The sequence below is a fragment of the Dendropsophus ebraccatus genome, chromosome 6, assembly GCF_027789765.1.
Source record: "Dendropsophus ebraccatus isolate aDenEbr1 chromosome 6, aDenEbr1.pat, whole genome shotgun sequence".
NCBI lineage: Eukaryota > Metazoa > Chordata > Amphibia > Anura > Hylidae > Dendropsophus > Dendropsophus ebraccatus.
In genome coordinates, this window is record NC_091459.1 from 138692631 (window position 1) to 138764719 (window position 72089).

Below are 72089 nucleotides of genomic sequence, written 5' to 3' on the forward strand. Positions count from 1 at the left end.
TGTAAAGGGTTATTGTTTTCCTGTTTGTCACCTGAATCTGTAGACCAGTAGGAGTTTTGTTTTCTTCTTTCCTATCATCTCCCTCCTTTCTTCTTCTGTTGCACTCTTTCACCCACTCACAGCGCACTTTACATGCTGGGAGGAAGTAAGTAATCTGGGTGGAGGAGGAGCATGAGTCTTTCGTTCTGGGCATTGTGGAGGAAGGATGCCAGCTAGATAGCTCTCCACAGAGGTCCAATCTGGGCCCTGGCCCTCTGCCAGGTCCACTTACCTCAGTTCAGTCTTAGTCAGAACCCCGTATGGGAAGGACACAAGACAGCAAGCCACTCACAACTTCTTTTCTAGTAATGCTATACAGCACTATGCTTTGTTAAACTCCTCTTAGGAGAGGACAAGCCAGAGACAACCTCAACCCACGCCGCGGACAAGGAGAAGTCACAGAGCAGGACAGTATCCATTAAAGAGCCAAAGAGCTAGGAACTGATCCGGACAGAGCAAAGTTGCAGTAAGCCTAGGACCTCTGTCTCGCAGTGCGGGTGTCAGCAGGGAACCCTCAGCATTCCGCTCGACCCAGGTAAGAAGGTCTGGGGCCTATGTTACCCTCTAGGACGGTTCAGCCAAATCTAGTGGGCATAAGGTGGTGTGAAGACTAATTCAAGGTCAATACATGGGCACAGGTGTTCTTCTTATTCTAAGTATTCTACCTCCTCCTCCGAATGATAAAAAGAGAAATCAGAGAGGGCACATGTCAGGGCTCAGGCATCGCGCGCCACACCCTCCAGACACCTTCCTATTCTGATGCCTGAGCCCTGACATGTCCTGTACAGTTTTATCGATCCACATGCAATAAAGAAGATCACGTTTATAGGGGGAGTGCCCTCTTCGATTTCTCTTTTTTTCATTCGGATTTTGGACTTGTTTATTCTATAAGGAGTTAGTGAGCACCAACCAGTGATCGTTGCAAGTGTATGTGCCAAACCGGCTGCTAATCAGATGTGCGGTGATTGATTTATCCCTCCAGTGGTAGTGCCGGTAGTCTTTGTCTACTACATACATAGACTACCTCCTCCTCCAACATTCCAGCAGAGCACAGTACTATGGGTTGAGACTCTCACAGCATCCTCCTCTCTGCTACTCTGCTTCTTGTATCAATCAGCACAACTGAACCAACACAACTATACCCTACACTGCACTTATACTACAGATCTGGTTGTTGTATTGTCGAGTATTTATTGGGAACTTTGTCAAGTGTTTCAAGTGCTTTATCTAAAGAAACCTCATACTGTTGAAGCAGTATTACCTGCTGCACATTTACAAATAGAAAACCGGCTCAACTATATTCAAAAGACTCTATGAATTTTCGCAACCCACCGACACAGCACACACCGCAATCTTGGGACACTTCCCCTTTCTGTGGGTGATGGGTTCTATCATCCGGGAGGGTCACTATACCGCTCTGGCCATCTGTGATATTATCCCAAGGGACCCGATAGCAACCCGGCAGGACACTGACCACAGGGGAAAAGGGTACAACCGGCCTTATAAAATAAAAGCAGGCGTGCCATCACACATGTGTGCCCACCAGGCACTGGCGTCACAAGACAACACTACAAGGTCCGGCTGTATCTCCGCCAACCACCACCGGAGTGGCGTCACTCTTCAACACCTGGCAGATGACTGGCCGATCCTCCGATATAACATCACACCAGGTGTACACCACATCATTATAAAAAAATTTTTTACATATCATTGAGACATGCCACAAGTTTTGATGGGGAGAAGACCATGCTGCAGCGCGTCCGCTTCCCGCTCTAGGTGAGAAAAGACACAGAGCTAGGAGAAGACTGTGCTGAGCGCAGTCTTCCCTCGTCTCATTCTCCCGATCAGTACTACTGGTCTAAACATGTCATGCCTGGTCTGAACATTGACACCTCTTTGTAACAGGTCAAAAGTTTTTTATAAGGACAGGTACACTTTAGCTATAGAAGGAATTCAATAGGTTTGAGGGTAGAAAGTAGATGATAATGGACAGCAAAACCCATATCCAAGTCTGTTATGTGAACCTGTCCTAACCGGATATTGGTAAGATACCATCTTCACATTTGCATTGACTAGAGTCAAGTATGTTTAATGTGTACTGGCCCTTTAAGAGGCACATACATCGGACACAGAGAGGAGCAGCACAATGCTGTATAGTACTATAATACAGGATGACCCTGACGGAGTGAGATCAGACACCGCCAGTATTAGGTGGCAGTAAATGGCTCCTATAAATGTGACTAAAGGCTCCATTGTGTACAGGTGTTACATTCCCAGCCGAGCCGATGTCTATTCTAAGAAGTGGTTGGTTTTGGACGTTCCCTGGTGAACAACAGGCAGGTGCCTATAAATCTGCTGCACGGTTAGGCGGCATGTTCAACAGCAGATGCTCCTGTTACAGCTCACTCCGCATCCATTATATATTAGACAAGTCGTGTCTCTTTTACTTCAAGTAAAGACAAGTAGAAGTCCCTAAAGGGGTTGTTCACCATTTTTTTTCTCTTTCAAATCAAGGAATGGCAGAAAGTTCCAGAGATTTGTAATTTACTTCTATTAAAAGAATACCAAGTCTTCCAGCTGCTGTATGTCCTGCAGGAAGTGGTATAATCTTTCCAGTCTACAGAGCAGGAGAGGTTTTCTATGGGGATTTGCTGCTGCTCTGGACAGTTCCTGACATGGACAGAGGTGGCAGCAGAGAGCACTGTGTCAGACTGGAAAGAATACACCTCTTCCTGCAGGACATACAGCAACTTATGAGTACTGTAAGACTTGAAATTTTTTTTTAATAGAAGTAAATTACAAATCTCTGGCACCAGTTGATTTGAAAGAAATTTTTTTTAGACAATCCCTTTTTGTTAGAGGGGTCCCCTGATAATAAGCCGATCATAGTGCCGAAACCTGCAGCGACCAGCTGTGCTCTGCCAGGAAATTAACAAAAAGTGTTCAATTTCCCAGTAGCGCCACCACTGGGGAAATTAAGCATTACACAGTGGGGGAGATTTATCAAACATGGTGTAAAGTGAAACTGGCTTAGTCGCCCCTAGCAACCAATCAGATTCCACCTTTCATTTTCCAAAGAGTCTGTGAGGAATGAAAGGTGGAATCTGATTGGTTGCTAGGGGCAACTGGGCCAGTTTTACTGTAAGTTAGTCATCTTGGCATTAATTGTGAATTTTTACAAAGCTACCTATGTGAAGGATTCAGGTCACAACTGTCTTCAGTGTTTTACTACTACTACTACTTCTTCTAAAGTACCGGCAGAGCACATTACTACTTGAGTTGGGACTTTCACGACCTACTCCTCTCTACTACTCTGAACCTTCAGTATTAACTTCTCTTTACAACTCTGGACTCTCAGTACAAACTCCTCTCTACTACTCTCAGCTCTACTACTCTAAAGGTCCTCAGTCCAGCTTCTGTCTTGTCAGGTCTAATGTCTGCTATCAGCTATTGTATAAAATATTCTCCCAGTAAAGAAGATCTATTTATACAAACTGGACTCAGTGATTATTACTCAGGCACCTACACTTTCTGTGGGTGGTGGTACCGATAGTCCGAGAGGGTCACAACTCCACTCCGGACCACCGTCATAAGAATCCAAGGGACCCCCTCACAGTGGCGGATTAAATGTACCCTGGGCCCCGGGCTGTCCACCCAACCTGGCCCCCCCCCCCCCCCCGGTCAATTTGCCCACATTATAATCCACTACTGCCCCCCCCCCCCCCCATACTGTCCCCAATAAACATAATGTTTGGTCCCTTGCTGCACAGAGGATGTCAGGAGAGGAGGGGGCTGATCTTATAGGGGAGGTCACAGCAGCACAGAGGATGCCAGGAGAGGAGGGGGATGATCTTATAGGGGAGGTCACAGCAGCACAGAGGATGTCAGGAGAGGAGGGTGCTGATCTTATAGGAGATGGTCCCCCTCTCCCCCCTCCCTTTTAGATGGTCCCCCTCTTCCCCTCCTTTAAAGATGGTCCCCCTCTCCCCCCCCCCCTTATAGATGTCCCCTTCTTCCCCCCCCCCTTATAGATGGTCCCCCTCTCCCCCCTCCCTTACAGATGGTCCCCCTCCCTTACAGATGGTCCCCCTCCCTTATAGATGGTCCCCCTCTCCCCCCCCCCTTATAGATGTCCCATTCCCCCCCCCCTTATAGATGGTCCCCCTCTCCCCCCTCCCTTATAGATGGTCCCCCTCTCCACCCTCCCTTATAGATGGTCCCCCTCTCCCCCCTCCCTTATAGATGGTCCCCCTCTTCCCCCCCTTATAAATGGTCCCCCTCTTCCCCCCCTTATAGATGGTCCCCCTCTTCCCCCCCCTTATAGATTACCCCCCTCTTCCCCTCCTTTAAAGATGGTCCCCCTCTCCCCCCTCCCTTATAGATGGTCCCCCTCTCCCCCCTCCCTTATAGATGGCCCCCCTCTCCCCCCTCCCTTATAGATGGTCCCCCTCTTCCCCCCCCCTATAGATGGCCCCCCTCTTCCCCTCCTTTAAAGATGGTCCCCCTCTCCCCCCTTCCTTATAGATGGTCCCCCTCTCCCCCCTCCCTTATAGATGGTCCCTCTCTTTCCCCCCCTTATAGATGGTCCCCCTCTCCCCCCTCCCTTATAGATGGTCCCCCTCTCCCCCCCCCTTATAGATGGTCCCCCTCTTCCCCTCCTTTAAAGATGGTCCCCCTCTCCCCCCTCCCTTATAGATGGTCCCCCTCTCCCCCCCCCTTATAGATGTCCCCTTCTCCCCCCCCCTTATAGATGGTCCCCCTCTCCCCCCTCCCTTATAGATGGTCCCCCTCTCCCCCCCCCCCCCTATAGATGGCCCCCCTCTTCCCCTCCTTTAAAGATGGTCCCCCTCTCCCCCCCTTCCTTATAGATGGTCCCCTTTTCTCCCCCCTTATAGATGGTCCCCCTCTTCCCCCCCACCCCTGTGCAGTCCGTTCCCCTGTCGAGCCTCCTGGTCTGTCCCCAGCTGATGCACGGCTGCCGGGGGTGTCCCGTCCTATCCCCAGCAGTGGGCGCATCAGAGATCTCCCCGTGCGCCGGAAGTCACAGCCACAGGTGCCCGGGGAGCTCTCTGATGCGCGTGCTCCTGGGGATAGGATAGGACACCCCCGGAAGCCGCGCATCAGCCGGGGGACTAAGACTCAGTGGCGGATTATAATGTGGGCGGCGGGGCATGGGCCCCCACGGAGCCTCGGGCCCCGGGTGGCCGCCCAAACCACCCATATTATAATCCGCCACTGCCCCCTCATAGCGCGGCAGGTCACCGGCCACAGGGGAAAGGGTATAGCTCGCCACTCTAAAATAAAATCAGGTGTGCCTCCATACCTGTGTGCCCACATGGCACTGGCGTCACGACAGTATACCATCTGACTGAGCTATACTCCGACCAGCCACCACACGCGCTTGTAATTCAAGTCACTCTTAAACCAAAGCAAATTTTCCCATAAGAAATCACTGAAATGCAGAAAATTGGTTCCACACCTCAAAAATAATGATGTAGAACAGGTAAAACTAACAATGAGAAACAGCAGAATCTGTGATATTATAAGTTACTGTACAGTATAGCAATCAGCATGTGGTGTATAATGTATAGTAACTGTATAACCCTGATAACACAGCAGCTGGATATGTGATATATAAGTTACTGTACGGTATAGCAATCAGCATGTGGTGTATAATGTATAGTAACTGTATAACCCTGATAACACAGCAGCTGGATATGTGATATATAAGTTACTGTACAGTATAGCAGCATGTGGTGTATAATGTATAGTAACTGCATAACCCTGATAACACAGCAGCTGGATATGTGATATATAAGTTACTGTACAGTATAGCAGCATGTGGTGTATAATGTATAGTAACTGTATAACCCTGATAACACAGCAGCTGGATATGTGATATATAAGTTACTGTACAGTATAGCAATCAGCATGTGGTATATAATGTATAGTAACTGTATAACCCTGATAACACAGCAGCTGGATATGTGATATATAAGTTACTGTACAGTATAGCAGCATGTGGTGTATAATGTATAGTAACTGTATAACCCTGATAACACAGCAGCAGGATATGTGATATATAAGTTACTGTACAGTATAGCAGCATGTGGAGTATAATGAATAGTAACTGTATAACCCTGATAACACAGCAGCTGGATATGTGATATATAAGTTACTGTACAGTATAGCAGCATGTGGTGTATAATGTAGCGTGCATACACCCTGACCACAGGTACTGGATACTTTATGTAATTTCACCCTTCTCTATTAATTCTTTTGTGCTGCCACTGGGTTTTGTGCAATATAAATTATATTCACTCTTTGAAGGGAATTGTGCAATGAACCAATACTAATAGATTGTAACATAACTGGTTTACTGGATCTTGTGCAATACTGTTCAAATATTTCCTGTGTACTATTCGCCCCATGTGTATGGCTATTATGGCTTTTTTAATATTGTTTGTCTGAAATAATTTTTATGTGAATTTAAATAAAGACTATTATTGATTATACTGTTGTCCGTTGTATAGGAGTAATGTATAGTAACTGCATAACCCTGATAACACAGCAGCTGGATATGTGATATATAAGTTACTGTACAGTATAGCAGCATGTGGTGTATAATGTATAGTAACTGTATAACCCTGATAACACAGCAGCTGGATATGTGATATATAAGTTACTGTACAGTACAGCAATCAGCATGTGGTGTATAATGTATAGTAACTGCATAACCCTGATAACACAGCAGCTGGATATGTGATATATAAGTTACTGTACAGTATAGCAATCAGCATGTGGTATATAATGTATAGTAACTGTATAACCCTGATAACACAGCAGCTGGATATGTGATATATAAGTTACTGTACAGTATAGCAATCAGCATGTGGTGTATAATGTATAGTAACTGTATAACCCTGATAACACAGCAGCTGGATATGTGATATATAAGTTACTGTACAGTATAGCAATCAGCATGTGGTGTATAATGTATAGTAAGTGCATAACCCTGATAACACAGCAGCAGTTTGTAGATACAGTATGGAGCTGCAGATCCCCATAATGCAGTAGTGTAGTACAACAGGCTAGAATAGAGAAGCAGGGCTGCTGTCAGAGGTCTGTGTGGTCACATGACAGCAATGGGGAAGGGGTGTGTGTTCAGCATGGACCAATCAGGAAGTGAGAATCACAGAGCTGTGCAGGAGGACGGTGATAGAAACTTCTCTATACAGCAGTGTGTATAGCTGAGTGTAAGTGTAGGCACATAATAGCAGCAGTGTGTATAGCTGAGTGTAAGTGCAGGCACATGATAGCAGCAGTGTGTATAGCTGAGTGTAAGTGCAGGCAGATTATAGCAGGAATGGAGAGGATGGGAAACACAAGGGCTGACAGAGAGTGCAGGGAGCATGAAGGAATAAGCAGGATATATGTGGGCACAGTATAGCAGCACTCTCTGTCCAGGGAGAGAGGGGTTACAGTTATGGAGAGATAAGGGCTGTAGACCACCCTGTGCAGGCCATGCCTCTCCCCCACTCCCCCTCCCACCCAGTACAGGGAGCTCTTAAACCAAAGCAATGCTCTTAAACCAAGTTACAATTTTGAAAAACTGTGAACTCTTCTTGCAAAACGCTCTTAATCCAAGTTACTCTTAAACCAAGGTACCACTGTATATATATACTTTTTTACATGTCGATTAAACAGCCTGCTATATAACAGTCCTGGATGTCAAAGTCGTATCCATACGCTGTGCCCCCGGGGAGCGCTGGAAGAGGAGAATCCAAGGCAATCCTCATGCTGACTGTAATGGGATTTCCCATTCTCCCTGGCAGCAAACTGGTAACGTCAGAGAGAGAAGTCCCTCTTCTCTAGCTAATAAACAGCAATGGACGCTCTCTACTCCTACTTCTGTTTCTCCAGGCATTACATCCCGTGTACTGAAAGTGTTAAAGGGGAAGTCCTCAAAAAAATTCTTCTTTCAAATCAACTGGCGCCAAAAAGTTATATCAATTTGTAATTTACTTCTATTAAAAGAAAACCTCCAGTCTTCCAGTACTTATCAGCTGCTGTGTGTCGTACTGGAAGACTAGAGATTTTGTAATAGAAGTAAATTACAAATGTATATAACTTTCTGGCACCAGTTGATTTGAAAGAAAAAGATTTTCACCGGAGTACCCCTTTAAGTGTCATTCATTAACTGCAATGAAAGGTGGAATCTGATTGGTTGCTAGGGGCAACTGAGCCAGTTTTACTTTACACCATGTTTGATAAACCTCCTCCATGTCAATATAGATTTCTTCTATACAGGTAGAATCAGCGGCCTGAGAGGTGTATACAGCACCTGCGGATCTCCATCTGCTGCAAGACTACAACCCCCATACAGATGGGGACACTGAGAGTTGTAGTTTTGCAGCAGGAGAGCCACAGGTGAGAGAACACTGAGATACAGACTGCTGGGGCATGATGGGAGTTGTAGTTTTGCAGCAGCTGCAGGTTTGGGCAGCTGATTTACGGCACTGTATACAGTAATGTTGGGGTGTGAGCAGGAAGTGTGAGGAGGAGGAGGTGAGTGTGGTCAGGTGGAGGCTGCAGTGAGGAGGCGCCGGCCTCCCTCCTCCCTCTCTCCCAGGCTGCAGTGCGCAGGAGGAGGAGGAGGGGTAGTAGTAGTAGCAGCACTCGGGCCGCCGCCGCTCTCCTCCTCGCCATGTTGCAGTGACTCGGGCCTCCAGCAGCCTCCACTCTCCGTCTATGCGGCCCGAGCCTCGCTCTGGAGCGGTCACCGAACCAGGCGGTGAGTACGCGGCGCGCTCAGCAGGAGAGCCCGGGGATCGGGGGGGCGGCTAGGCCGCACTGGGCCCGGCTGTTCAGGGGTGGAGGGGGCCGGCCGGTGCTGGGGGAGAGACGGGAGGGTGCACGGCACGGAGGGCCCAGCATTGTCCGGGGAGTCAGGAGGGGCAGTGCCCGGAGGACTGTGTGTGGCCTGCCTGGCATCTAGTGGGGAGGGCAGTGCTGGTGATGGGAGAAAGTTACTACAGAGACTGCCATGGAGGGGGGTGGGCACCTGGGGACAGCAAGATGGCCCGGTCTGTGGGGGGCACCAGGGGGTCAGGACGGTGGTCCGGTCTGTGGGGGGCACCAGGGGGTCAGGACGGTGGTCCGGTCTGTGGGGGGCACCCGGGGGTCAGGACGGTGGTCCGGTCTGTGGGGGGGCACCCGGGGGTCAGGACGGTGTCCGGTCTGTGGGGGGCACCCGGGGGTCAGGACGGTGTCCGGTCTGTGGGGGGCACCAGGGGACAGCAAGATGGCCCGGTCTGTGGGGGGCACCAGGGGACAGCAAGATGGCCCGGTCTGTGGGGGGCACCAGGGGACAGCAGGATGGCCCGGTCTGTGGGGGGGCACCTGGGGACAGCAAGATGGCCCGGTCTGTGGGGGGCACCTGGGGGGCAGGACGGTGGCCCGGTCTGTGGGGGGGGGCACCCGGGGGTCAGGACGGTGGCCCGGTCTGTGGGGGGGGGGCACCCGGGGGTCAGGACGGTGGCCCGGTCTGTGGGGGGGGGCACCCGGGGGTCAGGACGGTGGCCCGGTCTGTGGGGGGGGCACCCGGGGGTCAGGACGGTGGCCCGGTCTGTGGGGGGGGGCACCCGGGGGTCAGGACGGTGGCCCGGTCTGTGGGGGGGGGCACCCGGGGGTCAGGACGGTGGCCCGGTCTGTGGGGGGGGGCACCCGGGGGTCAGGACGGTGGCCCGGTCTGTGGGGGGGGGCACCCGGGGGTCAGGACGGTGGCCCGGTCTGTGGGGGGGGGGCACCCGGGGGTCAGGACGGTGGCCCGGTCTGTGGGGGGGGGCACCCGGGGGTCAGGACGGTGGCCCGGTCTGTGGGGGGGGGGCACCCGGGGGTCAGGACGGTGGCCCGGTCTGTGGGGGGGGGGCACCCGGGGGTCAGGACGGTGGCCCGGTCTGTGGGGGGGGGGCACCCGGGGGTCAGGACGGTGGCCCGGTCTGTGGGGGGGGGCACCCGGGGGTCAGGACGGTGGCCCGGTCTGTGGGGGGGCACCCGGGGTCAGGACGGTGGCCGGTCTGTGGGGGGGCACCCGGGGGTCAGGACGGTGGCCCGGTCTGTGGGGGGGCACCCGGGGGTCAGGACGGTGGCCGGTCTGTGGGGGGCGCACCCGGGGTCAGGACGGTGGCCCGGTCTGTGGGGGGCACCCGGGGGGCAGGACGGTGGCCCGGTCTGTGGGGGGCAGGATGGGGGCCCGGTCTCTGTTTTTAAAAATGGCTTTTGTTGAAGAAAGTTCCGGGCACTCATTGGGCGTCTACTATAGATAGTTCCTGTGTCCGTCTTCTGGGGGTCACGGTCAGGACTGGTTCTGTGCCCGCACCCCCAGGGACCCCTTGTATCACACACATTACACTTTAGTGCCCACCTGGCAGAGTAAAGCTTTGCATCCCGTAAAATACCAGCAAGGATCAGACCACATGACTTTCTTTGCTCTTCACCAATGTCCACCATGGCAGAGAAGTTGTGACTGACTCCTTGGATCTTCTTGGGTCTCTTCTTCCTGCTCCTCAGATTTGGCCTCTGATTCTCTAGCTCTCCCGGTGACTGGCATTATGGAGGGTTATCGGAGGTGCCAGTTTTGCCCCGTGGGCGCTGACACATGTATAAATATTCTGTCATGAGGTTTCTATATAAATGCCTTGTAGGTGGTGACAACCTTATGGCCTCCATTACATCCTCCACAGGGGTTGTCACCTTTTCTGTCTAGCAATCTAGCTTCTTATATTGCTTTATAATCAGCAGAACTAAACATTGCTTTTCAGGAATCTGGGAAAGCAGAGTGACTGACTCTGAGCTATAATGGGAGTCAGTCTGGTGACCACCCAGCTTTCCCAGGAACCAATAAGATACAACCAATAAGTGGCAGAAGGGAATATTTAGCTATGGAACAAGTGAAAGTCCCGGTAATAGGAATTGTTATAGAGTAATGCTATATCTCTAGGATAGGCTTACCATGTCTGGGACCCCCCATGGATCCTAAAAGAGAGAAGGGGCCGCAGTGTTAAAGGGGTACTCTGGCGAAATCTGTTTCTTTCAGATCATCTGGTGTCAGAAAGTTATATAGATTTGTAATTTACTTCTGTTTAAAAATCGCCAGTTGTCCAGTACTTATCAGCTGCAGTATGTCCTGCAGGAAGTGGTGTATTCCCTCCAGTCTGACACAGTGCTCTCTCTGCTGCCACCTCTGTCCATGTCAGGAACTGTCCAAAGCAGCAGCAAATCCCCAAAGAAAACATCTCCTGCTCTGGACAGTTCCTGACATGGACAGAGATGGCAGCAGAGAGCCCTGTGTCAGACTGGAGAGAATACACCACTTCCTGCAGGACAAACAGCAGCTGATAAGTATGGGAAGACTTGATATTTTTAAGTAGAAGTAAATTACTAATCTATATGACTTTCTGACACCAGTTAATTTGAAAGAGAGTTTTTTGCCGGAGTATCTCTTTAATTATTTGGCCCGTTTACTGTTTATTGCTGTGTTATGCACTGTGGCCCCTTCCTTTTCAGGATTGGTCGGACCCCAACAGATGATAAAGTCCTAGTCACATGGTGCAGCATTACGAGACCCCCCTTTAATAAAAGGAACATTCCTATGACGGAGTTGTCTTGGTCACATCGCAGCAGCATACGCTGAATAAACAATGTACTCAGGAAAACCATTCATCCCCTGCCTTCTTGTATGTGAAGGAGTACCAAACAAGTACAGAGTGCAGCAAGGAGCACTACAACTCCCAGAGTGACATGTGCATGTGAAGGCATGCTGGGAGTTGTAGTTATACCTGTGGTGGTACTCAGAACTGAAGCTATGTTTAGCTGTAATTTGTCTTTACAGCAGTTTTGTGTGATGAAACGGGATGCGATCGTAAACCGCGCCATTGACTTTAGTGGAGAGAGTGGCGACTCCCCCTCCTCATCCTGTAATGGCTGTGTACACTGTGTTTATTGACATCAGCTCAATGTACGGTCAGACAACACATCAGTGAAGTGTCTGGCAGCCAATTTAATAGTCGTGTCTGTGGTCAGCTTTACGCTGACACATTACATCAGGCATGGGGAACCTTCAGCCGTCCAGCAGTGGCAAAACTACAATTCCCATCATGCCTGGACAGCCAAAGGCTGTCCAGGCATGATGGGAATTGTAGTTTTGCCACAGCTGGAGTGCAGAAGCTTGCCCATCCCTGCATTAGTCGGTGGCTGACCATTCATTATTGCTCCTGACTGACTCGGCGAGGTAGTAGGGGGAATACGTTTTTTTGTGGCAGTAAGGACGGGGTGTGTTAGTAATCCAGTGTGTATCCACCTTGTTGGTCTGGACATTAAAGAGAACGCTGCTTTCCAGGTGGGTTTAGTCTGATGTATGGCCAACTTAAAGGGGTTATCCAGCGCTACAAAGACATGGCCACTTTTGCCCCGCTCTTTTCTCAAGTTCAGGTGTGGTTTACATTTAAGCTCCATTTACTTCAATGGAACTGAGTTTCAAAGCCCACCCAATCTGAAGTCAAGAGCCGGCCAAAAGCGGCCATGTTTTTGTAGGGCTGGAGAAGACCCATGTCAGTCTCCCACCTCCCTCCCGGTCCCCCGGCCACTTCCTGGGCTGAGCACTGATGCGGGTTGTGACGGGTCAGGGTCACTCACCCAGTCAGAGGCTTTAGTGGGGTTCCGCCGCAGCCGCTGACTGGTTGAGCGGGTTTGACTCATCACAACCCAGGTTCCCGCACAGACTGGGAACTGGAGCTGAGGACAGCGGACCCCAGCGTTGCATGTTATGTTATGTTGACCCATGTCCCCTCCAGGCAGACGCTGGACTTCCCCTTTAAGTGTATGTGCACACTACGGAATTGGGGCATTGAGTCCCATAGACTCAATGATATTCTGAAGCTCCGTCCTTGACAAGTGTAGTGTGCACATACCCTAAGGCTATGTTCACACTACTTAAAACTATGGCCGTTGTTGCCAATGGCAACAACGGCCGTAGTTTTTGCGCAGTGGAACACAGCCTATTAAGCAATGGGATCCCGGCCGGAGCGTACACACATCGTGTGCGCTTTTCTGCGGCCGGAATTCAGTGAATTCCGGCCTCAGAAAGACCTGTCAGTTCACACAGTGAAGCGAACGGCTCTGGACGCTCGCTTCACTGTGTGCTATGGTAAGCTCTGATGCGCCTGCATCAGAGCTCTGCGGCTGAATAGATCATCCGGAGATGATCCGGCCAGAGACCGGCCGTTCTGTGACCCGGCCGGGGTCACGGAACGACCAGTCTCATACGTAGTGTGAACATAGCCTAAGGTTGTGTTTCCACATCTGAGGTCTAGTTGTGTGGTTCAAAAAATAAAACATACCCACCCCTCTGCTCACTTCAGGACTGTTTGCGTAAGTGCCACCTTACACTGGTCACATGACTACAGAGGCCAGTGATTGGCTACTGCGTCCTGTACTCCGTGTATGGTGACATTACTTGGGCAGTTCAGAGGGGAGGGGGTGAGTATAAATAAAAGCTTAATATAAAGCTGTGAATTTGGGGTGGGGGAATCGCGCAGATGTACTGCCTTGATGTATTGTCTGGGTTATTGAAGTTGTATTCTTATCTATGATCCTATGTGATATGGGGGGGGGGGTTAGGGCTGCACTGAAAAAAAGTAGGTTTGTGTTTTTAGATTTTTGTGCAGATTTGTGTGATCTTTACCCTTTGGGGTGTTCTGGCTTTCTAGGCTCATTGGTCACCTGGCTCCTGGGACTGGTTTAGCCCTGAGCTGCGGCCTAAGCGAGGTCTGAAAATACACATTTTCCATGACATAGTGGCGTGAGGTAGAGCACAATAGTCAGGTGGAGAAGGGGAGGGGGTGTATGGCTCCTATGTAATTAGGCTGGGGGGGGGGGGTTTGCCCGGCATTGTCGTGTGTTCTCGCTCTGGTATGCCGCTTACACAGGAACTTCTTTTTTGCTTTGTGTCCCTGTTTATTCGCCTGCATTTTCCTTTCTTCAGGGAAAGTTTTTAGTTTTTTTTTTAGTGTTCAATCCTTACGTAGTTTATTAGAACTTAGCAGGTATACATCAATACTGAGCATATTTTTTTTTATATATATTCTTCCATAACCCCGATGTACTGTGCGGTGCCGCACACAGGTTGGGGTCGTTCCCTATCCTCAGCAGCGTGCTCTGTTTTTTAGTTTTACATAATGTATTAAAATCCACATCTAAAAAAACACTGAGGGGTTACTTTTTCACAATGAAAAGTTTGCAGTGTGGTTTTTTTTTTAAAGGGGTTATCCAGCGCTACAAAAACATGACCACTTTCTTCCAGAAACAGCACCGCTCTTGTCTCCAGCTTGGGTGCAGGTTTTGCTGCTCAGTTCCATTGAAGTGAATGGAGCTTAATTGCAAACCTAGAGACAAGAGTCGTGTTGTCTCTGAAAGTGTCCATGTTTTTGTAGCACTGGATAACCCCTTTAAATGTTACTGGATGTGTCTGGGAGGCCGGGGTCTGGGTGCTGAGACCTCCTCCGATTCTTAGAGGAAGTGGGAAGAAGGTAAACGCTACTCTTCATAGACTCCATAGACTTTCTATAGGATCTGTCTCTCGCAGCAAGGAAAATAGACTGGGAGAGAAGCCCTTAGCTGAGCGCTTCTCCTCACTCACCCAAGAGATTTGTGGGACTCGCAGACATCGAACCTTTTATACGTCTCTATTAGAGATGAGCAAACTTACAGAACCTTCTATCAAACCTGAACGTGATCCATCGGCCATTGTATCCCACATGGATACAGTCATGGGTCTCCTATAGCAGCCCTAAGGCGGCATCCATTCATATCGGTGCCGATTCATGTGAGGTTTTAGCTTTGTGTGAACATGCCCTAGGAGACTAGGAGAGGCGATTACATGTAACCTGGTACGTTTTATAGAGCGTGGGAGGAAACTGAAGAAGCTGAGGAAATCCTCATGAATATTTTAATACCACATAGACATTGCCCTTGATCTTGTGTGAGACGTACGTCCCCCACCTCCATATAGATCTCATTCATCATAGAGCAGTGGTCACCTAACACTACTGATCCCAGCATGCTGCCAGTCTGTAGGGCATTCTGGGAGTTGTAGTATTTTGCAGTCACTCAAGTGTCGGTCTGAATGTCCCCTTTAAAAAGGCACTTTCACTACAGGAAGTAAAGCGTGTTCCTGTTAGTCACTGCTTTCTTTTCTTGCTGAGGCGGCGGGTGGAAGATGGTGACCTCTGGGCCATATCCTGCGCTGTGTGCATCATCTTGTAAGATATCAGTCATTTGCTTTAGTGCACTTTTCTGCACTGACATTGGGGGCCAGTCACTTGTCAAAATCCTACGTGACAGATGGAAGAGGGGGATATCTGCCCTTTAAGATTATCTGCCCAAACAATTAGATGAACTTCGGACAAAGTTGTTGATTTTGGAGGGATCAGTCATCCCCCCTGTGATCAGCTGACCTTTGTTCACGACCAGAGGTGTCGGGCATCCCCATGTATTGGTCAGGAGCCATGCTGTCGGTAAAGAAGCCTTCAGCTGAGGCCTGAGCTTACACGGCGATGTAGGTTTCGGTCTACTTTACCTTTGTGTGCATGTTTGCCTTTATATTACTTTAGACTGGACAATGATCACTGTGTAATGCTCTGTTATTACTGCAGGGGGCGCTTCATGGGATCTGAACACTAAGGTTAGTTAACGGGATTGTCCAGGCTTTGAAAAACATGGCAGCTTCCTGTCCTCCGTTTGATGTGGCTTTTGCAGCTTAGTTACATAGTGAATGGAGCTGACTTGTAATACTATACACAATCTGAGGACAGGGGTGGCGCTATTTCTGGGATAAAAAATAAACATAGCTTTGTTCTATTCAGGATTAGAAAAACGTGTCTGCAATCACCCTATCCTCAGGTTGTGTGCAGTATTGCAACTCATTGCCTCAATAGAACTGAGCTTTAATACCATACACAAACTGAGGACAAGGGTGGTGCTGTTTCTGAAAGAAAGCGGACATGTTTTTCTAATCCTGGATAACCCCATTCATTCTTGTAGAGAAGGGATGGGGAACCTGCGTCTCTCCAACTGTTGCAAAACTACAATTCCCATCATGCCTGGATGTCCAAAGCTTTGTTTTGGCCATCCAGGCATGATGGGAATTGTAGTTTTGTAGCAGCTGGAGGGCCGAAGGTTCCCTACCTTGTTGTAGAGCTACAAAAAGTTTTGGATTTCTTGGTTTTTAACTCTATGTATTCTAGGTGTCCCATACAGTAACGTTCTGCTGGAAGCCGGCCCGGGTGTCTGAGGTGCCATCCTCTCTCTTTTGTGTCTTTTAAAGCAGAACTTTTATTAGTTTTTTTATTGTAGCTGTGGGCAGAGTCTGGTACCATGGCTACCCGGGTTTCTGCATTGTTTGGCGCCTATACCTGCATCTGTGGGCACACTGCTGTGGTTGTGTAACACTAGGGCCTCCTCCTCCGCCTGGTGATATTCTGGTAGGGCTGAAGTTGTGGGTATGTGCATCACTTCCTCCACATCTAGCAGCTGACTGTATGCAGAGAGGTGAGAGGGTTTGCTCTATGGTCGGTGTGTGCTCTCACATAGTCCCCCTCCCCCATTACACTATGGGAGTGATCCAAGGTTCTGTTATTTACGTGTGGTTTTATTATATTGCACATATTACACATGAGCCAGACTAAACAAGCTGAGCTGCAGTGTAAAGCAGGGTAGGTAGATTTCAAGCTTGCTGTGAGCCTTTAAAGGGGAAGTCTGGCAAAAGTCTTTTTCTTTCACATCAACTGTTTTTAGAAAGGTATAAAAATTTGTAATTTACCTCTATCAAAAAATCTCAAGTCTTATAGTACTTATCAGCTGCTGTATGTCCTGCAGGAAGTGGTGTATTCTGTCTAGTCTGACACAGTGCTCTCTGCTGCCACCTCTGTCCAGAGCAGCAGGAAATCCCCATAGAAAACCTCTCCTGCTCTGGACAGTTCCTGACATGGACAGAGGGGCAGCAGAGAGCATTGTGTCAGACTGGACAGAATACACCACTTCCTGCAGGACATACAGCAGCTGATAATTACTGGAAGACTGGAGATTTTTTAAAGGTAAATTACAAATTTATATAACTTTCTTGATTTTGAAAGCAAAATATTTTCGTTGGAGTACCCCTTTAAAGTGGGGGTGTAAAATTTGCCTTCCTCCAGCTGTTGTAAAACTACAATTCCCATCATGCCTGGAGATCCAGAGCTTACGTTTTGGCTGTCCAGGTATGATGGCGATTGTAGTTGAAGGGCTGCAGGGTTAAAGTAACTCTCTATCCTGAGAGCTTCTAGACTGTTCTACAGAAATCAATATCTATCTATAAAGTAGTCATAAGGACTTAGTGCCGTTCCTCAGCCGTCATGTATCTAGGCTGGCCTTCATACACTTTGAGCAATGGCTGTCTAGGAATTAGGGCCCTATTCCACCAGACGATTATCGTTCGCATAATCGTTAACGATTAACAATCTCAAGCGACCACTATTGCAAAAGACCTGAAAACGTTTACTCATTTTCATGGAACGATAATCGTTACTTATGATCGTATTTGCGATCGTTTTTTCTTCGCTATTGCGTTCGTATCTACTGCGAACGACGGAACAACGTCTAAAGGCCCTATTCCACGGAACGATTATCGTTCGTATTCGGCCGATAACGGCCGCTACGGACGATAATCGTCCGGTGGAATAGAGTGCAACGATCAGCCGACATTGTTCACATGTTGAAAAACAAGCGACTGATATAGCAGCGATCTGCTGCCGTCGCTCCGTTGAGCATCGGCAGCAGACGCTGCTATATCCTATGGGCTGCCCGGACGATCAGCGATCCCCCGGGCAGCCCCCCCGCAGATCCCCGCCGCCCCCTCCTGCACTCACCCGCTCGCTGCAGCCGCACTGAATAGCGGCGGCAGCGAGCGGGGAACGAGGAGCAAACGAGCGTTGAGAGCGCTCGTTTGCTCCTCTAAACGACCTGTGGAATAGGGGCATAATTCAATGCGAACGATTTGCGAACGAGCAACGATAAAAATAGGTCCAGGTCTTAGGGCCCTATTCCACCGGACGATTATCGTTCAGATTATCGTTAAATCGTTCGAATCTAAACGATAATCTTTCGGTTGAAATACAGTTAACGATTAACGACCAAACGAGAAATCGTTGATCGCTTTATAAGACCTAGACCTATTTTTATTGTTGCTCGTTCGCAAATCGTTCCCATTGAATAAGACATCGTTCGGTCGTTCGCAATAGATACGAACGCAATAGCGAATAAAAAACGATCGCAATTACGATCATAAGTAACGATTATCGTTCCATGGAGATGAGTGAACGTTTTCAGGTCTTTCGCAATAACTGTCGTTTGAGACCGTTAATCGTTAACGATTATGCAAACGATAATCGTCCAGTGGAATAGGGCCCTTATAAAGCGATCAACGATTTCTCGTACGGTCGTTAATCGTTAACTGCATTTCAACCGAACGATCATCGTTTAGATTTGAATGATTTAACGATAATCTGAACGATAATCGTCCGGTGGAATAGGGCCCTTATAAGCCTTTAGGTGTCGTACACACATCGGCTCCCTGACTGCCGTCCGTCCATGTCCTCGTTTTTATTTAGTTTCCCAGAAATCTCAAGTCTTGATGTCAGAAGTTTTGATTATTTGGGATTTTGGGGTTTAGACCCTGACTGGTCACTAGAACAAGCAGAGAGAGAAGCACCTCCACAGTTTAGACCGTTCTATAGACTAAGGGACCTATTCCTATCATTCAGTTGTTCAAATGTAAACGATAATCGTTCGTTTGAACAGCAGTTAATGACCTAACGAGAAATCGTTAATCGTTTAATAAGATCTGGACCTATTTTTATTGTTGCTCAATCGCAAATCGTTCGCATTGAATAAGATGTCGTTTGGTCGTTCGCAGTAGCGACGACAAGACGACTGCAAGAACGACCATAGGTAACGATTATCGTTCCATGTAAATGGGTGAACGATTTCAGGTCTTTCGCAATAGCGGTCGTTTGGATCGTTTATCGTTAACGATTATGGGAACGATAATCGGCCCATGGAATAGGGGGGATGGACACGGAGCGATGATCTGGAGACAACAGTCAGCTTATAAAAAAGATTACAGGTCAGAACGATCAGCTGAAGATCATCAGCCGCCAACCGCACATCCATACATGTAATATCGATGCATAGCTGATGAATCTGTAAAGAAAATAATAAACTGTATACACTCCTTCTTGACGCTCCCTGGTGTTCTTTGCTTCTCCACGCTCCCTGCAGCCGCTGGTAAAACTTCAGAGGCGGCCTTTGCAGTGACAGACCGCTCGGCCAATCACTGGCCGGGACAGGACCATCGCAGGCAGTGATTGGCTGAGCGGCATGTCACTTTGGAGAGAGGCTCTGAAGTTGTACCGTCGACTCCAGGGAGCGCGGAGAAGCAAAGAGAACAACGCGAAGCGTGGAAAGGTCATGTATACTGTTTATTATTTACTATATACAGCAAGGGCTGCATGGACATCGCTAATGATTATATACAGCCCTTACTGCACAACAGTCAAGCCGTGTAATAGGCTCAGCAAACGAGCCCCGATCTAGCAGGTCAGCGCTCATTTACTAAAGTTATCGGGCAGTGTAGTAGCAGATCAGCACTCATTTACTAAAGTGATCGGGCCGTGTAATAGCAGATCAGCGCTCGTTTACTAAAGTGATCGGGCCGTGTAATAGCAGATCAGCGCTCCTTTACTAAAGTGATCGGGCCGTGTAGTAGCAGATCAGCGCTCCTTTACTAAAGTGATCGGGCCGTGTAGTAGCAGATCAGCGCTCCTTTACTAAAGTGATCGGGCCGTGTAGTAGCAGATCAGCGCTCCTTTACTAAAGTGATCGGGCCGTGTAGTAGCAGATCAGCGCTCCTTTACTAAAGTGATCGGGCCGTGTAGTAGCAGATCAGCGCTCCTTTACTAAAGTGATCGGGCCGTGTAGTAGCAGATCAGCGCTCCTTTACTAAAGTTATTTGGCCGTGTAGTAGCAGATCAGCACTTGTTTACTAAAGTGATCGGGCCGTGTAATACAGCCCTAAGACCACTGTACTGCAAATACAGTAAGGGTCCTATTACACGGAGCGATTTTTAACGATTAATGATCGCAAATGAGATTATTTATCGTTAACCTGAAATCGTTCACCATATTACACAGAACGATGGTTGTTAGTTACGATTGTTACTATGATCGTTATTGCGATCGTTACTATGAACGTTTATTCCTTCTGATCCCAGCAAAACAATGAACAATGTGCAATTACACTGAACGATTAGTGAAAAAATGCGGAACGAAAGTCGAGTAAAAGCGAACGATTAACAATAATTTTAGGTTCAGATGTAAATCAACTGTCAACGACATTCGAAGATTTTTCTATAATTGCCTGCAATTACACAGAACGGTTATCGTTTAAATTCGAATGATATAACTACTTTTCGCATGATAATTGTACCTTAGGGTCCTATTACACGGAGCGATTTTTAACGATAAACGATCGCAAACAAGATTGTTTATCGTTAACCTGCAATCATTTACCATATTAAACAGAACGATTATCGTTTAAATTTAAACAATTTAAAAAATTTTCGCACGATAATCGTCCCATGTACTAGGGCCCTTACTCTAAGCGATAATCTGCCAAATCGCCTGATCAGCAGGTTGTCGGGCCCTTAGTATTCTCAATAGTGACTCAGTGCATGAGATTGTGTTTCTACTTGCCGTTTACCTACAATTTAGAGTTACATAAGATGTATGTGGTTCATATATTTATGGTATTTTTTTTTCCTTTTGTGATCCGCGATGTACTAATAACAGCATTTGGAGGGATACTTTACAGCAGCCACAGGAACCTGCAGTCTGGAAGTGACTCTGACTTCTATGGTAGGACAGTGCTGTGGGCATGCTCTGTGACCTGTGCAGGGAGAGGGTGGAGGAGGTGACCTGTGACTATCATCTGCTGGCATTAGCGGATAATCTGTCTGTAGCTGTATAATAGAGGTGTCATCCTCTACAGAGCAGTAAGTGTGAGGTTTAGTGGTCAGAGCGAAAACAGCAAGGTTGCAGAACGGCGTCGCCATTCAGCAGGGTCCTTTCTTATACCCAAAATATCCTTTAAATTGTCCCTGTAGCTTTGAAGAGGAAAAAAAATGGATAGTGGTTGCAGCAGCACTGTGTCAGACTGGAAAGAATACACCTCTTCCTGCAGGACATATGGCAGCTGAGAAGTACTGGAAGACTGAAGTTTTGGTTTTTTTTTTTCAATAGAAGTAAATTACTAATCTCTGGCACTAGTTGATTTGAAAGAAAAAAAAATTGATGAACAAACCCCTTTTAATGCATGTTCAGACAGCAGCCGTATCAAAGTACCATATCCAAGAGACAATGCAGGAAACCTGGTGTAGGTCCTGAGATGGCGCAGGAGGCCCCGATGCGAAGACGCTGGAGGATAAGGATCATCTGGAAGACGTGTATTAGAAAGCAGCCTGGAGACTTTGCTTTGTTTGTCACAGCCCAAAAATAGCCTCCGATTCCCCTGGGAGGGTAATGTCATCCAAGCCGCAGGGCACTCCTCCTGTGATCCCTAAACAAGGCACCTGTGTTCTCTGCTGTCGCTGTCACCGCCGTATCGCAGGGAAGAACCGCCATCTGCTTCAGTGGCTGCTGTATCTGTAAGCCGGCCATACCCCCTGGGTATATGTTGTTGAAGCTTCAGCTTATGTATATGGGGGTTCCTAAATGTCCCCGGCCGTGGCAGACAACCGCCCCAGTCCCTTTTCAGCCAATGGGGATTACAATTTAGTTAGAAGGTTGGGACCCTATTGCATAGAGCGATAATCTGCCGGATTGGGCAGATACAGCAGATCATCGCTCCTTGTAATAAAGACAATGATCATCAGCTGATTGTGTCTTTTGGTTCTGATCTAAAATCATCGGCCGCTGACCGCACATCGCTACGGCTGACGACTGTGTATACTTACCTGTCCACGCTCCCCGGTGTCTTCCTGGCTTATGCCTGCTTACCACACCTGCCGGTGGAACTTCGAGCCGGTCTCTGAAGTGACAGACCGTTCAGCCAATCACTGGCCACGGGTGTCTCGTCCCTGCCAGTGATAAGCTGAGTGGTCTGTCTGTGGACAGAAGCCAGGAAGATACTGGGCAGTGTGGACAGGTAGGTATATACTTTATTATTTTACACTAAAGGCAATGGCTGCATGGACATAGATAGGAGCAGTGTAATAGGTTTGGTATATGAGCACCGTTCTAGCAGTTCTACAGTGGTGATCGGGCCCTTCCTCTGCTCTCCTGGTCCCATGAGGCTGCTTTAGTCCAACTCTGTTTACCACTGGTTTGTGCTGGAGCGGCGGTGCGAGATGGGGCCAGATGAATATGCTAATGACTTGAAATTATTTTTTTTAATACCTAAATTGGAATACCCACTAAGGGTGTGTTTGCGGTCAGAAAATACAGATCAGGAAGTCTTTCAGGTGGCTTTTCCTACCTGTAAAAAACTGAAGAGAAAAAAGTAAAAAGGCATACTCACCTGCAGCGCAGCTCTCTAGCTTGTCTTCTCTGCTCGCGTGCTGGGGAGATAGCGACCTCCTGTGGCTGGAGGCACATCCGGAATTCCAGATTCTGTGGGGTCATTATTGTCAATTCTGGACGATATTTATCTCCTGGCCTATTTTCATCTTGAAGGGTGTCCGTGCCTAATAGAAGCCTATGGGTCCAGAAATTTATATTCATAAGAAATCAGGATACATTTACCAGGTGTGTGAGGCCTTAAAGGGGTACTTTACAAAATAAATTTCTTTCAATTCAACTGGTATCCGAAAGTGCCAGAGATTTGTAATTTACTTCTATTAAAAATTCTCCAGTCTTCCAGTACTTATCAAATGCTGTATGTCCTGAGACAGTGCTCTCTGCTGCCACCTCTGTCCATGTCAGCAACTGTCCAGAGCAGTAGCAAATCCCCATAGAAAACCTTTTCAGACTGGAAAGAATACATCACTTCCTGCAGGACATACAGCAGCTGATAAGTACTGGCAGATTTTTTTTTTTTTTTTTTTTTTTTTTTTATTAGAAGTAAATTACAAATCTCCAGCACTTTCTGGCACTAATCGATTTGAAAGAAGAGAAATTTTGATGAACAACCTCTTTCAAAAGGGGTTTTCTGGTATTCAAAGGGGCCTTTTTTTAACGGCACCTGTGTAGCTAGACAATAAGTGGATCCTCAAGCCCATTGAATTTATTGGCGATGGTTCCACATCTGTTTACACAGTATGTGGCTACTACTGAGAATTTGTGACCGCATGAAAGACGTGATCAGACGTCTTTAGTCGGATGACCGCTGAATCGGGATAATCGGGAATGAGTGTTGATAGGGATGCCCATTTGGCCAATAATCGTTGACTTGGCGGAGGTGTATCTATACGGGTTAGTGGTCGTCCGTGCAGATACTCAGTCGTGTGTATTAGGTTGGCGTGTAGTATTGTCAGCCGTATTTTCCATCTCTTATTGGTGCAGAGGAGTTGCCCTCCTGTCCTGCACCAGGGTTCACCCCCCAGTTAGGCCCGGAGTCGTTCTGCCTATATTCATCCCTTATGATGGAATCCTCGCTGGTGATAACATCTCGGTTAGACGGGTGGCATGTACAGTGTGGCAGCGTTCCTCGGCTCCGGCGTCTTGTGACTCATAAGTAATAGGAGCCTTTGTTTATCACTCTCCTATTTCCCTGCATATTGTCTTATTGTTGTGTACAGTAACCACTGTGGCTTGGAGGGGAGTTCCTGTCTCTTACCTCGGGTCTTTTCCAGCCGCCTCGCACTTCCCTTTTTCCTACCTAATGTTATGAGCTGCGTCGCCGTCCTTTCGGGAAGCGTATAATATCTGGCAACTTATTGTGGACGCGGCAGTGATGGCATTGGCGAAAATGTGACATGGGAGACATACAGTTGGTTCTTAACTCCCCCAAAAAATTAGTGACAGGATGGAGACCTTGTGGTGTTGGGAGAGTTGCCAAAAATTTGTTGCATGAATGGGAAAAAGTCATAAAAAAAAAAAAAAAATTGAGTTTTCCAGTACTTATCAGCTGTTGTATGTTGTGCAAGAAGTAGCATTCTTTTCAGTCTGGAGAGCAGGAGAGGTTTTCTATGGGGGTTTGCTGCTGCTCTGGACAGTTCCTGTCATGGATAAAGAGCATTGTGTCATACTGCAAAGGATACACCAGTCTACTACTGGTAGACTGGAGATTTTTTTTTTTTTTTTTTTTTTTTATAGAATTAAATTGCAAATCTGTATAAATTTCTGGCACCAGTTGATTTAAAAGATTTTTGCCAGAGCACCCTTTAACCTTTAATGTGTCCAAATCCCATGTCACAAGTTAGTAAAAATTATTGTACCACTTTATTTACAACTTTTAAGGCGGTGCTCCCCCTCCCCCCATCGTGCCTGGACTGCCTAAGCTTTAACTTTGGCTGTGCAGACATGATGGGAGTTGTAGTTTTGCAGCAGCCGGACGGCCGCAGGTTTGATTCCTGCTTTGTACTGGATCTAGTAATTTTGGTGTTTCTCCAGTTTTGATGATTTGGTTCTTTAATATCCTAATCAGTTCCCTTAATTTTCTTTCTTCTTCCCTTCTAGGTGCCTATGTGGAATGAATGTTCCCTGCGCCGTAGGCATGAATGAAGTGGCTTGGCAAGAGACCAGAGGAATAATGCATGCAAGCAATGGGCAGGAGGCACTGGGGGTTGGGATGCCCCCTGGAGGAGCAACATCGGGGCCCATTGGAAATAACCCACATGCCATTCCTCCTGGGGCTGGTGGTGCCCCGGGGCCTCTGAGCGGCCGCTCTCAGGATGATGCCACGGTGGGATATTTCTTCCAGAGGCAAGCTGGAGAACAGGTGAACGGCTACACAAACAAACACCGCTGGCCGACAGGGGATAGCGTGGAAGCTTCAGTAAGTACTCTCTCTCTCTCCTACATTATTTTAAGTAGATGCATATGGCGGGTCTGCTTTTTCTCCACCCCCGTCCCTCCTTCTACTGATAAGACAGTAATTGAGAAAATCCATCTACTTAAAGAGGTAGTTCACAAAAAATAATTCTTTCAAATCAACTGGTGTCAGAGATTTGTAATTTAGTTCTATTAAAAATCTTCATTCTTCCAGTACTTATCAGCTGCTGTATGCCCTGCAGGAAGTGGTGTATTCTTTCCAGTCTGACACAGTGCTCTCTGCCACCACCTCTGTCCATGTCAGGAACTGTCCAGAGCAGCAGCAAATCCCCAAAGAAAACCTCTCCTGGCCTCCAGACTGGAAAAAATACACCACTTCCTGCAGGACATAAAGCAGCTAGTAAGTACTAGTATTACAAATTTCTGTTACTTTCTAGCCCCCATTGATTTGTACCCCTTTAAAGCGAATGTGCCATCAGGTACATTCGTGGTAAAATTAAAAAATATATAGAACGTTGCCATAGCCCCGGCCCAGGACCTGTGAATAGAATGGCGCCATACACGGGAACTGGGCCGCAATTCAAAAACTGGAACGATGAACCTGCTTCCCCGCGCCGGCGATGTTCTATTCATGGGTAATACTTAAAGCCGATGTACCTGATGGTACAGTCACTTTAAGAAAATGGCAGTTCATGCACTTTCCCTAACAGCTTGGGCTCTGTTCATACACACATCGTGGCTTCTGGTTATGATTAAAGCCATGACACTGTGTGGGATTCACTGTACGGTGATTGACAGACTCCATTGGCTCAGCTGAGGTGTTGCATCCTGTGCTATTCCGGCTGTCAAGAAACATTGTGGAGGCTGGTAGCTCAGAATACCTCTGTGATTGCATGGAAATTAGGATTTTATTTTCCTCCACGTGAATCCATGAGAAAAGCCATTGTCTTCCTCCAGTATAACTAATTACACCCATGATGTAATAGTTGGCAATATATTAGGGGTTATCCCAAGATGATACGTTATCCATGATAGGGGACAGCTAGCTGGTGGGGGTTCTATCAGATTCAGAGACCAATAACATCTAGAAAAACCAGCAGGGAGAAGTGTCTCAAGTATCTCCATCTTCTAGCCCCATAGACTTAGGCCTTATTCACACATCCCAGTCAGTGGTTGCAGTTCCTGTCACTTAACCCCCCCCCCTCTGGTCTCTGGCTGCGCCTCCACCCCCCCTCTGGTCTCTGGCTGCGCCTCCACCCCCCCTCTGGTCTCTGGCTGCGCCTCCACCCCCCCTCTGGTCTCTGGCTGCGCCTCCACCCCCCCTCTGGTCTCTGGCTGCGCCTCCACCCCCCCTCTGGTCTCTGGCTGCGCCTCCCCCCCTGCTCTGGTCTCTGGCTGCGCCTTCACCCCCGCTCTGGTCTCTGGCTGTGCCCCCCCCCCCCCCGCTCTGGTCTCTGGCTGCCTGCCATGGCTGCTTTCTTCTGATCAGCGCCATCTCTGTCCTCAGGTTGTGTGCGGTATTACAGGTCTGATCCCATGTAGTGCTCCAGCACTCTCTGATTACTGATGGTCTTTTTTTAGAGTCTATAGACATGGGAGGGGGATGGGTGCATGTAAACGAATTCCCCAAATTCCCACCCCTGTCTATTGTGTCATCTTGAAACCCCTGCTCCTCTTGTTATGACTGAGTGCTGAAGCGTAATGAGAGCGACTGCAGACGGTCTCCAGTGCTGCAGCGGTGTATGATCAGCCCGCTCCCCGTATACCGCAGCCTTCATCTGTACTCAATTTGCCGGGGTTGGGTGAGGATATTCTTGCTTTTTTTTAGTTGCTGTATAAAGACTGAGCGGCTAGAGTTACAGCAATGTTTCTTGTTTCTAGGTGAGGTCTGCGGATGACATGAATCATGACTTCCAGGCTCTGGCTTTAGAATCTCGAGGAATGGGAGAGGTAAGAGCAGCGCTCCTTTATATATTTCTGCAATGATACTGCTTGTGCATGTGAATGTACTGAGCCTATATAAAACTATTCACACCCCTTCCTCATGTTTTATTGCATGACGTAAAAGCATTGCACAGCTGAAAGCAAATCTCTGCACCAGGGGGGTCAAACGCGCGGCTCTCCAGCTGTTGCAAAACTACAACTCCCATCATGCCTGGACAGCTAAAGCTTTGGCTGTCCAGGCATGGTGGGAAATATTGTTTTGTAATAGCTGGAGGACCCCCCCCCCCTTTTCGCAGAGCATGCCCACTACACTCCCATATAGAAATAACCAAGCATGCCCATTACACTCCCATATAGAAATTGGCATTGAAGGTTTGTACAGACTGCTTACCTTTTTAACATGGTGTGGAAGTCCATCTATATATAACTAATTTCTACAACATGCAGGGTATTCGTAATGATTCACATGTACCATTGCAGTGGGTGCAGAGTGTCATCACATTAGGGAATATAGTTGTCTTGTATTTAATGAGACTCTGTCAGCAGGTTTATGGTGTCCTATCTCAGGCTAGCATAAACAAGTGACAGAGAAGCTGAACAGAATGATGGATCACTTACATTGTTCTGTGCAGCTGATCCAGAGATCTCCTCCTGAATAACATGGACAATAAGTAGTCCTCTCCATTATGTGCATGAGCCTAGTAGTCCTGGATATTCATGGGAAGCAGAAAACTCCGCCCATCAGCTGCTGATTGGCAGTTATCTATCCATGCTGTGTATAGGGAGTCAACTGTCAATCAGCAGCTGAAGGGTGGGGTGTGGCTTGAATCCTATTTTCCTGCATATTATGAGAACGGCTAAACAGAATGATGTAAGTAAGTTTTTGGGATAGATATCAATATTCAATCTGTGAGGTGTCCCTGGCGATCAGCTATTTGATAGAATCAAATGAAGTTCTGCGTGCAGTGCCAGACACATCCTATAGACAAAGATAGAAATCCCATCACAGCTAATGACGCTATAAGTGGTAGTTATCCTGGCATCACACTGCGTAGTAAGGTATCTCAAGCCGCGTTTCTGTGAAGTCCTTTTTGAGCTCTGTCACATTATCTTGGTTGCATCATTGTCACAATCCTGTCTCTTTTTTTTTTTGTTCTTTAAAAAAAAAAAAAAAAAAAAGCTTCTACCGGCCAAAAAGTTCTGGGAGCCTGAAGACCCAGCCAAAGATGGACAGAAAGGGATGTTCCTTGCAGGCGAATGGCGGGAGAGTACATGGGGAGCGTCTCGTAAGTTTTCACATGCTTTCAGTGTGTTGCGATATAATATACACTCTGGCCTCTCATGTTAGTCTACCTATGCTCCAGCCGTATAACAGCCGTATAGGATTCCTAGCAGAACAAGTCTATGGAATTATAACTATCTTGAGTGTGATTTATTGGTATTTACATGGTGACTGTCATTAAAGGGGTACTCCGGCAAAAATAATTTCATTTCAAATCAACTGGTTTCACAAAGTTATATAGATTTGTAATTTACTTCTAAACAAAAAAAAAAAAAAAAAAAAAAAAAACAAGCCTTCAGCTTGCTGTATATCCTGCAGGAATTGGTGTATTCTCTCCAGTCTGACACAGTGCTCTCTGCTGCCACCTCTGTCCATGTCAGGAACTGTCCAGAGGAGGAGAGGTTTTCTATGGGGATTTGCTGCTGCTCTGGACAGTTCCTGACCTGGACATAGGTGGCAGCAGAGAGCACTGTGTCAGACTGGAAAGAACACACCACTTTCTGCAGGACATACATCAGCTGATAAGTACTGGAAGAATGAAGATTTTTTTACAAATCAATATAACTTTCTGAAGAGTTGGTTTGAAAGAAAAAGATGTTCATCGGAGTACCCCTTTAAAAAAAACTAGAGGTACCAAAGGTTTTGATCAGGCTGGGTCTGAGTTGTCAGGTTTCTGTTTATTGTTAGGCAAACAGGAGAAGCTATTAGCTTAGTGCTTCACTCTCTGGCTCGCTGCTTTTACCATTTCCTTACAGGAGATAATCCCCCCCCCCCTCCTATTACAAGATGCGGTGCTTCTCCCGGCTTTATATGAGGAAGTCTGTACACCCAGACAAAAATAATTGATACATCATAAAGACACAATAAATGCAACATCATAGAGACGTGTCAAGAAGTAACCAGGACACTTTAATGGAGTTATCCCAGGATTACAGCTTATCCGAGCTCTAGAAGACGTACCGATCTCAAGAACTGTAGCCCCGCACCCCTGTGTGACTGAAGCTATAGTCAGACATGCATATGGTCACTACCACTATTCACTCTGTATGGGACTGACGGGGATGGCGCAGTACTGCTCTCGGCTAATACATAGTGGCAGCACAGGCTTGACCGCTGCTCCATTGAGAATAATTGGTGACTTCTTGGTTAGGTTTCTTATTACTGTAAGTGAATGAAACTGGAAAAAGCAATGTCTGCTCATTTACACATGACGCAGGATATCCAGCCAAAAATTTTTTTTCTTTTCATTTTCTCTCATCCATAACAAACGGAGGCCGTCCCGGGCACTTGGCTGCATTTTTCATATTCCTTCAGTTTAGATTACTTGGTATGACTACTACGACTACTCCTTTATCTTAATGGAGGTGGTGCGTCCTTGTGCCTGGCTCGGTCTCTCATCTCGAGGCTCACAATGTATAAGCCTTTTATCCAGGAATACATATGCCCATGTACAATCTCACAGATGCTTCAGATTCCAGATGTTATAACCTCCTGCTGGTAGGATGCCGCCGTGTTTCTCTTGCGTCACTGGAATGCTTCTCTCACAAATGGCAGGTTATTAGGAACGGATGGTACTATTTATTTATATATATATATATATATATATATATATATATATATATATATATATATATATATATATATATATTTAGTGCTCTGTCCTGATTCGACCTCCAGGGATGTCAAACCCAGAGCCCTTCAGCTGTTGCAGAACTACGATTCCCATGATTATGGGAATTATGACTTGGAGTCCTTTTTTAAAGGGGTGGTTCAGCAAAAAAAAAAAAACAACTTTAGAATAAACTGGTGCTTAGAAATTGCTATTTCTATTTTAAAAAAAAATCTAAAGTTCCAGTACTTATGTGTGTCCTTCAGGAAGTGGTGTTTTCTTTCCAGTCTGCAGAGCAGAAGAGGTTTTCTGTGGGGATTTGCTGCTGCTCTGGACAGTTCCTGACATGGACAGAGGTGGCAGCAGAGAGCAGAGAAGTTTTGGCTGAATAACCCCTTCAAAGGAACTTTTTAAGAAAACTGATACAATTATATGTAGGAATAAGACAAGAAGAAAAAAAAGGATGCCGTAAGGACGGCGCCTCATGTAATCCTTTTACGTGTAAATAAAAGTATAGGTGGACTCTTGCCTTTAAAGGAAAAGTCTGGCGAAAATTTTTAATTAAGTATTGTATTGCCCTCCAAAAGTAATACAATTTACCAATATACACTTATTACGGGAAATGCTTATAAAGTGCTCTTTTCCCTGCACTAACTACTACATCAAGGCTTCACTTCCTGGATAACATGGTGATGTCACTTCCTGGATAAAATGGTGATGTCACGACCCGACTCCCAGAGCTGTGTGGCTGCTGGAGAGGATGCTGGCAGGGGGACACTGAGTGACATAGAGCACTGGAGGGACACTGAGCATCCCTCTGCCATCATCCTCTCCAGCAGCCACAGCCTGCACGGCTCTGGGAGTCGGGTCGTGACATCACCACGTGATCCAGGAAGTGACATCACCATGTGATCCAGGAAGTGACATCACCATGTGATCCAGGAAGTGACATCACCATGTGATCCAGGAAGTGAAGCCTTGATACAGTAGTAAGTGCAGGGAAAAAGCACTTTATGTACATTTCCCGTAATAAGTGTATATTGGGGATTTGTATAACTTTTGGGCCTTATGCTTATCAGGCGTGCACTTGTATCAGCTTCCTCCTGATGTTCTCTTCATAGTAGATTTATTATCAGGTGAATAAGTGTAGCTAGTAAGCTGCTTTATCATCTGTTACTATACATCCTCCTCTCTCATGGAGTCACAGGTGAGTAGGGGAGAAAAAAGATGAGAAATCTATAGGAAATTCCCCCCTTTATCTCAGTCACCTGACTCTTATAACGCCAGTGTAATTAGTGCCAAACCCTTTACAGCGATGTTCCCCAACCTCAGGCTTTAGGGGGATAGTGTTGGAGATCTAGGGGAAGCTTGTCTTCTCTGCGTTGTAGCATCACAAGCTTTGCTGATTGCGTTACTCACTATTAGAAGTTATTTAATACTTAAAAAACATTTCGGTATTCTTCCAGGAACAGCGCCACTGTAGTCCTTAGTTTGTGTGTGATCTGGAACTCAGCCTCTTTAAAGTGAAAGGCAGTGAGTTGTAATACAACAAAAAACCTGAGGACAGGTGTGGCGCTGTTTTTGGAAGAAAGTAGCTTCTAATAAAGAGTTATGTAAAACAGCAGCTTTTGACTGGCACAGCTAGGCTGGCATCGGCTGGAGGTAGGTAGGACTTGCATATATCAGTCATTTTTGCCACAACCTGAGGATCTGCTTTGAATATGAAGGTAACAACCCTTGTTTTACCCGTATATGAACTCATGTGAGTATAAGGTGTTTATACAGGACGCTCTTATCAGGTAATACATTACAGCTTTGTCATAGATCAGTAATGTGCAGCTTATCCTGGATTTCTCTTATCGGGAAGTGAGCATTAGGATTCCATTAACATTGTCGTATCTGTGTAACAAGCAGCGGCCATAGCCTAGGTGTCTTACCTGGACATAAACTCTTCTATAAGGGGAAACCTCTCTTTATCTTTTCCTGCACTATGAGTAAGAATGCTGTCTGCATTAGAAACACGTGGGTGAGAATCTGGGATTTAAGTTGATGCCTATTAGGCAATGAGCTGGCATGTGTTATCAAGTCCGAACGTGTGAACGGCAAGAACTGTTTTTCACGTCTGTACTCATTCTTCTCTTGTAGACCATTCCATGTCACAGCCCATCATGGTGCAGAGGAGACCCGGACAAGGCTTTCAGGGAAATCATGATGTCAACTCCGTGCTGTCTCCACGCTCAGAAAGTGGCGGTCTGGGAGTGAGCATGGTGGAGTATGTCCTGAGCTCCTCGCCAGCCGATAAACTCGACCCAAGATTCCCGAGGAAAGGAGCCTACGTGAGTGTGTTGTATAGAGACCTGAAGTATTGATTTATACACTATTGGACAGGATTAGGGAACTTTGCCTCTTCAGCTGTTGCACAACTACAACTCTCATCATGCCTGATGATAGCTGTAGTTTTGGAACTGCTGGAGTGCCAAGGTTCCCTACCTCTGCTCTAGGGGAAGTTCTCATCTGTATTTTGATCTGATCCAGTCATCTACTTCAGGGATGGGGAACCTGTGGCCCTCCAATTGTTGCAAAACTGCTGCCATCATGCATGTTCAGCCATAGCTTTGGCTTTATCCATGCTGTGAGTCAATGGAGTTTTATACAATGCTATACTTTGTTCTTTGTGGTGTTTTTCTCTCTGCTGACTTTCTTTTAGGTTCTGTGGCTTTGGCGTTTCTGTCCTATAGAGTTCATTTCTTCTGTTCATCTCAAAAACACCACTCCTGTAAGCGCACACAAAAAAAAAAAAAAAAAAAAAAAGCCATTCACACCTAGTGACAAAAACACCAGAAAAAAAATATCAGCCAAGATAATCTTTGGCATTTTTCCTGGCGGGGTCTTTTTTTTTTTTTTTTTTTTTTTTTTTTTTTTAAAGCCCAGAAAAATGCCATACAAAAGCTGTGTGTGAAACTGTGTCAGTCCTAGTGATGTCACGATACCAGAATTTTGAGTTCGATACCGATACCAACTTTTTTTTTTCAATGCTCGATACCAATTCGATACTTAAAAAATTATACTTAAGAAAAAAAACAAAAAAAAACCCCATAAGAATAGAAATGATTTCCCCCCCCCCCCCCCTAGGTTCAGGTCAGTACGAACCAATTTATGTTCCCTAATTTTATTACTTTAAAAATAAAGTCCCCGTTATTTAAAATAAATAAAAACTTGCCCAACTCTGACTCACTTTTTTTATCTCTCCGCCTGTCTGGCTGGGGGGTGAGGGGGCATTTTTTGTGCTGTGATCTGTAGTTTTATTTAGTACCATCTTTTTATGGGGTACTGAATTGGGTGGATTCTGCACTTGCTCGGTTTACCGTGCGTGATCAGGAAAGTGACAGGTAGTATGGACAATAACACTTCAGCTGCCAGGGATGGGGATTGTAGTCATGTAACACACAACTGCTATCAGGTGGGAGGATGGGGGTTGTAGTCATGTAACACACAACTGCTATCAGGGAGGATGGGGGTTGTAGTCATGTAACACTTTAACAATCAGAGGGTGATGGGGGTTGTAGCCATATAACAGACACCAGCCAGCAGGGGGGATGATGGGGGTTGTAGCCATATAACAAACCAGCCAGCAGGGGGGGATGATGGGGGTTGTAGCCATATAACACACCAGCCAGCAGGGGGGATGATGGGGGTTGTAGCCATATAACACACCAGCCAGCAGGGGGGATGATGGGGGTTGTAGCCATATAACACACCAGCCAGCAGGGGGGATGATGGGGATTGTAGCCATATAACACACACCAGCCAGCAGGGGGGATGATGGGGATTGTAGCCATATAACACACACCAGCCAGCAGGGGGGGGGATGATGGTGGTTGTAGCCATATAACACACACCAGCTAGCAGGGGGGATGATGGGGGTTGTAGCCATATAACACACCAGCCAGCAGGGGGGGATGATGGGGGCTGTAGCCATATAACACACCAGCCAGCAGGGGGGATGATGGGGGCTGTAGTTTTACTATTCCTGGTGTCAGGGCATGCTTATCGGTGAACTGGATTTGTCTGTGATCTGCAGGTTACAGCCCCCCTCCCCCTCCCAGTCAGAGTCAGGCCGACTGTAAACCCCCCACATTGTGTCTGCTCCGGAGTCTCCTGCCGGCCCCGGCCTCCCACCTCCTCACACTCCTGCCGCCCCCACCACCTCATAGTCCGGTGCAGATGTAGTGGCTGTATCTCCTGCCGACCCCTGCTCCAGCCTTCTCCTCTCCCGGACACCGCTCTCCCTCTCCAGCCCGTGACCCTGCTCTGCCCGCAGTCATTAGCAGCCGGGGTCTGCTACACACAGTAGCCGACCCCCGCTGTATATGGAGCGGGCTCAGGAGGGGGGTAATGCCGCTGTCAGTGTGACAGCGGCATCCATATAGTTACATAGCCGGCACTAGCAATAGCTATGTGCCGGCTATTTGAATTTGGCGCCGACGGGGGAAGAGGGTGCGCGCTGAGGAGGTGACAGGTGGGAGCAGGGGGCGGCACACAGAGAACACGGCCGGCGCTCATATAGCTGCCGGCCGTGTTCTCTGCGCCAGGGGCGTTGCTAGGGTCCCAAAACATCCGGGGCCCGGGCCCTCTGAGTTTCTCTCCCCTGTTTCTCTCCCCCATGCTTTTCTCCCCTGTTTCTCTCCCCCATCCTTTCTCCCCTGTTTCTCTCCCCCATGCTTTTCTCCCCTCTTTCTCTCCCCCATTTTTCTCTCCCCCATGCTTTTCTCCCCTCTTTCTCTCCTCTGTTACTTTCTCCCCTGTTTCTCTCCTCCATGCTTTTCTCCCCTGTTTCTCTCCCCCATGCTTTTCTCCCTTTTCTCTCCCCCATGTTTCTCGCCCGTTTCTCTCCCCCCGTGCCTGCTCACCTCCTTCTAGATCGCGGCTGCTGCTGTCCGCCTCACCTACCGTAGCGGCCGGAGGTGCTCCTACAACTCAATCAGCTCAGAGCGGGAGCGTGGGGCCGCTGCGGTGGGCATTGGCGCACGCGTTAATTGGATGCCTGCACCACGGCCCACCGCAGCGGCCCCACACTCCCGGTTTCCGCTGATTGGATGGAGGATCGTGTCCGGACGCTGCGGGCGGCCAGTAGGTAAGGAGGACAGCAGCAGCTGCAATCTGCGAGCCAGATGCGGCCATCAAAAGAGCCGCATCTGTCTCGCAAGAGCAGGGCAGAAGAGATCCGGGGCAGCAGGCATTTTATTCGGGGCATGAGCCCCGAATAAAACTGCCTAGCGACGCCACTGCTCTGCGCTATACCTTATGTTAAACTGCATAATAGCGCAGTTTAACATAAAGTTTCGATACCAGGAAATCCTGGTATCGAACTGTTTTTCGGCCCGGAATATCGATAGTAGTATCGATATTTCGGTGCATCGTGCAAAACTAGTCAGTCCTACTCCTGTTTTGGGCTAAAATATTCATATGAACTTAGCCTAGCAGTCATAATATAGAAACTCCACAAGTAAAATAAAATAAAAAAAATGTGCATCCCTTTAAACTATTGTTCCTCAACTTTAGTCCTTAAGGGTATAAACCCACACACCGTATACACAGCGTATTTACTGCTGCGATACGCAGCGAATACGCAGCAAAAACGCAACAAATACGCAACAAAAACGCAGCAGATTAGATCTAAATAACTGAACTCAGCATTAAATCTTCACCATCAAACTGCTGCGTATTTGCTGCGTATTTGTTGCGTATTTGTTGCGTATTTGCTGCGTATACGGTGTGTGGGTTTGTACCCTAAAGGGGCTGTTCACCAATGTTTTTTTTTTTTTCAAATCAAATGGTGCCAGAAAGTGCCAGTGATTTGTAATTTATTTCTATAAAAAAACAAAAACTGACATCTAAGTTGCAAAACTACTGTTTCCATCATGCCTGGACAGCTAAAGCTTTGACTGTCTAGGCCTGATTGGAATTGTGGCTGTACAACAGCTGGAGGGTCGGGAGGTTAAAGGGGTTATCCAGCGCTACAAAAACATGGCCACTTTCCCCTACTGTTGTCTCCAGTTTGGGTGGGGTTTTGAAACTCCGTTCCATTGAAGTAAGTGGAGCTTAATTGCAAACCGCACCTGAACTGGAGACAACAGTAGGGGGAAAAGTGACTATGTTTTTATAGCGCTGGATAACCCCTTTAACACCTGTGCTTCACACAAACTTACATTTACTTCAGTACTTTGGTTGTGATTGGTGTTTAGTGAACATCCAACACCAGGATTCAAATGCAGAGCTTTGTGATGGTTCTTCCTCAGCAGACATTTAGCAGCATTGTATTTACTTTCATACAGGGCGCTAGAGACTGCGATTTAGATGGACCAGAGAAGGCAGAGCAGAAGAGCAAAACTTCACCATTCGAAGAAGAAAAGAAACGTGATCTGATGTCCAATGACGGTGATGAAGTCTCCAAATTAAATGGCCGAGGACTTCCTAACGGGATTGATGCAGACTGCAAGGATTTTAAGTAAGACTGAAGATTTTCTCCTTTATTTGTCAGCATCTATAATTCACGCAGCATTGCCATAATCCTAATCTGAGGTTTGTATTTTTTTTTCGTGACCATTTCCAGCCGCACTCCAGGAAGTCGCCAAGCTTCTCCGACAGAAATCGCAGATAGAATTGTCCAAAACCAAAATGTGACTGAGGTGTTGGGGCAGCTGTCAAATCCTATGGTCAACAAGCCCCTCGCAGATGAGTTTGCAAGTCCTGAAGGACAGAACCTGGATGGCATAGAGCAAGTTGGCTTGGATTCACTGCAGTTTGACTACCCTGGGAACCCGCTACCAATGGACTCTGCAGGAGGGGGTGTTGGGCTGTTTGACTACAACACCCAGCAGCAGGTTAGTTCTCTAGGGCACATACTCTTGGTTGCATAAATTCACTTAGAAAGTGTAATTTGTAAAGAGAACCTATCGTTTATAAGTTAAGCAGATTTTTATTCTCAAATGTTCCTATGTATATTATATAATCCCTAAATCATGCAGTACTCATTGTGGCCACTAGGCCTAATAATAAGCTAACACTTACTGTTGTGTAAGAGACCTTTTTCAGCAGTGTTTCCTGGCGGTCATTCGCAGTACATGGTCACGGCTCCCCTCCTCCCCCTTTCTGCACATGGCAGAGAGCATGCCCAGAAACTTTGCCATTTAAAGTTTAATGTTTTTTTCAATACCCATGTAGCTGCTGTAAAGCTCATCTCTAAATGCTGAGCTTTATCTCAGAAAATATGTCTGTCTCTCTGGGATGAGAGCAATGATCATCACCTGTAATGAAGCTTGGACCCTGTTGTGTCTGCCTCCAGCTTTATAATATACAGTAGGAGTTACTGTCTCTGTACTTATAAAAAGGGGGCTGCCAAGAAGTGATTATACAGAACAGGATGCCTTATAGCCTTTATTCAAGATTAGTATGAAAGCTACAAACTTTATTAGAATTTTTCAGTCTAGACCAGGGGTGTCAAACTCGGGCTCTCCAGCTGTTAGAAAACTACAATTCCCATCATGCCTGGACAGCCAAAGCTTTGAATGTCCAGTCATGATGGGAGTTGTGGTTTTGGAACAGCTGGAGAGCCCAAGTTTAACATCCCCTCATCTCTAAATATTGAACTAAAAATTTTAAATAGACCCAAAAGTATAAAAATTTACTTTTTTTTTTTTTTCTTTTTTTTTTCGTTTCTTTTTTGAAACCTTGATTTTATCCTTAGGTCATGTCATTTAGTAAGGTGTAATCGGAACCATGTTTTCCCTTCCCATAGCTCTTCCAGAGGACTAATGCATTAACAGTGCAGCAACTAAATGCAGCCCAGCAACAGCAGCAACAACAGTATGCATTGGCGGCAGCACAGCAACCACACATTGGTACGTGATTATTTCCTATTGTAGACGTACTGGATTCTGCTGTGTACTTGGGTTACTGTGTGTTTGATATATGTGTAGGCCAGAGTAAGACATTGCAAAGCTATTCCTTAAAGTGAAAGTACCACTAGGTAAATAGCTTTTTTTTTAAATATTAACAGAACCAACTGTTTGCGAGCATAAAGCATTGGAGTTGGGCCGCCTGGCCCTCAGTGTGACAAACTCCCCTCCCCCCTGATTCTAATAGAGCAGTGTCACAGAGGGGAGGGGGTTTCATCACACTTGAGGCTGGCAGACCTGCCCCCAGTGCTTCATACGCGGCCCGTTCTCGGGAATAAACTGACACCATGCGTGGGAACCAGATGGCGGTTAATAAAAGGACCGTTCCATTTGCATCCCTGTGCCGGTCTGTTAATGTAAAAATCTCAGTGATGTACCTGGTGGTACATTCGCATTAACAATAGGGATTGTCCATGGGCAGCCCCGGGGTCCTTAGTATCGCCAAAAGCTGTCCGGCCACAGATAAAACCCACCTGGCTGTTGAAATCCTGGCCACTTTTATTGGGCATACCCTCACCAGGCTAGCATGTATACACTGGATATTCCAGGTAAAACAGCCTATCCACAGGATATTTTATTTTACTATCTCTATATTATAAAATCTTGAATTTTTTTATTCTGATCAATGGGCCTAATGTTAAAAGGCACAGTCACCAGAAAAAACGTCTCACGTGTCAGAGGCATGGCAAAAGTCTTGATTTGTGTCTTAAGTGATCAGTCCATGACTGATCGGGAGAAGTCACACTCTGCAGTCTTCTCTCGTCCATGTCATGTGAGAAGACTGCCGCATAACTGAAGTCTAAAGGGCGCGTCTCCTCACATTGGCAGCATGGTCCTCTCCCCACTTATTCTACTGATCGGTCAGGGTCTGAACACTCAAACACTGATCGATAAAAGTTTTTGTCAAAAGTTTGTGATAGGTACACCTTAAGCTGAGACTTCCTATGTTGTACAAATCACTTTCCAGTCCTTCCCTCTTTATCATCACAGACAGTGGTTACAGTGAAAGGTGACACTAGTGTACAGATAAGACACCACTCAGTTACTGAAGCTCACAGCTCAGTCTCCCCCTCCCTGTAAGGACAGAGCATGCCTAGTGGGGTATAGGCCAGTCTGAGTTCATGTCCATGTTGAGGTTTCTTTAAATTGCCTCTTTCATCATAGAAAACGTTTGACATGTCATAGAGACATATCAAAAGTTTTAATTGGTCAGAGTGTTTAGACTGTACCTATCATGAGAACGGTCAGAAAAGGAACCGCTTTGCAGGGTGTCCACTCCTTGATCTGTGTCAGCATAATTAGTCGGACTCCATAAACTTACATCATAAGCCTGACTAACCTGACCCAACTAAATTGCAATCAGAAAATAGAAACAGATTAAGAAAAAAAGGAACATGTTTGAAAAAAAAATAATCTAGGTGACTTTTTTTTTTCTATTGCCACGCTCCACTCACTTGTGTTTCATGTCATGCTTTTAATAAAGGTCTCTTTGTCTCCCAGCAGGTGTGTTCTCTGCAGGCCTGGCCCCCGCTGCCTTTGTGCCAAACCCTTACATCATTAGCACGGCTCACCCTGGCACCGATCCATACACCGCCGCTGGTCTTGCTGCTGCTGCAACTCTAGGTACGGCCGTATTTTTGTTTCTTTTGCCCTGATAAGTCCTGAAGAGAAGTCGATGAGGAAAATTAAGAAAATGCAGCATGCCCTGTGCATAATATATTAGGAAATAACAATCAAACACTTTGTATTGCATTTATATTTCACTATAAGGCTATGTTCACACACTGCAGAAACAACGGCCATTGTTGCAATGAAAATTGCATTGATTTCAATGCACTACGGCTGAAAATAATTGATATTGTTGACAATTATTTCCACGGCCATTGTTCAATACACTGTGAACAACGGCCTATTTGCATAGACTTCAGTGCAACACATTTTTTCATGACAAGAACGGCCGTTGTTTTACGTGCAAACAGCCGTTCTTATCCTACAAAATAAGTTGTGTGAACACAGCCTAAATGTTAATGTACTATCTGGATTGGACCCGATATTTTTTTTAGTGCCTAACATGTCACAAGGCAAAGTAAAAAAAAACTACAGCACCTTTTTATCTGTGCATTACAGGACCTGCGGTTGTACCACCGCAATATTATGGTGTACCCTGGGGAGTATATCCAGCTGGATTGTTTCAGCAGCAAGCTGCGGCCGCCGCTGCCGCCTCTGCTGCTAACAGCAACAACCAGCAGGCGGCGTCACAAGCAACGCAGAATCAGCAACAGGTAATGAACTAATCTAAACATATTCATATGTAGGGGTCATTCGCTTGGGCCGATGTGTTGCTAATAATGAGTGCCGATCTCACTGATAGACACTTGTTTGCAAAGCTTTGACCAGGCGAACAAGAGTGTGCAGCCCATTGAAGGGGTTATCCAGCGCTACAAAAACATGGCCACTTTTGCCCCACTCTTGTCTCCAGGTCAGGTGTGTTTTGCAATGAAGCTCCATTTACTTCAATGGAACAGAGTTTCAAACCCCACCCAGTCTGGAGACGAGAGCGGGGCAAAAGTGGCCATGTTTTTGTAGCGCTGGATAACCCCTTTAAGCTCCATTCCTTTAATGGAAAGAAGTTACAAAACCTGCACCCGAACTGGAGACAAGAGCAATGCTGTCTCTGGAAGAGAGTGGCCATGTTTTTGAAGCGCAGGCCAACCCCTTTTAAATGCATTACGGTTGGCTATACATCCCTTTTACACGGAGGCCCACACAAAAGATCCAGTCAGCTGGTGAATGGGAAAGTTGTGCTCACAACACTGGGCGGTTATCATAAATGAGCGTTTCTAGCAAAGCTGATTTTCCTTTTTAAAAGGACCTTAAATTGTGAGTAGGGATGGTCCGAACAGAGTTTGGTTCGGGTTCGTACGAACCCAAACTCACTGCAATGATTCCCGCTGTCTGCCCGCTCCGTGCAGCGGGCGGATGCAGCGGGAGGACCGCCTGGAAAACTGGGATACAGCCTATGGCTATGGCTGTATCCCAGTTTTCCAGGCGGTCCTCCCGCTGTATCCGCCCGCTGCACGGAGCGGGCAGACAGCGGGAATCTGATGCCGAGCGTTCGGGTTCATACGAACCCGAACCTCGGAGAGTTTGGACCATCCCTAATTGTGAGCAAAACTTCCCCTAACGCCAAGCATTTCTCTATGGCGGCCTAAGTAAGTACCCTTCTATACTTTGGTTAAGTTTGGAGGACAGTGACAGTGGCCAAACTATAAAAAAAAAAAAAAACATTTGGTGCATAATGAAGAATTTGCTTCGTTACCTAATATAAATCTGGTACATAAATGTCAAAACCTTGCAATGACACGACAGCTTAATGCTTGTACTTCACCTACGTAAAATGGAGATGTTCTGTATGGACAGATATAGCCGATGAACCCGCCGCATTTTCTTTAACTCTAAAATACTAAAATATTCCAAGTCTCATGCAATATATCTATATTTTCAGAACAGTACAGCTACTTGGCTGACAATAATGGATGTGTTTTAGGTAATGCGGGCTGCAGCCAACCAGCGTCCACTCACTCCCAGCCAAGGACAGCAAGGACAACAGACCGACTCCCTCGCAGCTGCAAATTCTGCCCTTGCGTTCGGACAAGGTCTGGCAACAAGCATGTCAGGTACGATAAGTTATCATCGATCTTGGCTTACGCTTGTCATATTGCAGTGGTGAAACATCTCCATTTTTTTTTTTGTTCCAGGCTACCAGGTTCTTGCTCCCACTGCCTATTATGATCAGAGTGGTGCCTTGGTGGTTGGTCCTGGAGCAAGAGCGGGACTTGCTGCCCAAGTGCGCTTAGTGGCGTCCACACCGGTCCTCATCAGTCCGGCAGCTGCACAGGCTGGTATGTGTGACACGTTGTCATTTCAGCACCCGGTGAACTTGCCTTTCTGCCTTGCAACCCTTCACCTTCTGTCTTTCTTTCCTGACAGCTGCCGCAGTAAATGCCACTGGTGCCAACAACCTTACAGCAGCCACAAATGGCATCTTCCGACCAATGGCCCCTCAGCAACAACAGCCACAACAGCAGCAGTCCCAGCCCAATGCCAACCTCCATTCCAGCTCATTTTACGGGAATAACTCCTTGACCAACAGCTCCCAGAGCAGCTCTCTGTTCTCGCATGGACCCGGACAACCTGGAAACACATCTCTGGGGTTTGGAAGCAGCAACTCTCTGGGTGCAGCCATTGGCTCGGCCTTTGGTGGATTTGGATCATCAGGTAACTTTATGCACCAGGTACAATGTTGAAGTTAGTAGTCAGCAGATGGAAATATAAAGTTATAGCTTAAAGGTTGGAATACAGTTCTGAAAGAAAAAAAAACATTTGGAAGTCTTACTATTGCTTAAAAAAAAATTTTGACGTGTCGGCCACATCAAATATTTTGATCGGTCAGGGTCTGGATACAGAAGCCCCCCAACCAATTGCTTAAAGGGGATCTGTCAGCACCTGGGCTTTACCTGAGGTACTGGCAGTCCCCTAGTGAGCATGGTGCACTTTGGTAATTTGTCCGTGGAGAGGATTATTCACAATCTCAGGTCTCCTACTGTAATAAAGAGTCAGGAGTTGTGACACAGTTTTTGTCGCACTCTAGCACACCTCAACACTGCTTCCTTCTCCCTCTCCTTCATGAACAATTAATGCTGCCCAGCCTCCTGCTCGCTCAACTGTCAATCAGTATCTGCCAATGGTTGTACCACCTAGCCCATGTTGGAGTGGTAAATTACTTGTCTACAGAATACCAATAGGTCTTTCTTTGGTTTGAATCCCCTGATGGAAATGAAATATGTCTTTGTTTTTGTTTTGTTTTCTTCATTGTATAATTTTTAAAAATAATAAGAATGAAAAGAATTTCCAATTAGGTCCACATTAGTAAAGTTTTTTAATACTATTTTTTTGCATCATTGTATCAAAAAACTAATTTTAAAACTAATTTGGACATGACTGGCATTTTTTTACGCTTTTAAAAATGCTAAAATACTACTTTATTTATAATACTACTTTATTTCCATCAAAGAAATCAACCAAAAAATGAACTGTTAATGGTCTCTAGACAGGTGAGTTACCCCTTGACCACAGCTCCAGTACATTTGGGCTCAGAGATTCAACTATATCTGAGTGTTTTTCAGATGTAAACCGCCTACAGAGGACTGATCTGCAATCAGAGACACTGGCTGACAGCTGAGTGAGCAGGAGGGCAGGTAGCATTGATTATTCATGAGAAAGAGGGAGGAGGAAGGAGTGGAGAGGTGTGCCAGAGTGCGGCACAAACAACTCCTCTTTGACACTTCATTACAGTAGGATTGTACATAATCCACTATATGGACAAATGACCAAAACGCACCATGCTCAGTAGGGGACTGCAAGCACCTCAGGTCAGGCCCGGGAGCAGACTGATTCCCTTTAAACAAGCAGAGAGAAGTGCTTGGCTGAGTGCTTTTCTCTGTCTCATTGCAGGACCGCTCAGCTAAGTGCTTCTTTCCCGTCTGCTCAAGTGATCGATGGAGTTTTCAGCACCCAGAATCTGACCGATTAAAGCGTTTGATGTCTTTTTGAAATGACAAAAGTGTGTTTGTTTGTTTTTATATATAAAAGTGACACTTAAAGGTCCAAAGCATGTGTGGTATTAGCAGTTCTATTACTGTTGCTGTTAGTGTATGTTAGTTTTCTTCTCTGTTCCATGTCTGTTACTTGTCTTCCAGATGCCAGGCTGGGATATTTTCTTCATTGACACTGTCTGGTTTTTCAATTGTCTTATTTTTTTTATGTTTTTTATTTTTTTTTATTTTTCATATTTCACTCAGTTGGGAATTCGGCAGGTGGTAGTGGCTCCAGAAGAGATTCTCTTTCTGCTAGTTCTGACTTATACAAAAGGTCCGGCAGCAGCCTGGCACCCATAGGTCAACCCTTTTACAATAGCCTGGGATTCTCCTCCTCTCCGAGCCCAATAGGCATGCCTCTTCCAAGCCAAACGCCCGGCCATTCACTAACACCGCCGCCGTCACTTCCATCACATGGATCATCATCCAGTTTGCATTTAGGTAAAGAAAACCGAGTCTGTTCTGTTTTACGTTGTGTGTTTGTGGTCGTGAACGTGTGATAAGTGTATCCTTGGTGCGTTGTTTGTTGTCCTGTTGTTTTTGCCTTGTAACCTTACAGATAGGGCTTTCTGTAATGGTGATCTGGGCTACAGATGACGTGAAGCCTGCCTTCCTTCTATCAAACTCGCCAAGTAGACCAATTTCACCCAAGTGTGGTATGGGTGGTCTCGACCACTGTCTGATGACTCTTATTTCACTTGGGTCATTAGACCTGTGGTCAGATTTGGTCTTGTGGCCACATTATGCTCTTGTGAACTTGGCCCTGAGCTCTGTACATGTCTGTGATCATCATTATTTCCCTTTGCCAATACAGCGTATCTATATACTACAGCACTGTACAAGAGCCCGTCATGTCTCACACTGGTTCCTGTCTCCCACATGGTTGACATTTAGATTTCCCTACCTTGGACATGTATGCAGGCAAGGGATAATTTTATGAGAAATCAGATCTTTTTCTGTATAGTCAGTATGTGGCTGATGACCACCCCTGATTCTTTCTATAGTTATAGGTCACATGACCATGACATCACAAGTGCAGGCCAGCAGTACAGGAAGTAGTAGCACTGGCATAAAATATCATTCATGGTAAATAATAGTGTGGGGGGGGGGGGGGAAATTCACCCAAATATACCAAAGTGCAAAATTGCACATTTTTGATTGCATCAAATCCAGAGAAATTGTAGTTCTCAAAATTGTAGATCTCAAAAGTGATCAAAAAGTCGCATATATGCAATCAAGGTACCTATAGAAAGTACAGATCATGGCGCAAAAAATGACACCTCACACAGCCCCATAGACCAAAAAGAAAAGCGTTGTAAGCCTGGGAATGGTGTAATTTTAAGGAACACTAAGAGGGAGATTTATCAAAGGGTGTAAAATTTAGACTGGTTCAAACTGCCCAAAGCAACCAATCACAGCTCAGCTTTCCTTTCAGCACTGCCTAAAGCTGAGCTGTGATTGGTTGTTGTGGGTAGTTTGCACCAGTCTAAATTTTACACCCTTTGATAAATCTCCCCCTTAGTGTTTTTTAATAGCTGTCAAATAAGTTATACAAAAGTTATTACGTATCGTGGTAATCGTTCTGACTTGAGGAACATGTCAGTTTTGCAGCATATTTTATGGAAATGTTCCTGTTACAAAGTACCATTAGTGGTGCAAAAAATAAGGGCTCATGTGGGTCTCTAGGTGAAAAAATGCAAGCGCTATGGCCTTTTAAACACGAGGAAGTATAAAACAAAAGCACAAAAATTCAAATTGGCTCCGTCCTTAAAGGGTTAAAGGGGTAGTTCATAAAAAAAACTTTTAAATCAACTGGTGCCAAAAAATGCCAGCATTTTGTAATTTACTTCTTTAATGGCGCGTTCACACCTACAGGATCTGCAGCTGATTTTCTGCAGCAGATTTCATTTAAATAACTGAACACAGCATCAAATCTGCTGCAGATCCTGTAGGTGTGAACGCACCCTAAAAAAAAAAAAAATCTCCATTCATCCAGTACTTCCAGCTGCTGTGTGTCCTGCAAGAAGTGGTGTATTCTCTCCAGTCTGACAGTGCTCTCTGCTGCCACCTCTGTCCATGTCAGGAACTGTCCAGAGAAGCAGCAAATCCCCATAGAAAACTTCTCTTGCTCTCCAGACTGGAAAGAGTAACACTTTCTACAGGACATACAGCAGCTGATAAGTACTGGAAGATTTTTTTTTTAATAGAAGTCAATTTTTTTTTTTTTTTTTTTGCTGCTGAACAACCCCTTTAAGGTTTAGGGCTTCACAGCCAAATCCGCCATATATGCTCATTGCATCTCTGCCCCTCATTGTGTCTTACGATGTATCTATGCTTTACTGGTTATGTTGTTGTTCAGTCTATAAGAGTGTAGTTGTCAAAATTATTTTTTATTCTCATAATCTATTTAAAAAAAAGAAATTGCTTTTTTAAACTTAAGCTTGATGGGCCAATGTCTAACACAAGACTGTGGCACTGCAGTGATACGTTGGATAGGTGGGTAGGGTTAAAGACTAGAGAGGCCAAGCCGCCATCTTATATTTATAATACTGTGATGTTTGTATGGTAATGGAGACCCTTTGTTGGATAGGAGGGCTGACAAACGGCAGTGGTCGGTATATTTCTGCTGCCCCTGGAGCCGAGGCCAAGTATCGCAGCGCTGCCAGTGGATCCAGTTTCTTCAGCTCCAGCAGCCAGCTCTTCCCACCTTCCCGCCTACGATACAACAGGTCTGACATCATGCCCTCTGGACGCAGCAGATTATTGGAAGACTTCCGCAACAACAGATTTCCAAACTTGCAGCTCAGGGATCTTATCGGTCACATTGTTGAGTTCTCCCAGGACCAGCATGGATCCAGGTAGGTTATCGTACACTGTCTGTCATTTACAACATAGCTATCTGACTAGGCTTAAAGGGGTATTACAATCATTTATAATTATGGCATATCCCTGGGGTGTGCCTTAAATGTCTCATAGGTGAAGCCCCTACTTATAAAGATTGCAGTAGAAGGAAACTCCGTGCTTACAGCTCATATAGACTTTAATGTAGATAGCTCCATATGTGTCCATCTAGATCTGTCCCCCTACCCCTGGGTTTAAAGGGGTGCTCCAGCGAAAATCTTTTTTTTTTTTTTTTTTTTTTTTAATTCTATTTAAAAATCTCTAGTCTTCCAGTACTTATCAGCTGCTGGATGTCCTGTAGGAAGTGGTGTATTCTCTCCAGTCTGACACAGTACTCTCTGCTGCCGCCTCTGTCCAAGTCAGGAACTGTCCAGAGCAGTAGCAAATCCCCATAGAAAACCTCAGAGATGGCAGCAGAGAGCACTGTCAGACTGGAAAGAAAACACCACTTCCTGCAGGGCATAAAGCAGCTGATAAGTACTGGAAAAGACAAAGATTTTCACTGGCGTACCCCTTTAACAGTGCTGGGAGGGGGGCTATAATTGGACCTTATTAAATAAAATATAAAGTCTTCTATGTTTTATCCCCCAGGTTTATCCAGCAGAAGCTAGAACGGGCCACTCCAGCAGAACGCCAAGTGGTTTTCAGCGAGATCCTGCAGGCCGCCTATCAGCTGATGACAGATGTCTTTGGAAATTATGTTATTCAGAAGTTTTTTGAAGTTAGTAACTTTTATCCATTCCTGACTTGTTAGGTCCAAAACGCACCACAATCTGCCCCATAGCTGGAATCTCCTACTATCCAGCCAGGTATCTCAAGCCTGGTCATATCGCCTGCCTCCGCCATGACACCCACTTCCTGGTTCAAGCACAGTGCACTCTGGGAGGTCAGTCTATACTGGGTGGACCGGTGGATGCTATTGCAGGTTGACACATCCCCTTCTATATACCTGGAACAGTCCAGGGATGGATATGGCACCAGCGCTGGTATCTGCTCTCTAAATGAGCATATTCCTATATTCCCATCCAGATGACAGAGAATCAGAATGGATGTGTTAACTCCCCTCTAATTTATAGGCTTGTAAGACTAGAAACAGGAAAACAATGGACACTGTGACACACAGTTCTCTATTTGGAGTATATAGCTGCCTGTCCTACTCAGATATCAGTAACAACAATATAGCTGGCAACCTGGGGGACATGACTGCATGAGTAGGTTGAATAAAACATTGGATTTTTTTTTTTTTTAATTTTTTTTTTTTTAGCACTGTTCTGAAAATCCCTTGTGTGTTTTGATGCAGTTCCCTTGATGGCATATATTTTTTTCCGCAGTTTGGTAGTATGGATCAGAAACTGGCATTGGCAACACGTATACGTGGACATGTACTCCCATTGGCTTTACAGATGTATGGATGTCGGGTAATTCAGAAGGCTCTTGAATCCATATCCCCAGATCAGCAGGTACGTGGTGGTTCAGTGAAACTGCTTAAAGTGAATGTGTTGCCTACATTTTCTTTTACTGACTTCAGATGCTAAATATTGTTCTTTTATTCTAATCTGTTTCTATTTTCTGACTTTAATTTTTATTTCACTTTTTGTAAATTTTATGAGGGCGGCCATCTTGCCTAGGCTGTTTTTAACAGCATTTAGTGACATGCTTTACAGCAAGCCTCATGGACATAGATGACAATAGACAGACTCTGTCCCCTTGAAGTAAAATATTACTGAGCGCGTTCTGTGACCTGTGAAGAGGTCATTCCACAGGGAGCTGCTATTGTCTCCTCTATCTACTGGTGTCACATGACACTGCAATGCTGCACAGATCACTTTACAGCAGCCTCCTCTTATCACCACAGACACAACAAAGTCTCAGCTTAGTTTTAGCCCCAGTGGTGAGAATGAGAACTGCAAGATATCAGGATTATTTTATAATATAGATAGAAAAATGATAAATTAGGAAAACTGTCACCAGAAATTCTTTGTTTTGTCTCTTCCAGAGTGAGATGGTGAGGGAGCTGGACGGACATGTCCTGAAGTGTGTCAAGGATCAGAATGGAAACCACGTGGTCCAGAAATGTATTGAATGTGTCCAGCCGCAGTCCCTGCAGTTCATTATTGATGCCTTTAAAGGACAGGTATATACATTGTCTGCCCATATTCCAAAATCTTAAAGCCAATGAACCATCAGTTGTGATTTATGCTAAACATACGTTGTGAACATGGCCTCAGAATGTTTATGGGTGCAAAAAAGTTAAGGGAAACTTCTATACATTGATCACAAACATGATTGCCTTAATCCGATATAAAAAAAAATCTGTGTTCTAGCTGGGATTTGGTTTCTATTTATTATTAGTGTTGGTGTAATGACATGTGTTGTCATACTGATGCCTGCCTTTCTCCCTCAGGTGTACGTTCTTTCTACTCACCCTTATGGCTGCAGAGTTATCCAGCGCATTCTGGAGCACTGTACGGTGGAGCAGACTATGCCTATCCTGGAGGAATTACATCAGAGCACCGAGCAGCTGGTGCAGGTAACGCTCATCCCTCTCATTTCTTGGCTGCTATACGTGAGGTCTTATCTCTTTATTGGATAAAGGCCGGTTGGTGTATGAGGACCACATGGGGTCTTCTGGTAGCTGCTGTGGGACAGAAGGGGGGGGTCACACATTGTGTGGGTGCCTGGTACAGATTGGTTATTATCGGCTGTGGGGTTTGTACTGTAGGACTGCTCTTTACTTGTACACAGTCACTAGGAAAGCAGGAATCCTTTACTACCAGCTATTGCCCTAAGCTGTATAAAGTTCCTTTTGATAAGCCCTCTAAATATTTGTTCCAAGGGTTTCCCTACTGTTTTTTTTTCCCAAACTGTTTGTTTTGTTTTAGTACAGGTAAATTAAAAAAAATATATAATTGGCTTTATTAGCCGAAAAATGCATTTTTATTATGTGTTCATTGTTCTCTTATGGAGAGGTGGAGGGAGATGAGGCACCAAAACAGGACAACAAAGAGTTAATTTACAGCTACATCACCGGGCTATCTCTTCTGAAGTCAGCACTGACCTCTTTGACTTCTGAATACCGTCTTTCACACAGGTCCCGCTGTGTAATCCTTCCCTTTCCATAGATTACACAGGGCCCCCGACTGATGTAAAGTCGAGTCGAGATTTCCTGATATTCAGCAGTGAATGAAAGAAAGGAAGGCGGGTGGGGGGGTGGGGGGTTTGGCCTGGGGTAAGTCTTTTTGAATGCAGATAATGGCATATTTGCCTAATAAACCCAATTACAAAGTTTCTTAAAATCACCTGGACTATTGATTTCTGCAAAAAAACTAAACAAAACCGTGACACTTTAACCTTTTGCAAAAGCAGTTTGGTAACTAATGCTGCACAGTTCCTAGAAAGCCCTGACGGCTAATTCACCGCTAATCACCTAGACTTAATATGCTTTGTGTCTGTAATGTCACGTTGTAGGATCAGTATGGGAATTACGTCATCCAGCATGTACTGGAACATGGCCGATCAGAGGACAAGAGCAAGATTGTGTCTGAGATCAGAGGGAAAGTCTTGGCGTTGAGCCAGCACAAGTTTGCCAGGTAACAGAAACTATTCAGCGGCATCATATTTTTTAAAGGGGTACTCCATCGCAAATCTTTTTGTTTTCAGAAAGTTATCTGGTTTCAGAAAGTTATACAGATTTATAAATTCTATTTAAAAAAAAAAAAAAGCTCCAATCTTCCAGTACTTACAGCTGCTGTATGTCCTGCAGGAAGTGGTGTATTCTCTCCAGTCTGACACAGAGCTCTCTGCTGCCACCTCTGTCCATGTCAGGAACTGTCCAGAGCAGAAGTTTTCTATGAGGATTTTCTGCTGCTCTGGACAGTTCCTGACATGGACAGAGGTGGCAGCAGAGAGCACTGTGTCAGACTATAATATTAACTATCTTCAGTAACTGAGCTGAGCTTCCTCTTGGGACATGTTTCTGGTATTGCATCTGGACCCCATTGACTTGTGAGCTGTAACCAGACGCAGCCCATGGAGAGATGCGGACGTCTAATCTAAGCATTATACAGTTGTAGATAGCAGTGATGGATACTAAGAAGAAGGCATTTACTTTTATCTCAGCTAATCTATAAATAATACTAATAATCTGTCTATATGGCAGAGTCCATATTCAATCTGGTGTAATTTTTAATGTCCCCCGAAGTACGTATCCCCAGGTATTCCATGTTCTCCTTATAGTCTTTTACCTCCAGTCTATTTCCCAATGATACCTGGCCCTTAATCTGGAGACCTGATATTTCAAAAAATAGTACGCCCCCCCCCCCCCCCTTTTACAGGATTCATTCAGGACAGTCAGCAAAAATGGGAGAAGGATCTTCCCATGCCTTCTATATACTTCATAGGACAAGACGAGGAGACGAGTTACCGGTGATAGACTGCAGGGTTTCTTGGAGTACCCCAAAAGAAATCTGTCTGTTCAAGGCTTCCCTTTGTTCCAAAAATTATTCCTGAATCTTTTTGGGCTCCGACGTATATGCCCCTTTAGAAGTACGTACTTCGTCAATCCAACGTGATTCTTTATAACTTGTGATAAAAATTTATTACACCTCCCCCCCCCCCTATAGGATTGCCCACCTGCAAAGAAAATCTTATGCCTAGCCTTCTCTCTGACTAAGTTCTCCGAGTTTTTTTGTGCTGTATTTAACTCAGGTTGTACGCAGAGTCGTTCTCAGAATAAACACGTGTACTTTCCTGAATTCTCACAGTTTCCTGATTTCGAAAGTTTCTCTTTGCGTGGGCAATCCTACTGGACACAATTCCCCTATAAAATGCTTTCAAGGTATCCCAAACAATATTCACTGAGGCCGTCCCTATATTGGACTGCAAAAAAAACTCCATTTGTTCGTCAATCTGACGCAAATCACCTAAAACAGAATACCAATACACATTTATTCTGGGGGAGATTGGTCTGAACACGAAGCGACAAAGTTGAACTTCCAATAATATTGGTGCATGATCAGAGACTGTGCGCGGTAAATATTTAATTCTCCTCACTGCCCTCAAACCCTCCTCGTTGGTAAAAACCATATCGATGCGGGATGCCGTACTGTGTGTACTAAAACAGGAAAAAAACCTGCTGCTGTGGATATTTGCACCTCCAGACATCCTGCCACCCTAAAGAGGGGGGTATCTAATCTTGACTCAATCACCCTCCCTCCTCTTATGTCTTTGTTATGCACCATAACCATATTGAAGTCCCCGCCTACATACAAATACCGATACGATTTATTCTTTAGAAACTCTAGCAGTGTTAATAGTAAATCCAACTTAAAAGGAGGGGGAATATAAAGAAATGCCACCACAACACGTACTTTCTCCCAGTCTGCCTCCAGGAAGACATACCTCCCTCTGTCGTCTATCTTCTTAACCACCTTTAAATCCACGTCCTTATGGACGGACACAGGTACCCCACTAGAGAAGGCTGAGAACACCGAGTGATATTCCTTAGTGACCCACCGTTTCGTTAGCAGTCTCACTGTATCATTTAGCAGGTGTCTCCTGTAGGCAGACTATGGCAGGGAGACGGGAAATTATACCATCAAAAATTGCTACCCTTTTTTCCTTTTCCTTCATCCCTCGTATATTCCAATATCCAAGTATCCTACTCATGACCAAACCTCAAAAAAAAAAAAAAAAAAGCGTCCGCTCCACGTCTCCGCGACAAATCTGCAGCGGCCAGAAGTTCCATGGCCACCAGGGAAGCTACCTCCAGCCGTCCCGCCACAGCAACGGGCATCCAAGGTGAGCGGAGCTCCCGACTCCCAGAGCTCCACATTCCCGGGCGGCGCACTCCTCCATGCCGCCATCCGCTCCAGCACTCGCGGAGCCCAGGTAGTCAGGGGGAGGAATGGTGAGAGCGGGGAGGCATAGCGTGCAGCATTACGTCCTGCCACTAGCCCGCCATGATTCCAATCTGTCTATAGAAGCGTGCAATCCTTTCTGGTTTCTCATCTGTATTTCTCCATCTCTCCTCAGTAATGTTGTAGAGAAATGTGTCAGTCACTCATCCCGTGCGGAGAGAGCGCTGCTGATTGATGAGGTTTGCTGCCTGAACGACGGTCCTCACAGTGCCTTATACACCATGATGAAGGACCAGTATGCAAACTACGTGGTGCAGAAGATGATTGACATGGCAGAGCCGGCTCAGCGCAAGATCATCATGCATAAGGTAAAGAGGCTGAGGCCTCCACTCTGGCATGTGATGTCAGCGGAGAAAGGAGTCGGGCTTGCTGCATACTTAAAGGGGTTATCTAGCGCTACAAAAACATGGCGACTTTTCCCCCCACTGTTGTCTCCAGTTCAGGTGTGGTTTGCAATTAAGCTCCATTTACTTCAATGGAACTTAGTTTCAAAACCTGCACCAAAACATTGAGATAAGAGAGGGGGAAAAGTGACCATGTTTTTGTAGTGCTAGATAACCCCTTTAAAATACAAAGTCACTATGTGTAGGGGTTTTATGCACCTTGTTGTATAATATTTCTACACATCTCCTCCATTTTTGTCTGCTTCTCTAATACACTGCCCTGTCTAAGCATCTATGAATTCCCAGTGAAGCAGCAATAGCCTGTAAGTCTCCACACTCAGGTGAAAATATTTTTCTTTCAAATAAACTGGTTTCTGAAAGTTTTATACATTTTTGTAATTTTTTTTTTTTTTTTTTTTTTTAAATCTCCAGTCTTCCAGTACTTATCAGCTGCTGTATGTCCTGCAGGAAGTGGTGTATTCTCTCCAGTCTGACCGGCTTTCTGCTGCCACCTCTGTCCATGTCAGGAACTGTCCAGAGCAGCAGCAAATCCCCATAGAAAACCTCTCCCGCTCTGGACAGTTCCTGACATGGACAGAGGTGGCAGCAGAGAGCACTGTGTCAGACTGGAGAGAATACACCACTTCCTGCAGGACATACAGCAGCCGATAAGTACTTGAAGACTGGAGTTTTTTTAATAGAAGTAAATTACAAATCTATATAACTTTCTGCAACCAGTTGATTTGAAAGGAAAAGTTTTTTGCCGGAGTACCCCTTTAAGGAGATCTAGTATCCCTTGGATAAGCATCTGAGAAATTAGAATCCAATCTAAGAACCAATTTTTTTTCTCCTTCTGTAGATCCGACCGCACATCACAACGTTGCGTAAATACACCTATGGGAAACACATACTGGCCAAGCTGGAGAAGTACTACATGAAGACCAGCAGCGACCTGGGGCCAATGGTCGGGCCGTCGAACGGCATGCTCTAGGGATGAGAGAACACGGCCCTCACATTATACTCCAGTCGCCAACGAGGAACCTTTCCCCCCCCCCCCCCCCCTGCTTCTTTTCCCCTTAGTTGATGTGTACCACACTATTTATTGTCCTCCCTACCCGTCCCTCCAGCCACTGTGGGAGACTTACCCAGCCGCCTCGCTACTACAAAACCAGAGCCTGTAAATGATGTAATTGTATCAAGCTGTCACATATTTTGTAAATTTTTACCTTGTAAAGTTCCTGTAAAAAGTGGTAGTTTTTAAAGGGAAAGTACAGTATTTTAATAATGCTGGTTTGCTGGCCGGGTCAGTCTCCCATCAGCTCGGAGGGGGTTAATCTGTAAATAGAGTTGTCATCTTATTTTGTGACATTATAATATTTCTTTTAATTATTATTTTTTTTTCCCCCTTCCCCTCAAATCTTTTTCAAGTTCTTTTCCATCGGCATTTTAGGCACATATAGGATCGGAGCTTAAAGTGGCCTGCATACACAGTCAGGGTCCTTTTATTTAAAGGGGAGCTCTCGGCAATCCTGACATCTGATATAGGAAGGAGGAGCGATCGCCCAGATTTACTATGACTGTCTAATTACTAGACAGTGTTAACTTTGAAAATTCCTAGACTGTCTAGTCTAAGTTTAGATCAACTATTATTTAGCTTAAACTGCACCCAGGGTCCTTCACCTGAATTCCAGCACAGTTTTGGTGCAAGGGCCATGAATTCTGCTGCATAGACGATGCCCGTAGAACGGCAGCAATGAAATCCACTGTAGACATTGTCCGAACCCAGACGTCCCTAGTGAGAATATAAAAGGGGTGTAGTCTGCGACTAGAATAAAAGGGAGGTGGTGATAGCAGGACCCCCCCCCCCCCTCCCCCTTTATTGTATGGTCACCGTTATCGCCTACAGGTCCATCCGTCCAGCCTCATTGTTGTAAGAATTAGTCGGTGACCTTCCTCAGGCCACATAATATCCACTTGGACTGTAGTAGAAACAGGGATGCACATAAAGCTATATGAAATTGACAAAGCCAGGACATGCTGGGAGTTGTAGTCTGGAGCGAAACCAACGTTTCTGGGCTGGAATAGATGGAACATTTTTGTTCGCCTCCATGAAATGTAGCAGAGCCATGTAGTTATTAAGGTCCAGCAATACAAGTATTGCTTTAGCTCACTCACTTTACTGCCTGCTGGAAAGACTTGTGTGTGGATACACAACAGCTGTCATTTCCCCCCCCCCCCCTTTTTTTTTTTTTTTGTTTTTTTTTGTTTTTTTTTACATTTCTTTAATTTGCTTATAATTAAGTAACAAGCGATGTCACAGCAGCTGATGATGCTGTTTTTGTTTAATTTTTGTTTTTTTCTTCAGTTTCCTTATTATATATGCACCATCCGAGGCGATTTACAGGCCTATTAACTATTTCTTTCCTGGTGCACAGATCATGCAGCAGAGGCTTTCCATGCATTGCCTCCAGGGGCGGCTCAATGAAATCCGTTACCAGAGCCTCAAAATCCCCAGATAAATTACAGGAGTCCGAGAAGACGGCTCCATTTTTGTTTCCTGTTTTAGCACTGATGACGAATCATTGCTTAGCTCTGCAGTGGTAGTTTTTTATATATATATATATATATATATATATATATATATATATATATATATATATATATATATATATATATATATATATATATATATTGTACACAGTGGTGTGAATTTTTATTTTATATTTTTTTTTATATATTTTTCCCCCCCCGCTGTCATCATTAGCCAAATCGTATAGATTTAGATAGTGAATAAAAATCCTTTTTTTTTTTTTTTTTTTTTTTAAGCGCATGATAAAATAGATTAAAAAAAAAATATTATATATAAATATACATATATATATATTCGAATGGCTTTGTTTGTAATTTTTTTTTCTCTCCCTTTTATGGGTCCTATATAAATATCGGCTTTGTATTGTATAAGTGTAACTAAATGAGTAGTTGACCGTTTACAGTCTCGATGTTTAATACGAGCCTTGCTTATTTTGTAGTTGGTTGTACAGATTGTACATTTGTAAACCTTTTTTGCTGTATATGTCACTTTCGTTTTCACCTCCTTCCATCTGGGAAGGGGTAAAGAAAAAGAAGAAAAAAAAAAACTTTTTTGCATTTTAGTGTACATTTGGGTGTCTCTATATTGCCTTGGCAAATAGTGTTGTATAATGTAAATTTCTTTAAATCAAGTTTTTTTTTTTTTGTTTGTTTTTTTTAACCAGTCTTTCTACAGCTATATAAATATATAAATACCAGCTATCTATTTATCTAGCGCTGGAGAAACCCGTTTTTGTTTCTACACCACGGCTCTAAGCTGTCGATAGGAATCGATGCAGTACATTGTGCTTAGTGAGTAGAAATGATCTCTATATGTCATGTATATAAGGGAGAGCCTCGCGAGTAAGAAGGCCACTGGCTTGCTTTGTATAGTACTGTATTTTTGATTAGCCTGCTCAAAGCCAAGAGGTAAAAAAACAAAAAAGAAAGAAAAAAAACCTTATGTAAATTATTGTCAATTTTGGTGAACATACAACATTGTATCAATAATCTATAGATGATGTACATTTACAAGCGGCCTTATGTACATTTTCCAATGATCTTTTTAAAAAAAGGCAAAATTGTGACCACATGTGTATAATTAAAAGACTTTTTAATCCTTTCGTTTGTTGTAAATTTTTTCCTTTTCTATGAAAACCTCTCCGATAGAGATGAGCGAATCTGGACAGACTTGGTAAGCGGAGCGCAGATGAAACAAAGCAAATCTGTACAGTAACAATGTAAACGAGGATACAATGAAGAGGTAGCATCTGATTATTGGATGCTGAGTGCTACCTCTTCTTTGTATCCTCATTTACATTGTTACTGCCGAGACTGTTTTGCTAATGTGGCAAGCACCCCGTCCATTGTTCTGTACGGAGCCGTACACAGTGTCAGGGTTGGTGCCGACCTTTCTCCTTGTTCGGATGAAGCGAATCTTTAGTCTTAAAGGGGTTCTCCAGCGCTACAAAAACATGGCCACTTTTCCCCCTCTCTTGTCTCCAGGTTGGGTGGGGTTTGAAACTCCGTTCCATTGATGTAAATGGAGCTTAATTGCAAAACACACCAGAACTGGAGACAAGAGTGGGGGGGGGGCCAAAGGCGCTTATTACACCAGGTCTTGTTGTGACTCACAAGTGGCGGTTACACAGTAGTCTCAAGAAATCCATCTCTCAGACAGCAGGGTTATGCTTGCTGCTACGGTAGGGTCACAGTGTAACCCCATTATTTACTGTCTGTGTGCTGCAGAAGGATCCTCAAAGTGCAACATGGCGTTCTTTGTTTGACCATGGCTGCCATGTTAGCACTAGCATTGTCCAGGAATAATACATAGCCCCCTCCCAGAAACAGCACCCATCTTGTCCTCAGTTGGGGTTTTGCATCCCCATTCCATTGAAATGAATGGATCTGAATTGTAATATCCCACACAAACTGAGGACAATGGTTGCACTGTTTGTGCAACAAAGCAGCTGTGATTGTTCTAATCCTGAATAATCCCTTTAAATGTAGCTGCGTCCATATTTTATTCCCTTTCCATAAACATAAGTATAACAGTAGCACAAAATTTATTTATTTTTGTTTAAGATTTAAAGTTTTATTAATTTTTGCAGAGAAGAAAAGAAAACAAGGATCAATCAATCTAAGGCTAGGTTCACATCATGATTTTGCAATCTCTCACTGTATCCATTTTAGAAAACGTACAGAAAAACGTGGTCGGCCACGTTTTTGTGTTACAAAATTTAAAAAAAAATCTGATTTTTTGTTGAAATAAAATAATGTAAGTCAATGGAAAAGGGATCAAAACGTATATTATACAACAGAATTCGTTTTTACCATGTTTTTTTTTTTTTTTTTTTTTCTTCTTAGAACCGATTTATTAAACTGATAGCAAAATTGTGATGGAAACCTAGCCTAGCACACACCGGGTGCAAGATAAACAAGTATTACAACTAACATATTGCTGTAAATAAATTCTCAATAAACATGTACATAAACAGAAGAGATCCGAAAACAGTGCACTCTCCTGGTAAAATCACCTTTTATTAGATTCATTGGATATAGAGATGAGCGAACCGGGTTCTAGTCGATCTGAACCCGAACGTTCGGTATTTGATTAGCGGTGGCTCCTGAAGTTGGATAAAGCTCTAAGGTTGTCTGGAAAACATGGATACAGCCAATGACTATATCCATGATTTCCACATAGCCTTAGGGCTTTATCCAACTTCAGCAGCCACCGCTAATCAAATGCCGAAAATTCGGATTCGGATGGACTTGAGCATGCTCGAGGTTCGCTCATCTCTAATTGGATACAATCCATAAAATCTTCACCGGTTAGAATGCTGGCACCTTCAGTGTGCATGACAGCTGTTTCGTGCAATCACAGCACTTCCTCCGATGTTCTCGGGGCATCAGAGTAAGTGCCATAATTGCACTAAACAGTTGTCACGCATACTAAAAGTGTCTGCGTCCTAGCCAAAGATTTCATGGATTGTATCCAAGGAATCTTATAAAGGACAATTTTGACGGGTGAGTGCACACTCCTTTTTTTTTTTCTTGTTTTTGCATGTGTTGATGGACTTTTGCTCTCGAGAGTCGGTATCCCCATACTCTGCATTTCCAAAATCCCTGCACCTTAATAGTTATCTCCTGTGGCTATAGTGCCCACCGCACACAGTGTATGACAAACAGAAAAGAGCCAAGTATTGGACTATAACTTAAAAAAAAGCCAATAGTAAGGCAGTATGGTAATGTGTCCACAATCATCCTTAACCACACAACTGAAAGTCATGATACAAAGCAAGGCTGTCCTGGAGGCCATAACGTGGGTTTCTAATCATCAACATACTTTGTGGGAACAGTAAAGCTAAATTGAGACTCTATGGTACCAACTGAAAGGAAATACAGAAGAGACAATACCTAAAGAAAGGACGGACAAGGTAAGAAATAAAAAAAGAAGGGGAGGGAGGTATAATGAGAGGAGACCAATAAGATTGTGTCAATTAGACAAGACCAGGGATTCCATGGAACGCAGGGGGAGGAACACACCCAGATGAAACTTCAAGGGGTTAGCCAAAAAAAAAGGAACCACCAAGCCCCCCTGAGTATTTTGAGCCGTCTCCCGTCTTTCTAGCTGCTGCCATTCCCGAGGTACAAGTATTTCTAAAAGCCGATCTATAACCAAGGTAGGAAACTACATTTCCCATCATGCATCTCCCTGATTGGTCCGTGTGTGTACTCGCCCCCTTAGCTTTCTTTCCTGCCCACTGCTGTCATTACTATTGCACAGTAAACACAGGACTGTTTTCACTGATTTTGCATCACATCACCCCAGTTCGTATTCCATACTGGTGATGTAGCAGAGCTGACATGCGCAGGGTGAAGCTACAGTATGTGCTGCATAATCGGCATCTGTTTACCGGGGATGTAGTGTAGATTTAGATCTCTGCTTGCTGACTGAAAACATTCTAGTTCCATCCAGACTCTAAGAACTTCTATAACACTTACAATATACAGAGCTGTGACACAAAGACAGGTACATAAGCCTTCATTCACTGACAGCAAGCATAGATAGTACTATAACATTTCATATTACAGAAACCTAGGCTCAGGGACACGTGTAAGAGCCCTATTACACGGGGTGATCAGCAGGAACAAGCAAGTCAGGTCAGGTCTGCGCTCGCTTTCTCCTCATTCTCCGCTCACTTACGGCGCTATTACAGGTGCCAACAGTAAGCAGGTAAGTGCGGGAGGGGCCCATAGGAGATAGTGGCGGTCTGCTGCTGCCACTCCTATTATGCAGAGCGATGGCAGCAGGTTGTTGCTATCCTAGTCACTAGTCTTTTGACGCGTTGAAAGACAACAATCAGCCAACATTGTGCCTTTTATTACACAAAGCGATTATTGGCTGTAATGAGAGGGAGCTGAGCATTGTCAGAGTGGACACAGAGTAGAGGATTTTAGACCTCCGGAGCAGATAACTATGAGAAAAGACGCCCACCATCGAGGTATGATTGTTTTAGCTGCTGTAACAAGTGGAGCGTTTGGAACTTCTTAGAAAGCGCATAATGGATTTTGAATTGTTTCAAATATTATATAGAGCCATGTGGATAGCGCACTATCATTGGCTGCCAAACCCCCCCCCCCCCCCCCCAAAAAAAAAAACAGATTTAATTTGGACGCAAAATACACTTATGTGAAAAAATACATAAATGCATAAAAATACACTAGTTTTATATTTCAAAAATTTTAGTCTTAAATATGTTTAATTAAAAAAAAATGTAGAACCTAAATGAGCACCAGCTGTAAATATGTTTAACAGAAAAAGATATAAAAAAGTATAAATATAAAAAATGAGATATAAAATGTACATATAAAAAAAAGGTAACACCTAAATGAGCACCAGCTGTAAATATTTTTACCAAAAAATAAAAATATATAAAAAAATAAAAAAAGGTAGCACCTAAATGAGCACTAGCTGAAAATAGTTTTAACAAAAAATATATAAATATAAAATTAAACATAAAAATAATAAAATATAAATATAAAAAATAGTAGCACCTAAATAAGCACCTGTTGTAAATATTTTTAACAAAAAAACTAAATTAAATCAGATACAAAAAAATATATAAAAATAATAAAAAATACAAAAATAAATATAAAAAAGGTAGCACCTAAATGAACTCCAGCTGTAAAGTTTTAACAAAAAATAAAAATAAAACAAAGAAATAAAAAAAATATATAAAAAGTAAAAATAAAAAAGGTAGCTAGCACCTATATAAGCCCCAGCTGTAAATATGTTTATTAAATCAGCACCAACTGTACAGTACAGACCTCTCTGGCTCCTCAATGTGCAGTGCATCTTCTCAATCCATCTTGGCACACTAGGGGGCGCTGTGCACCCAGAGGATTTTCCCTGCCAATTGTGAGCTCACTATTTTCTTGTGTTCTCGGAGTGTGTGTGTATTTAATAGGATATGATAAATGACTCTTTCGCAACACTTTCCTGTGAATTTTCTACAGGAACAGACTAGCTGTAGAGGAGCTTCCGTATATTTGGCTTGTAACTCACCATTCCCATTCCAACCCTTCCTAATATTTGATAGATATTATACCTATTTTAAAAACGTAACTTTTTTAAAAAAAACCTTTTCCCCATGTGATCTCTTCATCACTTGTACAATACACTACAATGACTAGGGGCCATTGCAACTTGAAACGCGTTAGAATGGGTCTGGTTTTTGAACAAGATTTTTTTTTTTTTTTATACCTCCATTTTTTTTTCTAACGTGATCACATAAGGTGTTTTACCAGATTTGCTTTATTCAATAACTCTGTACTATTATGGTGCGTTTACACAAACCGATAATTGGCCCGATAGTACGATTAACGATGTTGGAGTAACGATTTTTTTCCGTAACAATCAGCGTTTAGACGGTACGATATATCGTGCGGAAAATTTGTTTTGTGATCGTTTTGCGAACGCTTAAGCCTATCTCACACATTGGTTAAATCGGCGAACGACTGTTCACACAGAACGATTAGCGAATTTTTTACGAACAACGATTTGATAACATGTTGAAAGATCAATATGAGAGATGTATCGTTCGTCGTTTGATAGTTCGCTGCGTTTACACGTACGATTATCGTTCAAATTCGATCGTTATCGCGCAAATTCGCACGATAATCGTTACGTGTAAACGCACCATTAGAAGTGCTAATATGCCAAACCTGTGGGCCTTCACTAGACTCCTACCTGTCATGACAAACATTTGGCAACCATGATAAGATACTCCAGTCACTATTGACTGTATATAAGGGGTTAAAGGGAAAGGGTCAGAGTTTTTTTTTTCTTTGAAATTAACTGGTGTCAGAAAGTTATATAGATTTGTAATTTACTTCTTTAAAAAAAAAAAAAATCTCAAGTCTTCCAGTACTTATCAGCTGCTGTATGTCCTGCAGAAAGGGGAGTATTCTTTCCAGTCTGACACGGTGCTCTCTGCTGCCACCCCATCAGAGCAGAAGCAAATCCCGATAGAAAACCTCTCTTGTTTTGGACAGTTCCTGACATGGACAGAGGTGGCAACAGAGAGCACTGTGTCAGACTGTAAAGCAGGGATGGGGGATGCCCTCCAGCTGTTGCAAAACTACAACTCCCATCATGCCTGGCCTGGACAGCCTTCGGCTGTCCAGGCCAGGCATGATGGGAGTTGTAGTTTTGCAACAGCTGAAGGGCTGTAGGTTCCTCATCAATGCTGTAAAGAATACACCACTTCCTACAGGACATACAGCAGCTGATAAGTACTGGAAGGCTTGAGATTTTTTAAATAGAAGAAAATTAGAAATCTATATCACTTTCTGACACCAAAAAAGTTCCCTTTCAAACTCAACTCCCGCCTCTCCTCCATACTCTCCCATCTGACTATATATATATATATATATATATATATATATATATATATATATATATACACACACACACACACATTGTGCAGCATTTCGGCTGTAATCGGCTCTAGTTCCCAGTCACTGGGGAATCTCTATAGGAGCTCTCTCTACTGCTAATCCATCTCCAGAGCGAGCTTAGACCGTGTGACTCATCATAACCCAGGGCTGAGTGCTGACTCACATAGATGATGTAGGTGATGACCCATCGTGATGAGGAGCGTGCATCACCTCTGATTCCCTCAGACCTGCCCCGGCCTGTACAGTCTAACAGATCTGGATGACATAGAGTGAGATAGTTGCCGGGCGTCTTGTAGAAATAACTTATTCTCCCCCACCATTTGCATAACTTATCCACTGCAAATAAACCTCATAAACGACTTCTCGTTCCTTTTCTCCTCGGGGCGTCGGGTATGATTTACATGACTCCTGCGCTACCGGCAAAATCCTACAAGTCTCCTTCAATGACAGGAAGATTTGTCATATCGACTAAAGCAAAGACTCCCTGGAGGGTGGAACATCCCGGAGCTCTCCAGGCTAAAGCCAGACTGTTAGGTCCCAATTCTCATGTCCGCAACGTCTTTAGTCAATGAACATCCCGACCTGACTTTTACACCATAGTTACCCCTTTAAGGACCCTAAAAATCTCAATGTTTGCTCTACGGAGCCCTTTAATGTGTCATCAAAAAATGACTTGTTAAACATGTTTTTGAGAATTTTTGGTGATATTTTTTCTAATTTTCCATTTTTCTTTCTATATTATAAAATATTCCTGATATCTTACAGTTCTCATTCTCACCACTGGGGCTAAAACTAAGCTGAGACTTCCTGTTGTGTCTGTGGTGATAAGAGGAGGCTGCTGTAAAGTGATCTGTACAGCATTGCAGCGTCATGTGACACCAGTAACTAGAGGAGACAATAGCAGCTTCCTGTGGGATGACCTCTTCACAGGTCACAGAGCGTGCTTAGTAATGCTTTACATTTATCTGAAGGGGACAGAATGTGTCTATTGTTGTCTATGTCCATAAGTCTTGTGACCGAATGCTGTTAAAAACAGCCCAGGCAAGATGGCCGCCCCCATAACTATGTACAAGTAGTCAAATTAAAAAAAATGACAGCCAGAAAAATAGAAACAAATTATAATAAAAGAACAAGTTTTATTATCTGACTCAGTAAAAGAAAATCTCGGTGACACATTCCCTTTAAGGGCTTGTTTCTTGTGAGACCAAATACACAGTTTCCTGTGCAGTAGAATTGACATGGTATCTGTATTCTTCAGGTTGGTATAATTACAATACATAACTTATATAGTTTCCATTATTTCTTTTTTTTACTATTTTTTTACTTTTAAAACATTTAAAAAAAAATAAATTTAAATTTGAACGCTTTTAATCTACAAAGCTGTATAGGGGTTCATTCTTTCAGGTCATAATTCGCAGTTGTTATTGGAACTATGTTTGTGTAGATCAGACCATTTAATCACTTTTTATAAAATTGTTTTGTATGAGCAATCACTTGATTGCTGCTAAAGAGCAGTGCAGTATGAATGTACTGCATTGATCCACTTGATCATTGATCTATTAGTACAGCATGGCAGTATGAAAAGCTGAGTCATGGCAGCCCAGCAAAGGCCTTAGGGTGCCCTGACATCAGATTGTGCCACGGGGTGAGGGGCTATCCAAACCACTGCACTGCTTGTTGTAAGATCTTTAAATGCTTTGACAGCTTAATAGCCGGCACAGTGATCACTCTATGCTGGCTATTAGTGGAACCCTTGTATAGAGCTGGGTACCCTGTGCATAAACCTCTTACGACCAGGGTACTCTGGCGATAAAAAAAAAACTGGTATCAAAAAATTATACAAATTTGTGTTTTACTTCTATTTAAAATCTCCAATCTTCCAATACTTATCAGCTGCTGTATGTCCTGCAGGAAATGGTGTATTCTTTCCAGTCTGACACAGTGTTCTCTGCTGCCACCTCTGTCCATGTCAGGAACTGTCCAGAGCAGCAGCAAATCCCCATAGAGAACAGTTCCTGTAGGGGATGGACTTCTTTAGGTGTGTTAGATGAAAGCTTATATGTGCTGTATATGATACAGTATACAAGGGGCCCTGAAGGGATCTACATTACATTAGGGAGACCGAGCAGAAACTGTAATCCAGGATGGATCTGCGCAGACACATGATAAGAAGGAATCTGGACACCCCCGTGGGTAAGCCAGGACAAAGTATGACAGATTTAATACCGAAAGGAATGACAGGGAAAGAAAAATCTGGAAATTCAAGCTGATAAGAACATTCCAGTCACTGACACCAAGACTCAGTCTAACACCTGGATCTCGGCCCCATTACATGGCCCCCTGGACCAGACTCCAGACCTGTGCACTTATCACCTCCCCTGCCCTTCCATCTGGTACATGGCTTTGGCTTCTCTTATTGTTGGATCCCCCGTGTACAGATGTCTGGGGAACATCTCATAGGCTCTTCTCTTTCATTTGAAGGGGCTTTGAACATTTAAAAGGGTGATGTTTCTTGTCAGCCATTATAAGTATTACTAATATATTAATGCATACACTACCGTTCAAAAGTTTGGGGTCACCTAAACAATTTTGTGTTTTCCATGAAAAGTCACACTTCTTCACCACCAGACGTTGTGAAATGAATAGAAAATAGAGACAAGACATTGACAAGGTTAGAAAGAATGATTTGTATGTGAAATAACATTGTTCTTCCATCACACTTTGCTTCCGTCCCAGAATCCTCCTTGTGCAGCAATTCCAGCATTGCACACCTCTGGCATTCTACCTATTAATCTGTTGGGGTAAGCTGGAGAAATTGCCCCCCACGCTTCTAGAAGCAGCTCCCACAAGTTGGATTGGTTGGATAGGCACTTCTGGCGTACCATACGGTCCAGCTGCTCCCACAATGGGGTGGTGATCTGGTGACTGCGCTGGCCACTCCATTACCTATGATAGAATACCAGCTGCTGCTTCTGCTGGAAATAGTTCTTGCACAATTTGGAGGTGTGTTTAGGGTCATTGTCCTGTTGTAGGATGAAATTGGCTCCAACCAAGCGCTGCCCACTGGGTATGGCATGGCGGTGCAGAGTGATAGCCTTCCTTATTCACAATCCCTTTTACCCTGTACAAATCTCCCACCTTACCAGCACCAAAGCAACCCCAGACCATCCCATTACCTCCACCATGTATAACAGATGGCGTCAGGCATTCTTCCAGCATCTTCTCATTTCTTCTGCGTCTCACAAACGTTCTTCTTTCTGATCCAAACACCTCAAACTTGGATTCATCCGTCCACAACACTTTTTTCCAGTCTTCCTCTGTCCAATGTCTGTGTTCTTTTGCTCATCTTAATCTTTTTCTTTTATTGGCCAGTCTCAGATATGGCTTTTTCTTTGCCACTCTGCCCTGAAGCCCAAAATCCCGCAGCCGCCTCTTCACTGTAGATGACACTGGTGTTTTGCGGGTACTATTTAATGAAGATGCCAGTTGGGGACCTGTGAGGCGTCTGTTTCTCAAACTAGAGACTCTAATGTGCTTATCTTCTTGCTTAGATGTGCAACGCGGCCTCCCACTTCTTTTTCTACTCTGGTTAGAGCCTGTTTGTGCTGTCCTCTGAAGGGAGTAGTACACACCGTTGTAGGAAATCTTTAATTTCTTAGCAATTTCTCGCATGGAATAGCCTTCATTTCTAAGAACAAGAATAGACTGCCGAGTTTCAGATGAAAGTTCTCTTTTTCTGGCCATTTTGAACGTTTAATTGACCCCACAAATGTGATGCTCCAGAAACACAATCTGCTCAAAGGAAGGTCAGTTTTGTAGCTTCTGTAACAAGCTAGACTGTTTTCAGATGTGTGAACATGATTGCACAAGGGTTTTCTAATCATCAATGAGCCTTCTGAGCCAATGAGCAAACACATTGTACCATTAGAACACTGGAGTGATAGCTGCTGGAAATGGGCCTCTATACACCTATGTAGATATTGCACCAAAAACCAGACATTTGCAGCTAGAATAGTCATTTACCACATTAGCAATGTATAGAGTGGATTTGAGCAGGGGTAGGGAACCTTGGCTCTCCAGCTGTTGCAAAACTACAACTCACATCATGTCTGGACAGCCAAAGGCTGTGGGTTTTTTTTTTTTTTTTTTCAGAACAATTTGGCTTTTTCTGCTCCTTGGAAGTTTTGCAAAATTGTCGCATGCCGAGCTTTTTTGTTTTTGGCAATAGTGGTGTTTTTCCTGTCATAGAAGTCACAGTATCTAGAAGTATGTATATCCAGATATTGCACAGCTGTAGCAACCAAAGGCTTATTGTTTGCTTATGTACCACATGGATCTGTACACCAATGAGAGTTCTTTTCTTCTCATAACCTATCATCTTTCTCTTTACTTCTTACACACGCACTCCTCACCCACTCACAGCACAGTTTACACATGCTGTAGGAAGGAAGTCACATGGGTAGAGGAAGTGTGAGGTCTTCTTGCCTTAGACTCTGTAGACTCTACAGAGTCTAAGGGCCCTATTCCACGGGATGATTATCGTTTGCATAATCGTTAACGATAAATTATCCAAACAACCGCTATTGCAAAAGTCCTGAAATCGTTCATCCATTTACATGGAACGATAATCGTTACTTATGATCGTTCTTGCGGTCGTCTTGTCATCGCTATTGCGTTCAGTCGTTAATCCATAACTGCTATTCAACCGAACGATTATCGTTTAGATTCGAACGACTTAACGATAATCTAAACGATAAGTGTCCCGCGGAATAGGGCCCTAAGGCAAGAAGACCTCACACTTCCTCTACCCATGTGACTTCCTTCCTTCCTACAGCATCCTCTTTGTCCACGGCGTAGGTTAGGATGATCCACAGGAAAGTATCCACAAAGAAGTAAAGGAACTGATCCGGATAGAGCAAAGTTGCTAGAAACCTAGGCACTCTATCTCGTAGCATGGGTGTAATCAGAGAACTCTGACCACTCTGCTCATCCCAGGTAACAAGGTCTGGGGCTTGTGTCACCCTCTAGGAGGGGTCACCCGACACTGGTGGGCAATAGGTGGTGCAAAGACCAAACAGTCAAAACACATGCACAAGTATTCTCTCTACTTTCAAGTATTCTACTTATTCCATCTCTGAAGTTCCGGCAGAGCACAGTACTACTTGGGTTGGGACTCTCGACATCCTCCTCTCTACCCTTCTGATCCTTTTTTCTACCTCTCATCACGCAACTTAGTCAGCACGGCTGTGTCACTTTTTCTACTCTCAAGTACAGATCTGTTCCTGTCTAAAGTATTAAGTAACTTTTCAAGACTAAAGTACACTGTATTCTCCTGTATCAAGTATCTTCACAGTAAACAAGATTATTTTTATTTTAACGGGACTCTGTGGTTCTTCACTAAGCACTGACACAGTAATCATCACTTCCTTGGGTCATCTCCCCTTTCTGTGGGTGCCAGTGCCAGTAGTCCGGGTGGGTCACTTTTCCACTGTGGACCACCGTGATAATTGCCCAAGGGACCCCGCAACAGCCCGGCAGGTCACTGTCCACAGGGGAAAAAGGTATAGCCAGCCCACCCCAAATAAAAGCAGGTGTGCCCGCATACCTGTGTGCCCAACCGGCTCTGGCGTCACAACAGAACACAGGGCAGAGCTATACCTTGGCCAACCACTACAACAGTAGAGTCACGCTGTTCCAGCTAACCCGTGACCGTCCGTCTGTCCCGGCACTCCGGCAGGACAGTATGCTAACACAAGCACATCACATATCGATGTTTTCCAGGACTCCCTAGGGCGGCATCCAACTTCTTCAGTCACTGGTAATCAAATGCTGAACGCTCGCTCTCGGATGGCCCGGAGCATGCACGAGTTGCGCTCATCTCTAATGATTTGTAATGCAGGGGATAAAATATCAAATCTGACAAGCCTCTCAATGCTAATCACTAATCAGTATAGAGAAGGGGGAGAAGAGATCAGCTGTGCACTTCTTCCCATCTCTTATGGAGATCGGCTGAGGTCTGACCACCCAGCCCATGACTGATCAAACTTTTGCCATTTCATAAAGTTATTATTTAAATCCTAACATCTTGTGTAGATGGTTTTTCTAGCCCTACGCTATTTTTTTCTGTAGAACCAAGTATCTAAAATGTATAAACAGGGTCAGGGGCTCATGAAGCGATTGGTTTCGGTTTAAAGAGAAATATTGTGAGAGATATATTGCATGTTAGGAATGTTCGAGGAGGTGATTCACGGCGGCCATAGCTGCTGTACACATTCCAGGAATCCGGGCGGTAGGCCGTACATAGTTCTAAGATCACAATGTTGTTCAATGGGCTGACGGCTGTTCTAGAGAGGCCGAGCGAGCTCCATTATGTGCTCTAGGGATTCTCACATGGATATTCGATTTGTTTCATTGGGCAGATATCTCACTCTATGGCCGTTTTTTTTTTTTTTTTTTTTTTTTTTTTTACTGTGGTAAGCATACTGGGGGAGATTTATCAAACTGGTTTAAGGTAGAATTGTCTCAGTTGCCCCTAGCAACCAATCAGATTCCACCTTTCATTCCTCACATGAAAAATGAAAGTTGGAATCTGATTGGTTGCTAGGGGCAACTGAGACCGTTTCACTTCACACCATGTTTGATAAATCTCCCCCTATGTATATAGAGTGTATATAGCTTCAGGGGAATCCATCATGTATGTCCCATTTTCCCAGACTGTCAGTGAAAAATCTCTCCGGCTAAAGAAGCAATACTGACATTCAGGCACCTGGGAAAGCAGGGTTATACTTTAATGGATGTCACAATAAGTAAACATTGGCACCAATATTATATTTGTATGTGTATGTATGTCCAGGTAGGTATAGAAGTGACAGGGCTCTAAGCCCCCATCCATTCCCTGAATTTCTGTAGTGGTCCGACAATATGTGATTGAACCCCCAACTCTTAAGTAAAATAAATAAATCCAAAAAAGACTAAATAAAGACACGACACATTGTAATCAGGTGTCAAATGGTCACAATTTTATTTGAATTCACATGACACTGAAAACAGCAGACCCCCGACTCACAAATAGTCCCTCTCCAGCACTCAGGCAAGGAAAAACCCCCTGTGGAGGAAACCTTGAGGGAGCCATGGCTGGAGAGTTACTCCTCCCCTGGGTTTAAAGGGTAATAATAGTGTAACATTATTTAAATACTCGTACATTTAGTATGATTAACAGACAATGACAACAAAAACAGACTATAAATATACTACAGTGGATGTGAGAGAGATCTGGCTGCCATATCTGTCATCTTAGTAAAGGAAATGGATCCTGGTCCTCTTAAGGAGGTGGAGACTTGGTTACAGGGGTAGTCTTCAGCAGAAGACTAAACGCACTGGTTGCACATAGCTAAAGCCGCAGGGGCTCACAGTCCTCAGTTTTCCAGTTATGTACTGGATCCTGTGAAGTTGCCATTATAAAAAAAAAAAAAAACTGCCCTGGTCAGCCAGTCACTGACTAAGGTGGGGCAGTTCCTGCATGTTTGTGACATCACAGGAACCAGGAAGAATCTGAAAGGATGGAGGACTGCAAGTAGGTGGGACTGCAGTGGTCGGGAAGCAGGAAGGGTGAGTATAGCTTGGTCATTTTCTCCATCCAGAGAATTGCTTTCATTGGATAACCCCTTTAAGAAAGGAGTGTCACTGCGTGATCTGCTTTGCATTTCCTGAAAATAATGGGGAAAATAAAGCCTAAACTATATGGGGAAGTTGCAGAACAAGTTATTATAAAGTATAAAGTGTTATTTACATCAGACTGGAAAACTCCTTTATAGATCAAGCACTGTCAGCACTTCTGCCCATTGGCCCCGTGTGTAGGCAAGAAGGAAATCTGAAAATTCCCTAATACATATTTACAATGTGAGATTTCATTTGTTAGAAGTGGGTGATGAGAACCTGGTGAAAGTTTGGATTTTCTTCCTTTAACCTTTCATAATGTGACTCACTTTGATGACAGGTAAATGTACCGTCATGTATCAGCCTGTAGCCGGCATGCTGCGCGTCCTCACTTATCATCTTCATCTTCTGGAACTACTGGTTCTTGTCATATTTTCACTTGCTGAGAAAGTTTTATATTTTATCATATATATATATATATATATATATATATATATATATATATATACCTTGGTTTTAAGAGTAACTTGGATTAAGAGCGTTTTGGAAGAAGAGCTCAGAGTTTTTCAAAACTGTAACTTGGTGTAAGAGCATTGCTTTGGTTTAAGAGCTCCCTGTACTGGGTGGGAGCGGGAGTGGGGGAGGAGCATGATCTGCATAGTGAGGTCTACAGCCCTGTACTCTGACCCAGAAAGTCTCCCTCACCTTCCAAATCATAGTAGATCCACATCAGGCTGGGGCCTACATCAGGGGACAGGGCTGTGGAGGTAATCTCTCCATAGCTGTAACTCCTCTCTCCCTGCATAGTGCTTCTATACTGCGCCCACATCTGCCCTCTGTCAGCCCTTGTGTTTCCCATCCTCTCCATTCCTGCTATACTGTGCCTGCACTTACACTCAGCTATTCACACTGCTGCTATAATGTGCCTGCACTTACACTCACCTATTCACACTGCTGCTATAATGTGCCTGCACTTTGCTGTATAGAAAAGTTTCTGTCACTGTCCTCCCGCACAGCTGTGATTCTCACTTCCTGATTGGTCCATGCTGAACACACACTCCTTCCCCATTGCTGTCATGTGACCACATAGACCTCTGACAGCAGCCCTGCTTCTCTATTCTAGCCTGTTGTACTACGCTACTGCATTATGGGGATCTGCTTCTCCATTCTGTATCTACAAACTGCTGCTGTGTTATCAGGGTTATACAGTTACTATACATTATACACCACATGCTGCTATACTGTACAGTAACTTATATATCACATATCCAGCTGCTGCTGTGTTATCAGGGTTATACAATTACTATACATTATATACCACATGCTGATTGCTATACTGTACAGTAACTTATATATCACATATCCAGCTGCTGTGTTATCAGGGTTATACAGTTACTATACATTATATACCACATGCTGCTATACTGTACAGTACCTTATATATCACATATCCAGCTGCTGTGTTATCAGGGTTATACAGTTACTATACATTATACACCACATGCTGATTGCTATACTGTACAGTACCTTATATATCACATATCCAGCTGCTGTGTTATCAGGGTTATACAGTTACTATACATTATATACCACATGCTGTTATACTGTACAGTAACTTATATATCACATATCCAGCTGCTGTGTTATCAGGGTTATACAGTTACTATACATTATATACCACATGCTGCTATACTGTACAGTAACTTATATATCACATATCCAGCTGCTGTGTTATCAGGGTTATACAGTTACTATACATTATATACCACATGCTGCTATACTGTACAGTAACTTATATATCACATATCCAGCTGCTGCTGTGTTATCAGGGTTATACAGTTACTATACATTATACACCACATGCTGCTATACTGTACAGTAACTTATATATCACATATCCAGCTGCTGTGTTATCAGGGTTATACAGTTACTATACATTATATACCACATGCTGATTGCTATACTGTACAGTAACTTATATATCACATATCCAGCTGCTGTGTTAGGCTAGGTTTACACTGCGTTTTCAGCATCCGTTTAACGGATCGTTTTTTTTTTACGTCCAGAAAAATAGGGTCAGCAACGTTTTTTGGTCCGTTTTGGTCCGCCAAAAAAAAACGGATCTGTT

The 72089-nt window shown here is 44.7% G+C and overlaps 1 protein-coding gene across 2 annotated transcripts; it reads left to right on the forward strand.

The window, feature by feature from the left end:
• Positions 1 to 8651: 8651 nt before the first annotated feature.
• Positions 8652 to 56466, forward strand: PUM2 (pumilio RNA binding family member 2). 2 transcript variants are annotated; one of them, XM_069973130.1, is made up of 22 exons: positions 8652 to 8833; positions 24808 to 25126; positions 27004 to 27072; positions 28247 to 28352; positions 32103 to 32293; positions 36293 to 36465; positions 36571 to 36841; positions 37756 to 37858; positions 39416 to 39538; positions 40043 to 40197; positions 41463 to 41592; positions 41674 to 41817; positions 41906 to 42193; positions 43777 to 44013; positions 46163 to 46430; positions 47065 to 47194; positions 47805 to 47933; positions 48470 to 48607; positions 48878 to 49003; positions 49942 to 50063; positions 52507 to 52699; positions 53634 to 56466. In XM_069973130.1, exons 2-22 carry the CDS (start codon positions 24821 to 24823, stop codon positions 53763 to 53765), a joined length of 3534 nt encoding a protein of 1177 aa, XP_069829231.1. In that variant the 5' UTR covers positions 8652 to 8833; positions 24808 to 24820; the 3' UTR covers positions 53766 to 56466. The 2 variants fall into 2 exon arrangements, with proteins under 2 accessions (XP_069829231.1, XP_069829232.1); XM_069973131.1 differs by having other exon boundaries at positions 8653 to 8833; positions 39419 to 39538.
• The last annotated feature ends 15623 nt before the right edge of the window (positions 56467 to 72089 follow it).

Excerpts from the sequence above, each read along its gene's own strand:
- PUM2 (XM_069973130.1), top strand. The coding sequence starts at position 24,821 with ATGAATGTTCCCTGCGCCGTAGGCATGAATGAAGTGGCTTGGCAAGAG. Across the intron at positions 40,198-41,462 it reads CAACGCAGAATCAGCAACAG|GTAATGCGGGCTGCAGCCAA; the intron begins GTAATGAACTAA and ends GATGTGTTTTAG. Across the intron at positions 48,608-48,877 it reads TTGATGCCTTTAAAGGACAG|GTGTACGTTCTTTCTACTCA; the intron begins GTATATACATTG and ends TTTCTCCCTCAG.